At 39.3% G+C, this 72,089-nt stretch overlaps 2 protein-coding genes, 1 long non-coding RNA gene and 1 pseudogene across 7 annotated transcripts in view; all 4 read right to left on the minus strand.

Moving 5' to 3' along the window:
- Positions 1 to 36,668: 36,668 nt before the first annotated feature.
- Positions 36,669 to 46,596, minus strand: LOC113296705. 5 transcript variants are annotated; one of them, XR_003333105.1, is made up of 5 exons: positions 45,993 to 46,596; positions 43,545 to 44,699; positions 43,111 to 43,452; positions 40,894 to 42,563; positions 36,669 to 39,931 (listed from the first exon to the last, which is right to left on the minus strand). It is a non-coding gene; the product is annotated as an uncharacterized LOC113296705 (long non-coding RNA). The 5 variants fall into 5 exon arrangements; XR_003333102.1 differs by adding an exon at positions 45,552 to 45,729 and having other exon boundaries at positions 40,894 to 43,452; XR_003333103.1 differs by adding an exon at positions 45,552 to 45,729 and having other exon boundaries at positions 40,894 to 43,452; positions 43,545 to 44,729.
- A 2,767-nt stretch (positions 46,597 to 49,363) lies between these two features.
- Positions 49,364 to 52,685, minus strand: LOC113296707 (galacturonosyltransferase 8-like). Its single transcript, XM_026545024.1, has 3 exons — positions 52,339 to 52,685; positions 51,045 to 52,259; positions 49,364 to 50,008 (listed from the first exon to the last, which is right to left on the minus strand). The coding sequence occupies exons 1-3, from the start codon at positions 52,498 to 52,500 to the stop codon at positions 49,733 to 49,735; spliced, it is 1,653 nt and encodes a 550-aa protein (XP_026400809.1). The 5' UTR covers positions 52,501 to 52,685; the 3' UTR covers positions 49,364 to 49,732.
- An 11,321-nt stretch (positions 52,686 to 64,006) lies between these two features.
- On the minus strand, positions 64,007 to 65,005 carry LOC113294357 (annotated as a pseudogene).
- A 565-nt stretch (positions 65,006 to 65,570) lies between these two features.
- LOC113296708 (actin-related protein 4-like) overlaps positions 65,571 to 72,089 on the minus strand; it is a 9,921-nt gene continuing 3,402 nt past the window's right edge. The window contains exons 8-20 of the mRNA XM_026545025.1: positions 70,939 to 70,993; positions 70,141 to 70,218; positions 69,977 to 70,030; positions 69,073 to 69,126; positions 68,936 to 68,996; positions 68,353 to 68,404; positions 68,017 to 68,083; positions 67,292 to 67,354; positions 67,129 to 67,191; positions 66,876 to 66,938; positions 66,709 to 66,773; positions 66,355 to 66,423; positions 65,571 to 66,022 (exon numbers count right to left, since the gene is read on the minus strand). Of these exons, the coding sequence (XP_026400810.1) occupies positions 65,977 to 66,022; positions 66,355 to 66,423; positions 66,709 to 66,773; positions 66,876 to 66,938; positions 67,129 to 67,191; positions 67,292 to 67,354; positions 68,017 to 68,083; positions 68,353 to 68,404; positions 68,936 to 68,996; positions 69,073 to 69,126; positions 69,977 to 70,030; positions 70,141 to 70,218; positions 70,939 to 70,993 (790 nt within the window). The 3' untranslated portion in view covers positions 65,571 to 65,976. The remainder of the gene's footprint in view (positions 66,023 to 66,354; positions 66,424 to 66,708; positions 66,774 to 66,875; positions 66,939 to 67,128; positions 67,192 to 67,291; positions 67,355 to 68,016; positions 68,084 to 68,352; positions 68,405 to 68,935; positions 68,997 to 69,072; positions 69,127 to 69,976; positions 70,031 to 70,140; positions 70,219 to 70,938; positions 70,994 to 72,089) is intronic.

The raw sequence follows: 72,089 nt of genomic DNA on the forward strand, positions 1-72,089 counted from the left end.
TTAGAAACATGATATGTTTTCTTTTTCTTCTTGTTATGAATTCCACTCACATGTTTAGATAATTCTCTTTTGGTTAAGGAATAAGTTAGAGTTCCAATCATGATATTTATGCAATGAATTAGTTTTGTCTCCATATTTTTTTGATTGTGATTCACTTTTAATATTGTTATATGATTTGAATGCATGTTTAGTCGAGTCGCGAATCGATTGAATTAGTTTTAATCTCTATTGCTAGATTAGGGTTATTATACGCAAAAGTGATAATTCCTGATTGCAAGTAGCATAATTGTGAGTATTTCTTGTAGTGATACATCCTAGTAGTCACAAGTACATCATAACCTTTGTTAAAACGGATTAGTGCTTTTACACGTTCGTTTGCATTGATTAGTCTTATTTCAGAGAACTTAGTGCTCTTAGGGAGTTAAACTTAATTGTGCTTTTACACTTTAGGTTGCTTTCTATGAAGAATTCACTTCGCATCTTTTAATGTGTTTGTTGATGACAAAAGGAAATTAGCGGGATATTCTTGCTATCAAGGTATCCTAGGACTTTTGATAAAAGTTGAGATTAATTATCAATTCTAGTTATTGTTACAAATTCATGTTTGTGAATGAAAACTAATCCTTGACCAATATCTTCATCTTATTGATTTGCTTGTTTATTTCATTATTTGCTTTTAGTTTATTTTCCTTTACATAAAAATCACAAATCCCCCTTGTTTATATAGGAAACCGAAACAACTTGACATCATAGATCCTCTCTGTGGGAACGATCCTTTCTTACCCTTGCTATATTTTATATTTTAAGTTGTGAGAAAGTAATATTATTTTTGACGCATACGACAGCGATCAAATTTTGGCGTCGTTGCCGGGGAGGCAGCGATTGTCACTTGTTTTGGTTTCTTATTTTCTTGTTTTTAGTTTTTTTTTATTTTCTGGTTTTTAACCTTGTTTTGAGAATCGTGTTTCAGGTACTTATTTCTCATGGATGGAGCATATTGGAACAATGGATACGGTTTCCAACAATCACAACAACATGACAACTTCCAACAATTCCAGGGGTATAATCAAAACCAATTCATTGGCTATGACCAATATTCCATGGACCCTATGGTTTTCCTCAACAACCTTATGGCGGGTATGTGTGTGAACAACCACAAGGATGGGAGGATTCTTATGCTCGTGAACAAAAAGTCTCTGACTTTCTAGACAAAGTTTCCAACTTTGTACAACAAGAGTTCCAAAAAGATAAAGAGGTTACAGAAGAGCAACTCCAAGAACTTCGTGAAGGTATTGCTAACTTACAAAGAGGTATTGATCAAATCAAAGAAGAAAGGTATGAGGAAGAACTTTGCTTTAAAAACAATAACTATTCTAATGTGCCTATGGTTTGTGATGAATATTTGATTGATGCTAATGTTGAAAAGGGCCAACATTTGGGGTCTTCGTTGATAATCAGGTAGCTACCTCAACTCTTGATCTTAATAATGATCATTTACCTATTCAAAAGGATAAAGATTGAGATTAGCAACACTAAATTCAGCGAGAACCAATCTTATGTTAACTATGAAAATGATGATGATTATGAAGATACATCGCTTGAACCAACTCATGGCGACATTTCCCAAAGGTGTACATCGGAATCTTTTTGGGATCAAAATGAAGACGAAGAGGAATATGTTGACACTTGTGCAGATTACTCAAACATTGATCTTTATAATGATCAAGAGCCTATTCAAAGGGTGGAGCTTGAGGATGATGCATTTTTGAGTCTTCTTAAAAAGTTCCTTATAGCGAAATTTGGAGCCGCAAAAGAGTATGTGCCTTACAACGTAGAGGAGTGTGTTGAGAATGAAACCGATATGACCAATATTGTGGAAGACCCAATTGATCTTGCAAAGGATTATAATGATGATGTTAATGCCGAGACTTTAGTTAAGGTAGAAACGGATGAAGAATGGTTGCAAGGTTTGATAGAGGACCATGATATAAAAGAGGTGAATAATTCACTTGAGTTTTTCAAGGATGAATAGGATTATGTGATACAAGAGATTGTGCAAGGTTTGGATAACCCTTTGCATATTGTTTCTTCTCATTTACCTCTTATTGGTTTGAATGTATGTGCTTCGAGAATATTGTTGAATGACTTTGTTTCTCGATTTACGCCATTAGAAAAATTTGATTCTCATATTATGAATGTTTGCATATAAGAAACTATAGAATTTCCTGAATTTTATGTTCTTTATACACTTCGAAGTGTGGACAAGAATAAGTGTGGGGGAAACTTCTATTGGGCTATAGCTTCACTTTTGCTTTATTATACTAATGTTTGTGTGAAGTTACTATTTGCAAAACAGGTTACATGGAAGGATCCCCAACTTTTCAGATTATTGGTGTATGGGGAATTCGTCTTACAAGTCGGGATGACGACTTTAAACCAAGCGCTAAATGGGAGGAAACCCATAGGATGAGTATTTATTGTCTTGTTTTTAGCTTTTTCTTGTCTCGTATTTACTTTTTCTGATTTCTTGTCGCGTATCATTATAAGATTTCCCACCTTGACTTTCTTTGTACGATTCAATTTACATTGAGGACAATGTAAAGTTTAAGTGTGGGGGAATGGTTAAGCATTTGCATTGTAAATTTTTCATTTTTTTCAACTTTTGTGTAAAATAGTGAATAAACAAACTCCAACTTGTGGTTAGTTTAGAGTCACATAGTATACACGTCGCTAAGATTACATCAAGATTCTCATAAGAGTGACTGAACTTAGAGATGACAGAGAACATGATCGGGTTTCTTACTTGTATGAGAGTTAAAGTTGGATTTAACCATCCCAGTGGCAAATTAGGTGTAGACTGAATTCGGTATTAGAGTTGTGGTCCACTATAGTGGAGACTACCCATGTTACATAATGTGAGGCACCGATCTTCAATTCTTTGTACCTGTCTAAATATGTGCTTTTAGAGTGTGTGTCACTGTACGTAAACTCCGGGTATAATGGTGAGCTACCCAATTTCCCACCAATAGAAGCATTATTTTGATCTCTTGAGTGTTATTTTATCAATCATGATGGTGACATCAAATTGCTAACTTACATACCACTTGTAATCTTGTTTGCAGTTAGAACCATCCACTTTATCTCTCTCTACACCAACAAGTCCATAGAAACACTATCATCATCAACAAGAGGAGCATCACAAATTCGAAGGAAAGTTGAAGACGTTCAAGGTTTACAAGCAACGGTACAGAAATGAGCAGATTTCAGATTCATGTAAAGCAACAAGACAAGGAGCAGAATTTTTACAAGTTGAAGACTATTGTACAAGAGCGAATATTATCAAGATGAGAATTCAAGAAGTTTATGATATCGAGACATACAAGTTGTGAAGAATCGGGCGGTAAAGTACTTACACCATGGCCTTTGTACTTGCATTTTTATTTTATTTTTATTTTGTATTATTTTCTCATGTATAAAAAAAAAAAAACTTGGGACATGATCATTATTATATTAGGTCCCTTATCAAAAAAAAAAAAAGACAAGAGAAATTTTTTATTAGGTTCATCATTAGTTTTCATATTTTCTTTATCTTCATTTTGTATTTACTTTATTTATCTTGCATGTTAAAAAAAAAGAAAAAAAATCATTGCATCATATTTTGGTTTGTTTAGTTCGTTTTTGGTTTTGTATTCATTCAATAAAGCCAATGGAAGAAAAAATATCCATAATGAGGCTTCAAGCAACAAGGAATTAGAGGAAAGAGTTACATTTTCAAGATTCTATGAAGTTCAAGATTTCATCATCAAGAGTTGAAGACCGAAGACGAAGATGAAGACAAGGATTGAAGACCGAAGACGTTTCTATGGATGTTGTGAGAGTGGTGCTAACTGCACGTCGAACGGATAACGAGGTAAGTAAGCATATTTCCATCTTCGTTAAGTGGTTGATTTCCTTTCTTAGAGATCGTCATAAAAAGGGGTTTTAAAAAAATGATAAGAGATGTGGGTTTTCAAAACAATTCGGAGGGTTTTTGCCTTCCTACCTTTCAAGGTGTCGCAGGATTATCTCTTCATTCCTACCTGGACACATGTGTGACCCATAAAAAGCTATTTATTATTTAAGAGCAACTTCATAAAACCCTTTCTTGCGAGGCAGAGTCGAGACTTTTGATCACTCCGAACCCGAATTTCTTTCGATAAGGGATGGTTATTTCTCTCTCAACTTTTAAGAATGAGATTGTGTTCATTTATGTGTCTAACTTCTTATGACTAGTGTGCAGAATCTTTATGTATTCTTAGCGCGTTGGATGCTATTATTACGGAGAACTAGTAAGTTGTAAAAGTAGGTTTTGTGGGTATATCTCTAGTAAACCGATACGGAGTTGTATGTATGTTTTAGAATTGTTTTGTTTGATTTGCTCGAGGACTAGCAAAGTCTAAGTGTGGGGGAATATGATAGGTGTTGTAAACGCCTTAATATTTATCTATTGTTTATGCTTTCTTTGCGAGTTTTCGTGTGAATTATGTATCTTATGTTTGCTTTTGAGTGTTATAGGTACTTTGGAGTCATTATGAGCAAAAGAAGGTGAAAAAGTCCATTTAGAGCGAAAAGGGAAAAAAAGGTCAATTCACTGGCGAGTGGTACTGGAACCAGCGAAGGTTATGCAACAAAAGAGTAAAAATGGATTGTCAGTTCTGTGAAACCGACAGGCCAAATGAAATATGGGCAACCCTTATCTGATGAGTGGGTGTCTGGAGTAATTTTATTTCCTACACAAAACGTAGAATTCAGAGAAGATATTATTTCTTTCATCATTAGACGTTATCTCTCCTTCTCCGCCTGAAACTTTGAGGCGGCACCATGACTGATCAGAGACAGGAAGAGAGGAATTATTCCTGTGAGCTATTGAAGACAGAAATCAAACAAGGAGGAAAGATGGGTTACAGCCGGTGTTGTTTCTTAGTCGAGATTGTGTTTTGCTGCTGGTATATGAGCTACAATTGAAGAACAAGGCAGTAATTGGTTCTGGATTTGGCAAGCAGGAATGGGTTTGTTTGAGGCATGAGCTTGTGAATCGAAGATGGAAGTTTAGGATCAATTTTGAAGCTACAGGGGTCCTGTGATATTCATTTCAGTTGCGGTAGAAGATGGCTCTGGGGTTTGTGGCAAAGGGTATTGCAGGGACCCATGGAATTGAAAAGAAGATACAAGTGGAATCGATGCTGCTTAAGAATGAACTGAAGTTCTGAAGTTTGTGAATTTCAGAATTATGTGCAAGTGAAGTTATGGTTGCAGCTTAAGGAAATGTATATGGCTGAGTTATGGAGGGAAGTTGTTGTGGTTCGAATGAAGGGATGAGTGAAGCTGCTGAGATATGGAAATTGCAGAATGAGCCCGTGCAGCTGGACTGCAGTGAGGTTCTTGTATTAATGAGCTGAGCAAGGAAGTTACAGTGGTATAGAGGCGCAGATGATGGGGTTTATGAACTAGTGTGATCTGATGCTGTTGTGCGGTGTTAAATGGGATAAGCTGAGAAATGGCTTAGCGACAAAGAAAAGTGAACTATTGGCTTGAGGTCTTGAGGTTATGGTGATTTTGGAACACAAGAAGGTGGTTTAGTGATGCTGCAGTCTCTAAATTGAAGTTGCGGGTTCTGTTGTGTTGCTGAAGTTGAAGCTGAACTATTGGTGATGCTGTAATAAAATGGAGTTGAAGGCTCTGGTGGTCTTGTTCTGATGGAATGGATGTCTGAGCAGATGCCAGCTGAAGTCAAGGTAGATGGATGGTTGTAGGTCTTGGTTTGATATTGCAACGAGCGGCAAATGAAGGATGGAGTTGTTGGAGTATGGCGATGAACTGAAGCGGGTAGAGAAGTGACAAGTTTTGTGTTGCCATGAGCTGCATATGTATGAGCTAGATATTTGAGATCGGCAGCAGATGAGGAACTGATGATGCTATGGAAAAAACAAGGCTGTAGAAGGCAGTGAAGATTAAAAAGAGTGTGGACTGAATAGAGCTGATTGTGTGTGTTGGTGTCGCAGCGAGAAGGAGAAATTCAAGAACTGAAATTGCAGAATGTGTTGCAGCTGAGTCATGAGATGGTGGTGCTGGTAAAGGGATTATAATGTGCAATTGTAAGCTGATGTCACTGGCACTGAGAAGGAAGAATCTGTTTGGGGGAGCAAAGAATCGAACTGGGAGTTGCAGCTGCAGAAAATTGGTGCTGCAGTGAACAAGAAAATGGCAGCCAAAGCAATGGCTGAATGGCGTGAGCTAGTGTTGTAAATAGGAGATTCTATTGCGTCTAAAATGTGGAGCAGAGAATAATTGTTGCAATGAATAATTTCAGTGAAAAATGTTTGGATGAATATGCAGGGAAGGAGCTGCTTATTGGCGGAAGTATGGGGTGCTAGATCAAGGTAAGTTTGCTTGTCAGTTTCACTGGCATATCAAGTCATGGACCTGTTTTGACTGGGCTTGACTCAGTGGGCCGTGAGAAACTGATTTTGGCGATGGGATTACCTAGATTTGGAAATTGGCCGGACAACAAAACAAAGGCTATTCATATAAAGAGCTCTACCGATCCGATGGGAGACATCTCTTGGAATCTTCTCTTCTATTTTTGCCTAGGGTTTAGAAACATGATATGTTTTCTTTTCCTTCTTGTTATGAATTCCACTCATATGTTTAAATAATTCTCTTTTGGTTAAGGAATAAGTAAGAGTTCCAATCATGATATTTATGCAATGAATTAGTTTTGTCTCCATATTTTGTTGATTATGATTCACTTTTAACATTGTTATATGATTTGAATGCATGTTTAGTCGAGTCGCGAATCGATTGAATTAGTTTTCATCTCTATTGCTAGATTAGGGTTATTATACGCAAAAGTGATAATTCCTGATTGCAAGTAGCATAATTGTGAGTATTGCTTGTAGTGATACATCCTAGTAGTCACAAGTGCATCATAACCTTTGTTAAAACGAATTAGTGCTTTTACACGTTCGTTTGCATTGATTGGTCTTATTTCATAGAACTTAGTGCTCTTAGGGAGTTAAACTTAATTGTGCTTTTACACTTTAGGTTGCTTTCTATGAAGAATTCACTTCGCATCTTTTAATGTGTTTGTTGATGACAAGAGGAAATTAGCGGGATATTCTTGCTATCAAGGTATCCTAGGACTTTTGATAAAAGTTGAGATTAATTATCAATTCTAGTTATTATTAAAAATTCATGTTTGTGAATGAAAACTAATCCTTGACCAATATCTTCATCTTATTGATTTGCTTGTTTATTTCATTATTTGATTTTAGTTTATTTTCCTTTACATAAAAATCAGAAATCCCCCCTTGTTTATATAGGAAACCGAAACAACTTGACAACCTAGATCCTCTCTATGGGAACGATCCTTTCTTATCCTTGCTATATTTTATATTTTAAGTTGTGAGAAAGTAACATTATTTTTGACGCATACGACAGCGATCAAATTTTGGCGCCGTTGCCGGGGAGGCAGCGGTTGTCACTTGTTTTTGGTTTCTTATTTTCTTGTTTTTAGTTTTGTTTTATTTTCTGGTTTTTAACCTTGTTTTGAGAATCGTATTTCAGGTACTTATTTCTCATGGATGGAGCATATTGGAACAATGGATACGGTTTCCAACAATCTCAACAACATGACAACTTCCAACAATTCCAGGGGTATAATCAAAACCAATTCATTGGCTATGACCAATATTCCATGGATCCTTATGGTTTTCCTCAACAACCTTATGGCGGGTATGTGTGTGAACAACCACAAGGATGGGAGGTTTCTTATGCTCGTGAACAAAAAGTCTTTGACTTTCTAGACAAAATTTCCAACTTTGTACAACAAGAGTTCCAAAAAGATAAAGAGGTTACAGAAGAGTAACTCCAAGAACTTCGTGAAGGTATTGCTAACTTACAAAGAGGTATTGATCAAATCAAAGAAGAAAGGTATGAGGAAGAACTTTGCTTTAATAACAATAACTATTCTAATGTCCCTGTGGTTTGTGATGAATATTTGATTGATGCTAATGTTGAAAAGGGCCAACATTTGGGGTCTTTCGTTGATAATCGGGTAGCTACCTCAACTCTTGATCTTAATAATGATCATTCACCTATTCAAAAGGATGAGATTGAGATTAGCAACACTAAATTCAGCGAGAACCAATCTTATGTTAACTATGAAAGTGATGATGATTATGAAGATACATCGCTTGAACCAACTCATGGTGACATTTCCCAAAGGTGTACAACAGAATTTTTTTGGGATCAAAATGAAGACGAAGAGGAATATGTTGACACTTGTGTAGAAGCATTGATCTTTATAATGATCAAGAGCCTATTCAAAGGGTGGAGCTTAAGGATGATGCATTTTTGAGTCTTCTTAAAAAGTTCCTTATAGCGAAATTTGGAGCCGCAAAAGAGTATGTGCCTTACAACGTAGAGGAGTGTGTTGAGAATGAAACCGATATGACCAATATTGTGGAAGACCCAATTGATCTTGCAAAGGATTATAATGATGATGTTAATGTCGAGACTTTAGTTAAGGTGGAAACGGATGAAGAATGGTTGCAAGGTTTGATAGAGGACCATGATATAAAAGAGGTGAATAATTCACTTGAGTTTTTCAAGGATGAAGAGGATTATGTGATACAAGAGATTGTGCAAGGTTTGGCTAACCCTATGCATATTGTTTCTTCTCCTTTACCTCTTGTTGGTTTGAATGTATGTGCTTCGAGAATATTGTTGAACGACTTTGTTTCTCGATTTCCGCCATTAGAAACATTTGATTCTCATATTATGAATGTTTGCATAGAAGAAACCATAGAAGTTCCTGAATTTTATGTTCTTTATACACTTCCAAGTGTGGACAAGAATAAGTGTGGGGGGAACTTCTATTGGGCTATAGCTTCACTTTTGCTTTATTATACTAATGTTTGTGTGAATTTACTATTCGCAAAACAGGTTACATGGAAGGATCCTCAACTTTTCAGATTATTGGTGTATGGGGAATTCGTCTTACAAGTCGGGCTGACGACTTTAAACCAAGCTCTAAATGGGAGGCAACTCATAGGATGAGTATTTCTTGTTTTGTATTTATTTCTTGTCTTGTTTTTAGCTTTTTCTTGTCTCGTATTTACTTTTTCTGATTTCTTGTCGCATATCATTATAAGATTTTCCACCTTGACTTTCTTTGGACGATTCAATTTACATTGAGGACAATGTAAATTTTAAGTGTGGGGGAGTGGTTAAGCATTTGCATTGTAATTTTTTCATTTTTTTCAACTTTTGTGTAAAATAGTGAATAAACAAACTCCAACTTCTGGTTAGTTTAGAGTCACATAGTATACACGTCGCTAAGATTACATCGAGATTCTCATAAGAGTGACTGAACTTAGAGATGACAGAGAACATGATCGGGTTTCTTACTTGTATGAGAGTTAAAGTTGGATTTAACCATCCCAGTCGCAAATTAGGTGCATACTGAATTCGGTATTAGATTTGTGGTCCACTATAGTGGAGACTACCCATGTTACATAATGTGAGGTACCGACCTTCAATTCTTTTTACCTGTCTAAATATGTGCTTTTAGAGTGTGTTTCACCGTACGTAAACTCCGAGTAGAATGGTGAGCTACCCAATTTCCCACCAATAGAAGCACTATTTTGATCTCTTGACTGTTATTCTATCAATCATGATGGTGACATAAAATTGCTAACTTACATACCACTTGTAATCTTGTTTGCAGTTAGCACCACCCACTTTATCTCTCTCTACACCAACAGGTCCATAGAAACACTATCATCATCAACAAGAGGAGCATCACAAATTCGAAGGAAAGTTGAAGACGTTCAAGGTTTACAAGCAACGATACAGAAATGAGCAGATTTCATATTCAAGTAAAGCAACAAGACAAGGAGCAGAATTTTTACAAGTTGAAGACTATTGTACAAGAGCGAATATTATCAAGATGAGAATTCAAGAAGTTTATGATATCGAGACATACAAGTTGTGAAGAATCGAGCGGTAAAGTACTTACACCATGGCCTTTTTACTTGCATTATTATTTTATCTTTATTTTGTATTATTTTCTCATGTCTAAAAAAAATAATAAAAAAAATAAAAAAAACTTGGGACATGATCATCATTATACTAGGTCCCTTCTCAAAAAAAAAAAAAAAAAAAGACAAGAGAAAATTTTTGTTAGGTTCATCATTAGTTTTCATATTTTGTATATTTTCATTTTGTATTTACTTTATTTATCTTGCATGTTAAAAAAAGAAAAAAAAATCATTGCATCATATTTTGGTTTGTTTATTTCGTTTTTTGTTTTTGTATTCATTCAATAAAGCTAATGAAAGGAGAAATATCAATAATGAGGTTTCAAGCAACAAGGAATTAGAGGAAAGAGTTACATTGTCAAGATTCTACGAAGTTCAACATTTCATCATCAAGAGTTGAAGACCGAAGACGAAGATGAAGACAAGGATTGAAGACCGGAGACGTTTCTATGGATGCTGTGAGAGTGGTGCTAACTGCACGTCGAACGGATAACGAGGTAAGTAATCATATTCCCATCTTCGTTAAGTGGTTGATTTCCTTTCTTAAAGATTGTCATAAAAAGGGGTTTTAAAAAAATGATAAAAGATGTGGGTTTTCAAAACAATTCGGAGGGTTTTTTCCTTCCTACCTTTCAAGGTGTCGCAGGATTATCTCTTCATTCCTACCTGGACACATGTGTGACCCATAAAAAGCTATTTATTATTGAGAGCAACTTCATAAAACCCTTTTTTGCGAGGCAGAGTCGAGACTTTTGATCACTCCGAACCCGAATTTCTTTCGATAAGGGATGGTTATTTCTCTCTCAACTTTTAAGAATGAGAGTGTGTTCATTTATGTGTCTAACTTCTTCTGACTAGTGTGCAGAATCTTTATGTCTTCTTAGCGCGTTGGATGCTATTATTACGGAGAACTAGTAAGTTGTAAAAGTAGGTTTTTTGGGTATATCTCTAGTAAACCGATACGGAGTTGTATGTATGTTTTAGAATTGTTTCGTTTGATTTGCTCGAGGACTAGCAAAGTCTAAGTGTGGGGGAATTTGATAGGTGTTGTAAACGCCTTAATATTTATCTATTGTTTATGCTTTCTTTGCGAGTTTTCGTGTGAATTATGTATCTTATGTTTGCTTTTGAGTGTTATAGGTACTTTGGAGTCATTATGAGCAAAAGAAGGTGGAAAAGTCCATTTAGAGCGAAAAGGGAAAAAAGGTCAATTCACTGGCGAGTGGTACTGGAACCAGCGAAGGTTATGCAACAAAAGAGTAAAAATGAATTGTCAGTTCTGTGAAATCGACAGGCCAAATGAAATATGGGCAACCCTTATCTGATGAGTGGGTGTCTGGAGTAATTTTATTTCCTACACAAAACGTAGAATTCAGAGAAGATATTATTTCTTTCATCATTAGCCGTTATCTCTCCTTCTCCGCCTGAAACTTTGAGGGCGGCACCATGACTGATCAGAGACAGGAAGAGAGGAATTATTCCTGTGAGCTATTGAAGACAGATTCAAACAAGGAGGAAAGATGGGTTACAACCGGTGTTGTTTCTTAGTCGAGATTGAATCTGAGAAGTAAAACAGAACAAAGAAAATATCAGGAAGAGTTAGGGTTTGTAGAAGTGAATCTGTGGCTGTTTTAGGTGGAAAGATGATTGAGATGGAGAATTGGAAAGAGATGTCGGATTTTGTGGTTGTTGGGATGAATTTATGAACGAGTTTTGCCTGAAATTGAAGTATGGAAGAGGATGATGATTGAATTGAAGTGGGGGTTTCTATAACTGAAGAATTTTGTGTTTTGCTGCTGGTATATGAGCTACAATTGAAGAACAAGGCAGTAATTGGTTCTGGATTTGGCAAGCAGGAATGAGTTTGTTTGAGGCCTGAGCTTGTGAATCGAAGATGGAAGTTGAGGAGCAATTTTGAAGCTACAGGGGTCCTGTGATGTTCATTTCAGTTGCGGTAGAAGATGGCTCTGGGGTTTGTGGCAAAGGGTATTGCAGGGACCCATGGAATTGAAAAGAAGATACGAGTGGAATCGATGCTTCTTAAGAATGAACTGAAGTTCTGAAGTTTATGAATTTCAGAATGATGTGCAAGTGAAGTTATGGTTGCAGCTTAAGGAAATGTATATGGCTGAGCTATGGAGGGAAGTTGTTGTGGTTCGAATGAAGGGATGAGTGAAGCTGCTGAGATATGGAAATTGCAGAATGAGCCCGTGCAGCTGGACTGCAGTTAGGTTCTGGTATTAATGAGCTGAGCAAGGAAGTTACAGTGGTATAGAGGCGCAGATGATGGGGTTTGTGAACTAGTGTGCAATGGATATGATGCTGTTGTGCGGTGTTAAATTTGATAAGCTAAGAAATGGCTTAGCGACAAAGAAAAGAGAACTGTTGGCTTGAGGGCTTGAGGTTATGCTTTAGTGATGTTGCAGTCTGTAAATTGAAGTTGCAGGTGTTGTTGTGTTGCTGAAGTTGAAGCTGAACTATTGGTGATGCTGTAATGAAATGGAGTTGAAGGTCCTGGTGGTGTTGTTCTGATGGAATCGATGTCTGAGCAGATGCCAGCTGAAATCAAGGTAGATGGATGGTTGTAGGTCTTGGTTTGGTATTGCAACGAGCTGCAAATGAAGGACGGAGTTGTTGGAGTATGGCGATGAACTGAAGCGGGTAGGGAAGTGACAAATTTTGTGTTGCCATGAGCTGCATATGTATGAGCTAGATATTTGAGCTCGGCCGCAGATGAGGATCTGATGATGCTATGGAAAAAACAAGGCTGTAGAAGGCAATGAAGATTAAAAAGAGCATGGACTGAATGGAGCTGATTGTGTGTGTTGGTATCGCAGCGAGAAGGAGAAATTCAAGAACTGAAATTGCAGAATGTGTTGCAGCTGAGTCATGAGATAGTGGTGCTGGTAAAGGGATTATAATGTGAAATTTTAAGCTGATGTCACTGGCACTGAGAAGGAAGAATCTGTTTGTGGCAGCAGAGAATCGAACTGGGAGTTGCAGCTGCAGAAAATTGGCGCTGCAGTGAACAAGAAAATGGCAGCCAAAGCAATGGTTGAATGGCGTGAGCTGGTGATGTAAATAGGAGATGCTATTGCGTCTAAAATGTGGTGCAGAGAATGATTGCTGCAATGAATAATTACAGTGAAAAATGTTTGAATGAATATGCAGGGAAGGAGTTGCTTATTGGCGGAAGTATGGGGTGTGTGAACACATAAATCTCGAAGCCATCCACGCATTCCAGATTGTGAACACATAAATCTCGAAGCCATCCACGTGTTCACAAACAATAATCGCATACATTCTAATTCTGAAATTGTACATCGTATATGTAAAGGGGATGATTATATCGATTCATCGACTCTAAGCCTTCGGGCTTGTCATTGTCTAGTCGAATATTATCATGAATAATGTTCGTATAAAAGGGGTAAACAGAGAATCAAACATAAATATAAATCACATGACGTTCAATGCTGAATGTAAAGTGCTGAAATATAAATGAGACAAAGATTTACGTGGTTCGGCACTAAGGCCTACATCCACGGGGTTGGTGTTTCACTATGTATTGAATGATTACAAAGATAGTCAAATGACTTTAGAGTACGCATAGGTCTGTGGAAGTATGGGGATCACTTACTCTTCCTATTTCTCTCTCTTATATTCTCCTATCTTTTCTCTGGATTGGTCGACCCCTTCTCTCTTAGTGGAGAGGGGTATTTATAGGGTTGGAACGTGGGTCCCACTTCTGAGGTGCCGTTATAATCTTATCTTCTTGTGCTTTGTTCCCATCACGCAGAGGTCTTCGGCATATGCTGTGGCCTAAGCTTGAATACGAAGGGTTATCCTCGCCTCTTCCACGAGCTGATTGACACGTGTATATCTCTTTGGTATTTAATGCGGGTAGCTGGATGTCTTCTCGTGTCAGACAAGTGTCTCTTTGTCTGGTCACATCTGTGTCAGTCAAACTTCCTCTCATCCGTTGATCTGGGATCTTCCTCGGGATAGGGTGTATTAACACCCAAGGGGTATTATCTGGTGCTCCTATAAGGCATCATACCTCTGTGATCTTCTGTCCCTGACCGTCAGATCTGCTGACCGGTGGCATCTTCTGATGAGATGCTTGTTATCATGTTTTGATATCTTGTTTTGCATGCTTCCACGTGTCTCTTTCTGTACACGTGGAGATGATGAAAGGTGTACATACAATTTGCCCCTCTTTTCTGACTTGGGCGTATTTTGCAATTTAGAAGAAGAAAGGTCGTCCTACACGTTTTATCTCTCCTGAAATAACTTCCCCTATAAATACGGGCACGTTTCCCACTTTGCATTAACTTTCCCCATAACTGCTCCTTGGTACGAGGGACAGTTATTGTCTTCTCTAGCTTATAAATAGGAAAGAGAATGTGAAAAAAAAACTTTTATCCTCTTCTTGTCAGTGTTCATCCTCTTCTTGTTTTCTATTCTTGTTTTCTATTCATTTAGTTATCGTCATTCTTGTGAGGAAGATAACAACATTCAATTTTCTGTCTCTTTCGCTCTCGATGTTGTTGCCCCTGTATCGCAGACAACTAGCTTTTGATATCTCCGATCCTCCTTTCTTCGACTGTGGTTGGTGCTTGTCGTCCTCTTCTATACAGGTATGGGGTTTTTCATTAGCTGCTCATCATTGATTTATATGTATCTACCCGTTTGTTTCCTGCTGTATTCTTGGCTTTGTGATGAAGAACACATGTCGAAGCATATATGCTTGCCCCTGTTCTTTGTTACAAAGTCTGTGAGTCTGTATCTAAGTATTATCCCTGGAGTTTGATGGGTATTTCTGGTTATTTTTAGTTCTTAGGGTTTTTAATGTTTATCCGGATGAACCATCAATTATGGGTTTTTTGATCTTTAGTGATCTCCTCGTATTCTTCTCTAAACTGTTTTTGTGTTTCCTTGTAGATATGTCTGATCGTCCGCGGGCTCCTTACCAAACCCCGCCGTCTAGTCCGCCAAGATCCCCTCCGCGTCGAGATTCTGACAGATCTCCACTTGGGGAAGGTCCTTACAAGTCTTCGCAATCGGATCCTCGGGGTCATAGGGTTTCATCTTCCTCTGGTGCGAAGGTTGTGCCTACTAAGAAAGGGGATGTGCCGAAGGGTCCTTCTGGGTCTAGGTATGCTGTTAACCGTGCCCCTTCTCGTCCTCGTGAAGATTCTAGGAGTACGTGGGATCCTCCTCCTCGTAATGAAACATTGGATGTTCCGCCCCTTCGTTCTATGGCTCCTCCTTCAGTGCCTCCGCAGAAATCTTTGCCGCCTCCTCCCACGGTTTCTTTCAAAGGGAAGTACTCCAAGGGTACTATGTCGAGAGCTGATCCGTCTAAAAATCTTCCTTCTAAAAGGAAAGCTTCGGAATTGAGTCCTACTTCTGATTCCGCAGACGAAGAAGAAACTGTCCCCGTGATACGCAGCATTTCAGTTGGTAAGAAGAAGGTCACTTTCAAGCATATTGATCTTGAGATGTTCAAGGAAAAACATGAGCTTCAAGCTTTTGAGGTTCGCTTCTATGCCCCTGACGATGATATCACTTACGAGCTCCTTGCTAAGTATCAGTTTGACGAGTTTCATCTATTGACTACGGTTGGAGCCTTCGAGGCGGGTCTCATGTTGCCCCTATATAAGTCGGGTGACTCCTTTTATTATGACGTGTTGGCTAGTCGCGAAGGCTCTTCCACAAACACTCATAATCGTTCCGTGTCACAACTATCTGGGAATTATCTTCGTTCACTGAAGGAATGTTACCTGCGAAGCAAGGGAGAGACTATGATGACCTGCTATGTTCCAAATCCTGCTGAGAGAGTGGTACACTCCTCAGAATTTTAACAGTTCCTTTGGGGATTATGTCAACAGTAGAAACCGTAAGCCGTGGAGTGTTAGTCTTCGTAATATTGCTGCTCGTGGTGAAATTCGTCTTTTGAGTGAGGTGAGTGATGCCAAGCTGAAGTATGTTCCTGGTACTGAGGGATCTGCTAAACGGAAACTCTTTCCTGCTCGTGAAAGGATTAAGCGTGACCATGATTATGAATGGCATGCTACTGTTATTGAGGTAGTTGGTCCTTGGGCTTATGGTTGGATTCCTGGTCCGCGCGGTTGGCGTCCTTCTGAAAACAGCAAGCCTCGTGAAACTCCTCCTGCTCGTTATGGAGATTTCTGTCCTTGGCGTCCGAATTTCGCGGGCATGAATTTTCCTTACGCTCTTGATGTCGTTGATGGAGATGAGGAGGAGGGTTCTGGTGCTACCCATCCACCGAAGAGTGCTGCTGCTGCCAAGGTATAGTTTCTTCTTATATTCTCTATTCTATTTGCCCCTTTTTCCTTGCTTGAAATAATTTTCATTTTTGAAGTGAGGGAAAAAATGAGCCTTTGTGGGGATGTGTACTGGTTTGTAGGTGTCGAAGAAGAAGAAACTTGGACCCAAACAATCTTCTACTGTGGTTACCGGTGAGGCTGAGGTTTATGAGGAGGTTACGAGTCCTGTAAAAAGGGTATGCTGAGGATGAAGAAATGTCCGATGGAGAAGAGCGTACCGATACTTCTCACCCTGATGACGAAGGTGGTAATGGTGAAGAAGAAGTTGTCGCGGGTGGTGATGGTGAAGAAGAATTGCCGCGGGTGGTGATGGTGAGTCTGAGGGTAATATTACCGTTGGTGGTACTGGCGGGGGTGGATCTGCCCCTGTTGGCGATAATATTGTGTGTGGGTACTCTGCCCGTTATTTCCCCTGAATTTTCTTTGGTAGGATATATTCCGCGGGGGAATCCTTTGATGTGAATGCTGCCATGGGTCTTGCCGAAGACTTCTCATTGCTTTCCCCAAATGATGATTGGGATGTGCTTGGGGATATTGGTAAAGAAGATGCCACCGGTCAGCAGGCTGAAAACGCCGGTGGTCATACTGAGGCTGGTGATGTCGAGACTTGCGCGAGTGAGGGGAGAACAGCCAAAGGGAAGTCTGCGGTTGAATCTCCTTCAGAGGATTTCCCTTACTCGCTAATGCCTGAAGGCGAAGATGCCATTTTGGCTTGGCTTAAGAAGAAAAATCTGATGTTCGTCCCCAACCCTGCCCCAGTGGTCCCTGGTGAGAAGAATTCTGACGCTTATACTCGTCAGATGATGCAAGTGTCTTCTGAAGTCCGCGTTGCTGAGATGTGGGAGAAGAATCTGAGAGCTTCAGAAGCTAACCTAGTGGTTGACCCTCCCTCCTCTGTTGCTGATATGATGGCCATAGCTGATGGGTACCAATACGGTTTTCCCCAGCAGCGTGTCTTAGAGGTAAATCCTTGTACTGATTCCCTCATGATATACGAACATTGTATTCTTCGCGATATCCGATCCCTTGGGTATAATAATGTTTGTTTTGTGACATAGATGATGAGGAGCGAACATTGTAACCATGTTCTATACCAATTCTTTAAAGCAAAGTCTTTAAAGTTGGAGGCTAAGCTTCGTCATAGAGAAGAAGAACTATCTGCGGCCGAGATGGAAATAAGTGAACTGAAGGGTCGCCTGAAGGAAAAGGAGCGTGGGTAATGCCGAGGAGAGTCTCCGTTCGGAACTTGCTATAGTCCGCAACGAATTGGAGCAAGCTCGCAGAAATGTATCGTCCCTCACAGGTTCGTATTTTTTATTGGTCTTTTACTCCTCGTGATTCCCTATTTGTACTTTGGTGTTCTGTCTCAGTCTCCCCACCCTATCTTCAGTGGGTGGAGTCCCCGAGCTCATATGGCTTCGGAAAGAAAGGGAACGACAGAAATCCCGCATTGCAGAGTTGGTGGGTAAGTTGAAAAGCGAAGCCGTAAAGTGGAATGCTCGTGCTGATGAGCACAACGCCTTAGCAGCTGAGTGGCGTGAAAAGCGAACACTGATGGTTGATATGCAAAATAAGTACAATCATGACCGTTGTCTGTTTAATGGTACGCTGCTATGGACGCGTGACAACCTGCGTGATGCTCGAGGACATGCTTCGGACTTAGAGGCTAGAGTGCGCTTTTTGGAAGGAGAGTTACAACAGGCTCGTTCTTTCTTAGGCCCCGGGGTTAGGGATAGTATGCTGCATTTTCCGAGGAAAGAGATAATGCTAGGGCTGAGGTTGGTGCTCTTAGTAAAGCCCTAGCAGCGTCTCGAGCTGATGTTGCTCGCCAAGTGGAATCTGAAAGAGATCTTGAAGTGAATGTGTATCGACTCCATAAAAGGATGGGGGAGATGAATGACGAAGTCAACCATCTTCGTCACTTGGATTCAATGAAGCAGGTAGACTTAGACGCGATCAATTTGCTCTTACGAACCTTCAACGGATTATAAGAAACTATCCGACGAATATGACTTTCTTGATGAGGCTCGGGACGCAGTTGTTAATGAGTATGAGAGGCTTCGGCTAATGTCGAAGGTATAACCTCGTTTTATCGAGTGTGTTTATTTCTTTTTTTAACCCCTTGGTATTTCTTGTTTTCAGCACTCGAGGGACAGCTTCACGCAGCAAATGATGAGCTTAAAAAACTCAATCTGCCTTAGTGCAGCAGGAAGGACAAGCCAACTATTTCAAAGGGTTGGCCGCGTCTCGTGAGGAAGCAGCGGAGATTGCCTCCAAAGAGGCGGAACGCCTATCTGCATTGCTGTCTCAGGCCAACCAGCGGACCGCTGTTATCACTTATAAAGCTCGATGTCAGTTGGCTGAAGAGACCAACAAAGTCCTAGATAAGATTGAACTTGATCTTAAAGTCGAACATGGTCTTGTCAAGAATTATCCGCGTCGTCCCCTTCCCGCGCCCTTGCCTGGTTCTTCTGGGCCTTCTTCAGGTGGTAGCGTACCTTCATCTCGCAGAGACAACCCTGTTGATGGAGCTGTATCGTCCAAGTAGATTTCTTTTATTAGTCATAGAAAGTTGATCCTTGTTGATTATATAATTTCGGATCATTTTTTGATGTGTTTCCTGCTTTATCTTATTTGCTGAACTTGTAATCAACTCTTTATGAAATGGATCATCCTTTTGGCATACCTGCGTTATCAATTCATTTTATTTTAAGTATTGTGAAGTGTTAAACTAGAAATAACTTGCTTTGTAAAAAGTTGAGAGTGTTTGGGTGCGACACCGAAGGTAAATACCTTCGTGATCGTCTTGAGACCTGTCACCCCGCTGGCGAATCCTGGGCCAGAGGATTCCCAAACGGTGGGGGCCGAGGCAGCGTTCTAGGATATGGATGCTTATTTTGAAATATTTACATGCACCCATTCCGTCGACCCGCTGCCTTAAAATTGGTTGGGTATCTCTTTCTGCTGGGTGCCTTCCCCCTGGTCTTACACTCATAGACACTGATAGGGGAGCCCTGAGAGATTGTAGATTAACTACTTTCCCCAATATTGTTAATTTATTATGTAATGTACATGCGTTCACCCAGCGGGCCTTTTGACCATTTCGTTTGCTTGAAGATTTCCCAAAAAGTTTGTTTGATTGATAGGTTGAGGCCTGCTACTCCTCGTCCAGAGATAGAAACATGTAAAGCGGTTACGCTGCCTTCTTCTTCTGGTATTCTTCACGCAGATGCAAAGCTGCGCTGCTCCTATGGGTAGTACGGTTTGAGCCATTTAGCATTCCAAGGGTGCCGGAGGACCTCGCCTTTCAGATTGCGAAGATAGTAAACCGTTTCCCGCAATGTCGTGTATTATAAAAGGTCCTCCCCATGTAGGTGCTAACTTTCCCCATTTCTTCTCTCGTTGATACTGCGGGATTGTTCTTAGCACATACTGCCCTTCTACAAAATTTCGAAGCTTAACCTTTTTGTTGTACTCTCTCGCTATCCGTTGATAATTTTCCATCTTTTGCAATGCTGCTTCCCCTTTCTTCCAGGTCGTCCAGTCTCTCTAACATCATGTCTGTTGTGAGATTTTTCTCCCATGCTTCGGTCTTTGTGGTTGGCATGAGGATCTCTGTTGGGATGACTGCTTCAGCTCCATAAGTGAGGAGAAATGGGGACTCCCCAGTGGCAGATCTTCGTGTTGTCCTGTATGCCCATAATACATTGTGTAGCTGTTCACACCATCGCCCCTTGTGTTCGTCTAATTGCTTTTTGAGGATAAGGGCGAGGGTCTTGTTAGTAGCTTCCGCTTGTCCGTTGCTTTGAGGGTATATGGGGGTGGACTTGTTTTTCCTTATTTTGAAAGTGTCGAAGAGCATGTCTATGTTTTTCCCCTGTAATTGTTTACCATTATCGGACACGATTTCCGCTGGTATGCCGAACCTGCAAATAATGTTTTGGAATATGAAAGTAAACACGTCCACGTCTCTGATCCTGGCTAAGGCTTTGGCTTCCACCCATTTACTGAAGTAGTCCGTGGCTACTATCAAAAATCGTCTTTTCCCTGATCCTTCGATGAAAGGCCCAACGATATCTATGCCCCATTTTGCAAATGGCCACGGACTATCCACAGAATTCAACGTTGTTGCTGGTGCGTGTATCTTTTTGGCGAAACGCTGACATTCTTCACATCGTCGGGACATTCTTGCAGCATCTTGTATCATTGTGGGCCAGTAATATCCTTGCATTTTTGCTTTGTCGGCTAGTGATCTCATGCCGCTATGATTCCCTGCGTCACCATAATGGATGTCGTTTAGAATTCGATGCCCCTCTTTCCTGGATAAGCAACGTAGTAACGGTCCGAGGAAAGATTTCTTGTACAGGATCCCATCCCGAAGATCATATCTTCCTACTTTGGAGAGTATTTTCCTGGTTTGTTTGTGATCCGCGGGTAAGGTTCCATCCTTGAGAAACGCATGGATCATCATTCTCCAATCATCTTCGTTGTTGAAATCTTCGTCTTGATTTGCTCTTGACAGGATATCTTCTTCGTCAAAATCGTCACGGATGTCTTCTCCCACCTGATCTTCGATATTTTCTTCCACTGTATCTTGATTTGTAGCAAAGGAAAATTGTGATGCAATCGAAGGCTCGTATACCCTTGTTATTTTGATAGCTTCGATACTCTTGTCCTTCAGCATGGATGATATATATGCTAGGGCATCCGCGTGCCTGAGATCCCTTCTGCATAAGTGCCGGAACTTGATGTTCGGAATTTGTGATGCCAATGTTTGGACCAAGGCCATGTAAGCTGAGAGGGTGTCGTCGTACACATTGTATTCGAGCCCTATTTTCGTATGACAAGCTGCGAATCACTTGTCAGTCTTACATCAGTTACCCCCATCTCTATTATTAAGCGGAGGGCATGTACGACTGCCTCGTATTCGACGATGTTGTTAGTATGCTCTTTGAATTCTAACCTGAGTGCCTGTACGATCCTTTCTCCAGTTGGGGTGGTGATGACAATGCCTATTCCTGCCCCTTCCTTATTTTTGGAACCATCAACGAAGACTTCCCATTGTCTTTGACTCGCGGGTTCGAGGACATCAACTGGATCCTTGCTTTCCTCGTCGGCTTCTGGTATTCCCCTAATCTCTTCATCGTTGTCCAGGGGGAGCTAAGAAATCCGCCAAAACTTGGGATTTTTGGGAATGTTGAATTTCATGAATGATGTTGAATTGGTCCAGGTGGGTGTTCCACTTGGCTATTCTACCTACTTTTCCCGCGCTTTTGAGGACTGCTTCCAGTGGTGCTTTGCATGGGACGCGGATGAAGTGAGTTAGGAAATAGGTTCTCAGCTTTTGAGTAGCCCATACTAATGCCAGGATGAGTTGTTCGATCTTCGTGTAATTCCTTTCCGCAGAATTGAGGGTCTTGCTGACATAATAGATAGGTTGTTCTATCTTCGTATTGGTTTTGACCAACACTGCGCTAACTGCGTCTTCTGTCGCTGCTATGTACAATGCCAAAACCTCATCAGGATCAGGCTTCTGCAGGATTGGAATTGAAGCCAGGTGTTCCTTGATTCTTTGGAAGGCTTCTTCGCATTCTGCGGTCCATTCAAACTTACTCCCTTTTTTGAGAATATTGAAAAAATGTTTGCATTTGTCCGAGGATCGGGCAATAAATCTGCCCAAGGCTGCTAAGGACCCATTGAGATTTTGCACTTCTTTTAAATTCTTCGGAGATGGAATTTCCACTATGGCCTGAATCTTCGCGGGGTCTACCTCAATACCCCTTTTTGTTACCAGATATCCGAGGAATTTCCCTGAGGTGACACCGAAGGTGCATTTTTCTGGATTTACTTTCATGTGATGTTTCCTCATTGCTTCGAAAATATCTCTCAGGTCCTTGTGGTGATCTTTGCGCAGCCTACTTTTGACGAGCATGTCATCAACGTAGACTTCTAGGGTACTACCAATCCATGGCCTGAAGATAGCATCGACCATTCTCTGGTAAGTTTCCCCTGCGTTTCGAAGTCCAAAGGGCATTCTAGTGTAGCAATAAAGGTCATGCGGGGTGTAGAATGTTGTGTGTAGTTGATATTCTTCTGCCAGGGCTACTTGGTTGTTACCAGAATATCCGTCCATGAATGACAGCTCTTCGTACCCTTCCACTGCTTCAACCAGTTGATCTATGCTCGGTAGGGGATAGTTGTCTTTTGGACATGCCTTGTTGAGGTTAGTAAAATCGATGCATATCCTAACCCCTCCATTTTTCTTAGGAACGACGACCATGTTGGAGATCCATGTAGGGTATTTGACTTCCTTGATGAAGCCTGCTTCTAATAGTTTCCGAAGTTCTTTTTCTACTGCCTTATGATACTCTGGTGCAACTTTTCTTATTTTCTGCCTGAAAGGTGGCGTGCCTGGTTTGATGCGCAGCTCGTGTTGGATTATTTTTGGATCAATCCCCGGCATGTCTCCTAACTTCCAGGCGAACACATACGCGTATTCTTTAAGTAATTTGGTTAAGGAATCTTCTCTTTCTTCGTCCATTATGGTCCCTACTTTGATCATCTTCGGGTTTTCTTTCGTTCCTATGTTGATTTCTTTTACGGGCTCCACTGGTGTGAACACCGGCTTCGGGTCCCCAAGGACTAGGACGTTCTTTAATTGCTATTTGGCATGTTTCTGTCCTTCGTTGGCTGCTGAAGTACTTGCCTCTGTGTTAAGGACATTATCATCTTTTTCCAAGCCCTTCCCTGCGGTTTCCTTGAGGAACAGGTCTATGGCCTTTTCTTTCGCAGCTTCTTTATTTTTGATCCTTCGGGTTTTTCGCTGCTCTTCCTGTTCGTTGTTGATACGATCCTGAGTGGCCTGGCACTCTTTTGCAGAGACCCGATCTCCCTTGATTTCCATTACTCCCTCGGGTGTAGGGAACCTGAGATATTGGTAGTAAGTTGCTGCCACTCCCTTGAGTTTATGTACCCACTTTCGTCCAATAATGGCGTTATAGGGGGATGAGGCGTCTACCACGCTGAATCGTGTTTCTACTTTCATGGGCCCGGCGTTCACCTGCAACACGATGTCTCCCAATGGCTTTGTGGGCGCTCCGTTGAACCCGTAGATGGTGTAATAAGAGGTCATCAGTTGTTCATCATGGAGCTTCATCCGTTTGAAGGCGTCGTAGAATAGAACGTTCACTGAGCTTCCCCCGTTGATGAGGATCTTTTTGAGGTTACATCCGGCCACTGGTAGTGTGAGGACCAAGGGATCGTTATGGTCTTCCATATCTTCTTCGATATCTTCAGTATCGAAGATGATAGGTGCGTCCATCCACTCTTCGTGCTCGTCCACATCTACGCCATCAATCTTATATAATTCGCAGTGGTCTTCGAATTGCTTTCGTAGCCTCTTTCCTATCTACGCTGTAAGTGAGGGTCATGCGGCTTCGGAGCACGAGATGGTGTTGATTGTGCGGTTTCCCTCTGGAAGTTGGACTTGCTTGGTTCGTTTGGATCTGTCCTCGGTGACTTCCTTTCGTATGTATTGCTTGAGTTCGCTAGCATCAATCAATGTTTGGATCATTATTTTGAGGTTTTTGCATTTCTCGGTCTGGTGTCCATTGAAGCAATGATACTCACAGTAATATTTAGACTTCTCGGTCCTTGGGGGATGTTTTCCCTTAGACCACGGCGACTCCAAATTTTCCCTTCCTTTGATCTCTCGCAAGATCCGAGCGTAGCTAGCATTGAGCTTCGTGTAAACCTGATCTTCGAATTTTCGATCGTCTTTTCGTCGTTCGTCTCTTCGTTCCTTCCTATCTTCGTGCGGTCGTTCCACTGAGCTATTTCTTTTGGCCCCGCTGGTTTGTTCTGCGGAATTGGTACGGTGAGACCTCTGCGTTTGTGACCTCGGGTTCTCACGCTGGATTTCTTCAAGACGAGCATACTTCTCAATAATTATTCGAATATCTCCTTCTGTCTTAGGTACGCTTCCGTGGATCTCAACAAATAGTGGACTCATTCGTTCTAATCCCCACTTGTAGCAGTTGATGCTCACTACGGGATCCACACTCCCTATGGCTTGGCAGATCTTGTGCATCTGTTGGTGTACTCTCTCGTGTTCTCCTTGTAACCAATTGCCAGAGAAAAAGTTTATCCATTCCGGTGTTGACAGCTTTGTTGTACATGTAGGTTCTCAAGAATTTCTCTGCGAGTTGATCGTAGGAGTTGATGGAATCAGGTGGCAGGTTGTCAAACCAAGACAAAGCCAATCCCTTCAGACTTGATGGGAAATACCTACAGGGGACGGCGTCGTTTTGACTCCATCGGGCTAAGATACGATTATAATACCAGATATGTGCCGCGGGATCACTGCATCTGTCATAGTATTCAAAAGTTGGGACAGGGCACTTTAACGGAATGGGGGTATTTGCCAGGCGATGAGTTAGAGGTGTAGAATTAGCCTCTTTCATCACCTCTTCAAGCCTTCCTCCGCCTTGTCTGGCTTTTAACTGCCTGATCTCAACCATCATCTCATCACGCAGCTCTTCCATTGCGCGGTAAACGTTCTCATGCTCAGTTGAGCGTTTCTTTCTTCGATCTTCACTGTCATAATAGTCTAAGTCTTCGGCGGCATATTCCGGATCGGATGCACTGCTTCCCCTAGAGGCGTTTGCTAGGATGATTCTTCGGTCTCGATTAGGCTCTGGTGCCTTAGAATTTGCTTCGTCCAGTTGTTGGCTAGTCTTCGTGCTTTGGGAAATCCTATCTTTCAAGTCTTGGTTCTCTCTGGCCAGAAGAGATACGGCATCTGCGTAGACCTGCTGGCTCTTTTTCAATTCTTCGAGCTCTACCATCAGTCGGTGGGACTGGTTTGATCCCTTATTGGGAGTTCCGGCTTGTACCCCTAAGGCCATAGTTCCCCCTTCGTCTACTGTGTGTATTAAGGGTGGTAGAGGATCAACTTCAATTTTTGGTATCTCCAAGTTTGGTCCCCTCGGTTGAGCTTCCACCCGCGGTACTAAAACCACTGGTATGGTTTGATTCTGACCGTTGGTTGACGGCATTCCGAAGACTGGTGGATGTGCTGGCTGATGTGTCATAGATTCTGCCACCCCTTCTCTTTGTTGATGGATTTGGTTTGAAACCAAAGTCTTGTTAGCTTCTGTAGCCTGGAGGGCGGCAACAGTTGCGTTGTTCTTTGTGGCTGCTGCTTTGAGAGTCGTGGCTGCAATGGAGTTAGTGTTCATAGGTGAGGTGATTTCCGCAGCATCCTGCCTCTGAGTAGCTGTTTTAGCTTTGTCTCCTTTCTGCTTGCTTCGGGTCATGACCGGGATAATCCTCGGTGTCTCCTTTGATGAGGCTTTGGTTTTTCCTTCCTCTAGTATCTTTTCCATTTTTAGTCCTTTTCTGCATAGGGGAATAAATAAAGAGAACCAAATATATCCACGAGGATCGGGTTAGTGCCATTCGTATCCGCAAAATTTGTGGAATAAAAGGAAATGAGCTGCCCAAGGGCCTTAATAAAAGAGAAACATAAAGACTCCATCGGTCTAGTTTTCGCAATACAAATCCTCTAATAAACAATCGTGGACCTTGTTCTCAGACTACTTTTGAAAAGGAAAACTCTTGAAAAGGCAGATCCGTAGCGAGAACTCATGAATCTGGATTATTAAGTCTTAGTTTTAAAAGAAAAACGCCTCACGTGCAAATCTGTGATAGATAGTCGTGGATTTGTCTGCTTTGAAATGGTGTTTCTGAAAATGAAGACCATGAACCCAGAATAAAAAATGTTTTGAAAGCACGCTGAACCCAGAATAGGGCACAACCATACTGCGCGTTTAAGGTGAAATCACAGGATAAGATAAATCTTTTACCGGGAAAAAGTCTCTGTTTCTAGCGCCAGATTGTGAACACATAAATCTCGAAGCCATCCACGTGTTCCAGATTGTGAACACATAAATCTCGAAGTCATCCACGTGTTCACAAACAATAATCACATATATTCTAATTCTGAAATTGTACGTCGTATATGTAAAGGGGATGATTATATCGATTCATCGACTCTAAGCCTTCGGGCTTGTCATTGTCTAGTCGAATATTATCATGAATAATGTTCGTATAAAAGGGGTAAACAGAGAATCAAACATAAATGTAAAGCACATGACGTTCAATGCTGAATGTAAAGTGCTGAAATATAAATGAGACAAAGATTTACGTGGTTCGGCACTAAGGCCTACATCCACGGGGTTGGTGTTTCACTATGTATTGAATGATTACAAAGATAGTCAAATGACTTTAGAGTACGCATAGGTCTGTGGAAGTAGGGGGATCACTTACTCTTCATATTTCTCTCTCCTATATTCTCCTATCTTTTCTCTGGATTGGTCGACCCCTTGTCTCTTAGTGGAGAGGGGTATTTATAGGGTTGGAACGTGGGTCCCACTTCTGAGGTGCCGTTGTAATCTTATCTTCTTGTGCTTTGTGCCCATTACGCAGAGGTCTTCGGCATATGATGCATCCTAATCTTGAATACGAAGGGTTATCCTCGCCTCTTCCACGAGCTGATTGACACGTGTATATCTCTTTGGTATTTAATGCGGGTAGCTGGATGTCTGCTCGTGTCAGACAAGTTTCTCTTTGTATAGTCACATCTGTGTCAGTCAAATTTCCTCTCAGACGTTGATCTGGGATCTTCCTAGGGATTGGGTGTATTAACACCCAAGGGGTATTATCTGGTGCTCCTCTAAGTCATCATACCTCTGTGATCTTCTGTCCCTGACCGTCAGATCTGCTGACCGGTGGCATATTTTGATGAGATGCTTGTTATCATGTTTTGATATCTTGTTTTTCATGCTTTCCACGTGTCTCTTTCTGTACACGTGGTAGATGATGAAAGGTGTACATACAGGGTGCTAGCTCAGGGTAAGTTTGCTTGTCAGTTTCACTGGCATATCAAGTCACGGACCTGTTTTGACTGGGCTTGACTCAGTGGGCTGTGAGAAACTGATTTTGGCGATGGGCTTACCTATATTTGGAAATTGGTCGGACAACAAAACAAAGGCTATTCATATAAAGAGCTCTACGATCCGATGGGAGACATCTCTTGGAATCTTCTCTTTTATTTTTGCCTAGGTTTTAGAAACATGATATGTTTTCTTTTCCTTCTTGTTATGAATTCCACTCACATGTTTAGATAATTCTCTTTTAGTTAAGGAATAAGTTAGAGTTCCAATCATGCTATTTATGCAATGAATTAGTTTTGTCTCCATATTTTGTTGATTATGATTCACTTTTAATATTGTTATATGATTTGAATGCATGTTTAGTCGAGTCGCGAATCGATTGAATTAGTTTTCATCTCTATTGCTAGATTAGGGTTATTATACGCAAAAGTGATAATTCCTGATTGCAAGTAGCATAATTGTGAGTATTTCTTGTAGTGATACATCCTAGTAGTCACAAGTGGATCATAACCTTTGTTAAAACGGATTAGTGCTTTTACACGTTCGTTTGCATTGATTGGTCTTATTTCATAGAACTTAGTGCTCTTAGGGAGTTAAACTTAATTGTGCTTTTACACTTTAGGTTGCTTTCTATGAAGAATTCACTTCGCATCTTTTAATGTGTTTGTTGATGACAAGAGAAAATTAGCGGGATATTCTTGCTATCAAGGTATCTTAGGACTTTTGATAAAAGTTGAGATTAATTATCAATTCTAGTTATTGTTACAAATTCATGTTTGTGAATGAAAACTAATCCTTGACCAATATCTTCATCTTATTGATTTGCTTGTTTATTTCATTATTTGCTTTTAGTTTATGTTCCTTTACATAAAAATCAGAAATCCCCCCTTGTTTATATAGGAAACCGAAACAACTTGACAACCTAGATCCTCTCTGTGGGAACGATCTTTTCTTACCCTTGATATATTTTATATTTTAAGTTGTGAGAAAGTAATATTATTTTTGACGCATACGACAACGATCAAATTTTGACGATGTTGCCGGGGAGGCAGCGGTCGTCACTTGTTTTTGGTTTCTTATTTTCTTGTTTTTATTTTTTTTTTATTTTCTGGTTTTTAACCTTGTTTTGAGAATCGTGTTTCAGGTACTTATTTCTCATGGATGGAGCATATTGGAACAATGGATACGGTTTCCAACAATCTCAACAACATGAAAACTTCCAACAATTCCAGGGGTATAATCAAAACCAATTCATTGGCTATGACCAATATTCCATGGATCCTTATGGTTTTACTCAACAACCTTATGGAGGGTATGTGTGTGAACAACCACAAGGATGGGAGGATTCTTATGCTCGTGAACAAAAAGTCTCTGACTTTCTAGAAAAAGTTTCCAACTTTGTACAACAAGAGTTCTAAAAAGATAAAGAGGCTACATAAGAGCAACTCCAAGAACTTCGTGAAGGTATTGCTAACTTATAAAGAGGTATTGATCAAATCAAAGAAGAAAGGTATGAGGAAGAACTTTGCTTTAAAAATAATAACTATTCTAATGTGCCTATGGTTTGTGATGAATATTTGATTGATGCTAATGTTGAAAAGGGCCAACCTTTGGGGTCTTTCGTTGATAATCGGGTAGCTACCTCAACTCTTGATCTTAATAATGATCATTCACCTATTCAAAAGGATGAGATTGAGATTAGCAACACTAAATTCAGTGAGAACCAATCTTATGTTAACTATGAAAGTGATGATGATTATGAAGATACATCGCTTATACCAACTCATGGTGACATTTCCCAAAGGTTTACAGCGGAATCTTTTTGGGATCAAAATGAAGACGAAGAGGAATATGTTGACACTTGTGTAGATTACTCAAGCATTGATCTTTATAATGATCAAGAGCCTATTCAAAGGGTGGAGCTTGAGGATGATGCATTTTTGAGTCTTCTTAAAAAGTTCCTTATAGCGAAATTTGGAGCCGCAAAAGAGTATGTGCCTTACAACGTAGAGGAGTGTGTTGAGAATGATATCGATATGACCAATATTGTGGAAGACACAATTGATCTTGCAAAGGATTATAATGATGATGTTAATGGCGAGACTTTAGTTAAGGTAGAATCGGATGAAGAATGGTTGCAAGGTTTGATAGAGGACCATGATATAAAAGAGGTGAATAATTCACTTGAGTTTTTCAAGGATGGAGAGGATTATGTGATACAAGAGATTGTGCAAGGTTTGGCTAACCCTTTGCATATTGTTTCTTCTCATTTACCTCTTGTTGGTTTGAATGTATATGCTTCGAAAATATTGTTGAATGACTTTGTTTCTCGATTTCCTCCATTAGAAACATTTGATTCTCATATTATGAATGTTTGCATAGAAGAAACCATAGAAGTTCCTGAATTTTATGTTCTTTATACACTTCCAAGTGTGGACAAGAATAAGTGAGGGGGAAACTTCTATTGGGCTATAGCTTTACTTTTGATTTATTATACTAATGTTTGTGTGAAGTTACTATTTGCAAAATAGGTTACATAGAAGGATCCCCAACTTTTTAGATTATTGGTGTATGTGGAATTCGTCTTACAAGTCGGGCTGACGACTTTAAACCAAGCGCTAAATGGGAGGCAACCCATAGGATGAGTATTTCTTGTCTTATATTTATTTCTTATCTTGTTTTTAGCTTTTTCTTGTCTCGTATTTACTTTTTCTGATTTCTTGTCGCATATCATTATAAGATTTCCCACCTTGACTTTCTTTGGACGATTCAATTTACATTGAGGACAATGTAAAGTTTAAGTGTGGGGGAGTGGTTAAGCATTTGCATTGTAAATTTTTCATTTTTTTCAACTTTTGTGTAAAATAGATAAACAAACTCCAACTTGTGTTTAGTTTAGAGTCACATAGTATACACGTCGCGAAGATTACATCGAGATTCTCATAAGAGTGACTGAACTTAGAGATGACATAGAATATGATCGGGTTTCTTACTTGTATGAGAGTTAAAGTTGGATTTAACCATCCCAGTGGAAAATTAGGTGCAGACTGAATTCGGTATTAGAGTTGTGGTCCACTATAGTGGAGACTACCCATGTTACATAATGTGAGGCACCGACCTTCAATTCTTTGTACCTGTCTAAATATGTGTTTTTAGAGTGTGTGTCACCGTACGTAAACTCCGGGTATAATGGTGAGCTACCCAATTTCCCACCAATAGAAGCACTATTTTGATCTCTTGAGTGCTATTTTATCAATCATGATGGTGACATCAAATTGCTAACTTACATACCACTTGTAATATTGTTCACAGTTAGCACCATCCACTTTATCTCTCTCTACACCAACAGGTCCATAGAAACACTATCATCATCCACAAGAGGAGCATCACAAAGTCGAAGGAAAGTTGAAGACGTTCAAGGTTTACAAGCAACGGTACAGAAATGAGCAGATTTCAGATTCAAGTAAAACAACAAGACAAGGAGCAGAATTTTTACAAGTTGAAGACTATTGTATAAGAGCGAATATTATCAAAATGAGAATTCAAGAAGTTTATGATATCGAGACATACAAGTTGTGAAGAATCGAGCGGTAAAGTACTTACACCATGGCCTTTGTACTTGCATTTTTATTTTATCTTTATTTTGTATTATTTTCTCATGTCTAAAAAAAATAATAAAAAAAAAACTTGGGACATGATCATCATTATACTAGGTCCCTTCTCAAAAAAAAAATAAAAAAAAAAATAAAAAGACAAGAGAAAATTTTTATTAGGTTCATCATTGGTTTTCATATTTTGTTTATTTTCATTTTGTATTTACTTTATTTATCTTGCATGTTAAAAAAAAAAGGAAAAAAAAATCATCGCATCATATTTTGGTTTGTTTATTTCGTTTTTGGTTTTGTATTCATTCAATAAAGCCAATGGAAGAAGAAATATACATAATGAGGTTTCAAGCAACAAGGAATTAGAGGAAAGAGTTACATTGTCAAGATTCTACGAAGTTCAAGATTTCATAATCAAGAGTTGAAGACCGAAGACGAAGATGAAGACAAGGATTGAAGACCGAAGACGTTTCTATGGATGTTGTGAGAGTGGTGCTAACTGCACGTCGAACGGATAACGAGGTAAGTAATCATATTCCCATCTTCGTTAAGTGGTTTATTTCCTTTCTTGAGATCGTCATTAAAAGGGGTTTTAAAAAAATGATAAAAGATGTGGGTTTTCAAAACAATTCGGAGGGTTTTTGCGTTCCTACCATTCAAGGTGTCGCAGGATTATCTTTTCATTCCTACCTGGATACATGTGTGACCCATAAAAAGCTATTTATTATTGAGAGCACTTCATAAAACCCTTTCTTGCGAGGCAGAGTCGAGACTTTTGATCACTCTGAACCCGAATTTCTTTCGATAAGGGATGGTTATTTCTCTCTCAACTTTTAAGGATGAGATTGTGTTCATTTATGTGTCTAACTTCTTATGACTAGTGTGCAGAATCTTTATGTCTTCTTAGCGCGTTGGATGCTATCATTACGGAGAACTAGTAAGTTGGAAAAGTAGGTTTTGTGGGTATATCTCTAGTAAACCGACACGGAGTTGTATGTATGTTTTAGAATTGTTTTGTTTGATTTGTTCGAGGACTAGCAAAGTCTAAGTATGGGGGAATTTGATAGGTGTTGTAAACGCCTTAATATTTATCTATTGTTCATGCTTTCTTGCAAGTTTTCGTGTGAATTATGTATCTTATATTTGCTTTTGAGTGTTATAGGTACTTCGGAGTCATTGTGAGTAGAAGAAGGTGAAAAAGTCCATTTAGAGGGAAAAGGGAAAAGAAGATCAATTCACTGGCGAGTGGTACTGGAACCAGCGAAGGTTATGCAACAAAAGAGTAAAGAATGAATTATCAGTTCTGTGAAACAAACAAGCCAAATGAAATATGGGAAACCCTTATCTGATGAGTGGGTGTCTGGAGTAATTTTATTTCCTACACCAAACGTAGAATTCAGAGAAGATATTATTTCTTTCATCATTAGCCGTTATCTCTCCTTCTCCGCCTGAAACTTTGAGGCGGCACCATGACTGATCAGAGACAGGGAGAGAGGAATTATTCTTGTGAGCTATTGAAGACAGAAATCAAACAAGGAGGAAATATGGGTTACAGCCGGTGTTGTTTCTTAGTCGAGATTGAATCTGAGAAGTAAAACAGAACAAAGAACTGATCAGGAAGAGTTAGGGTTTGTAGAAGTGAATCTGTGGCTGCTGTAGGTGGAAAGATGATTGAGATGGAGAATTGGAAGGAGATGTCGTATTTTGTGGTTGTTGGGATGAATTTATGAACGGGTTTTGCCTGAAATGGAAGTACGGAAGAGGATGATGATTGAATTGAAGTGGGGGTTTCTATAACTGAAGAATTTTGTGTTTTGCTGCTGGTATATGAGCTACAATTGAAGAACAAGACAGTAATTGGTTCTGGATTTGGCAAGCAGGAATGGGTTTGTTTGAGGCCTGAGCTTGTGAATCGAAAATGGAAGTTGAGGAGCAATTTTGAAGCTACAGGGGTCCTGTGATGTTCATTTCAGTTGCGGTAGAAGATGGCTCTGGGGTTTGTGGCAAAGGGTATTGCAGGGACCCATGGAATTGAAAAGAAGATACGAGTGGAATCGATGCTGCTTAAGAATGAACTGAAGTTCTGAAGTTTATGAATTTCAGAATGATGTGCAAGTGAAGTTATGGTTGCAGCTTAAGGAAATGTATATGGCTGAGCTATGGAGGGAAGTTGTTGTGGTTCGAATGAAGGGATGAGTGAAGCTGCTGAGATATGGAAATTGCAGAATGAGCCCGTGCAGCTGGACTGCAGTTAGGTTCTGGTATTAATGAGCTGAGCAAGGAAGTTACAGTGGTATAGAGGCGCAGATGATGGGGTTTGTGAACTAGTGTGCAATGGATATGATGCTGTTGTGCGGTGTTAAATGAGATAAGCTAAGAAATGGCTTAGCGACAAAGAAAAGTGAACTGTTGGCTTGAGGGCTTGAGGTTATGCTTTAGTGATGTTGCAGTCTGTAAATTGAAGTTGCAGGTGTTGTTGTGTTGCTGAAGTTGAAACTGAACTATTGGTGATGCTGTAATGAAATGGAGTTGAAGGTCCTGGTGGTGTTGTACTGATGGAATCGATGTCTGAGCAGATGCCAGCTGAAATCAAGGTAGATGGATGGTTGTAGGTCTTGGTTTGGTATTGCAACGAGCTGCAAATGAAGGACGGAGTTGTTGGAGTATGGCGATGAACTGAAGCGGGTAGGGAAGTGACAAATTTTGTGTTTCCATGAGCTGCATATGTATGAGCTAGATATTTGAGCTCGGCCGCAGATGAGGAACTGATGATGCTATGGAAAAAACAAGGCTGTAGAAGGCAATGAAGATTAAAAAGAGCATGGACTGAATGGAGCTGATTGTGTGTGTTGGTGTCACGGCGAGAAGGAGAAATTCAAGAACTGAAATTGCAGAATGTGTTGCAGCTGAGTCATGAGATGGTGGTGCTGGTAAAGGGATTATAATGTGCAATTGTAAGCTGATATCACTGGCACTGAGAAGGAAGAATCTGTTTGTGGCAGCAGAGAATCGAACTGGGAGTTGCAGCTGCAGAAAATTGGTGCTGCAGTGAACAAGAAAATGCAGCCAAAGCAATGGATGAATGGCGTGAGCTGGTGTTGTAAATAGGAGATGTTATTGCGTCTAAAATGTGGTGCAGAGAATGATTGCTGCAATGAACAATTTCAGTGAAAAATGTTTGGATGAATATGCAGGGAAGGAGATGCTTATTGGCGGAAGTATGGGGTGCTAGCTCAGGGTAAGTTTGCTTGTCAGTTTCACTGGCATATCAAGTCATGGACCTGTTTTGACTGGGCTTGACTCAGTGGGCTGTGAGAAACTGATTTTGGCGATGGGCTTACCTAGATTTGAAAATTGGCCGGACAACACAACAAAGGCTATTCATATAAAGAGCTCTACCGATCCGATGGGAGACATCTCTTGGAATCTTCTCTTATTTTTTTTTCCTAGGGTTTAGAAACATTATATGTTTTCTTTTCCTTCTTGTTATGAATTCCACTCACATGTTTAGATAATTCTCTTTTGGTTAAGGAATAAGTTAGAGTTCCAGTCATGATATTTATGCAATGAATTAGTTTTTTCTCCATATTTTGTTGATTATGATTCACTTTTAATATTGTTATATGATTTGAATGCATGTTTAGTCGAGTCGCGAATCGATTAAATTAGTTTTCATCTATATTGCTAGATTAGGGTTATTGTACGCAAAAGTGATAATTCCTGATTGCAAGTAGCATAATTGTGAGTATTGCTTGTAGTGATACATCCTAGTAGTCACAAGTGGATCATAACCTTTGTTAAAACGGATTAGTGCTTTTACACGTTCGTTTGCTTTGATTAGTCTTATTTCGTAGAACTTAGTGCTCTTAGAGAGTTAAACTTAATTGTGCTTTTACACTTTAGGTTGCTTTCTATGAAGAATTCACTTTCGCATCTTTTAATGTGTTTGTTGATGACAAAAGGAAATTAGCGGGATATTCTTGCTATCAAGGTATTATAGGACTTTTGATAAAAGTTGAGATTAATTATCAATTCTAGTTATTGTTACAAATTCATGTTTGTGAATGAAAACTAATCCTTGACCAATATCTTCATCTTATTGATTTGCTTGTTTATTTCATTATTTGCTTTTAGTTTATTTTCCTTTACATAAAATCAGAAATCCCCCTTGTTTATATAGGAAACCGAAACAACTTGACAACCTAGATCCTCTCTGTGGGAACGATCCTTTCTTACCCTTGCTATATTTTATATTTTAAGTTGTGAGAAAGTAATATTATTTTTGACGCATACGACAGCGATCAGATGTTTCTGTGGATGTCAACAAGGCTTGCCAATTTATGCATGATCCGTATGTTGTGCATTTGGGACTTAATCAAACGCATTCTGCGGTATTTAAAAAGTATAGTGGGATATGGTTTGTCTCTGAAAGAAAACTCTAACAGCATTCTACATGCATACACAGATGCATATTGGGCAGGAAACTTGGAAGATCGACGTTCCACTAGTGGCTAATGTATCTACCTCGGTGGAAATCTTATATCATGGAGTGCATGTAAGCAGAAGACCATATTAAAATCCAACACTGAAACGGAATACAGAGGTGTGGCGATGGCAACCTCAGAACTTATTTGGATATAGTCGTTGATAAAAGAGCTAGGATAATAGCTTCAATACTTATGATGTGGTGTGACAATTTGGGGGCAACATATCTTATAACAAACCATGTCTTCCATGCACGAACCAAGCATATATAAATCGACTACCATTTTGTTCGAGAAAGGGTTGCCAGCAAAGAGATTCAAGTCAAGTTTATCTCCTCCAAGGACCAACTTGATGATATATTCACCAAGGGCTTAACTTCACCAAGATTTCAGTTCATTCGGGACAAGTTGAACATTCGCAAACTCCAACTCAACTTGAGGGGGAGTGTCAAGGATAGTTGCACCAGACTTCTTACAATCTCTCGGCTGACTATTTCAGAAGACCACAACAACAACTCAACAACTGAGTCTAGTTCTTCACAAAATATTACTGCTTAAGTTACAAATAGTTATTTTTTTATATTGAAATTGTTTTTTAAATTGTATACTATAAACCTAAATATAAGAGTATGTAAATAGAGCATCTCATCTCTACAAGTCTATGTGGAAGATTTATCAAATCATATTCTCGAATTTTCCCTTCATGTTTTCACTCAGTTAGGTACCCAACCAGTGGTGACGGTGTCAGTATGAGTGCAACAGGTAAAAAAAATAAATAATCCAGGTTGATCTCGGTATCCATTCAAAGGTTAAAGACAGAGTATGAGCCGTTGGGGAAAAGACGATGACACACTTTAGAATTGGGGTTTTACGACATTACCTTGCTGCTTTAGGAAAACCAAGTAGAGGCGAAACATGTGGTGACGTTTTGGGGACATCTGTTTTGTTTTTATTCCCCTTTGATAACCAGAGACATCAGACATGTGTCTCGGTGAACGAAGCTAAGTTTCACAAGTGAGATGAGGTTTTGAACTTTCATACGCTTCATGCACATGTTGTCACTACCAAAGAATTCGGGAAAATAAACTAAGTTCTACAAGTGGAATGCACGTGTGTTGCACGTCGGCGAACAATAATCTTTTTCTCATACGTATTTCGGATTTTCGAATTTTATACCTTCAAATTACCAAAGTAAAATAAAAAGAAAAATATTATTTGGAACTTAATTGTCAATAGCATATCACTCAACAATATCAGATAACCTGAGAACACCTTGGAATACAACTGTAGATGGTGAAATTTGGATAAGGGGAAAAAGTGTCATTTCAAGATCATGGGACAAAACTCAACTCTCACGGGAGAGACTAAACCCTTGGCTCTCAAGGAACCCATAACCAAGATTTCTAATATACGTCCCCGAGAGACACTATTGGTCGTGATTCCTAGCGCACATCCTCGACGAGATACTGCTGGTCAGTAGGTTCTATAAAGCGTAAAACGTCTCCGGAAAACTTATGAACCTGAACAACCACAATTCCAGCATGTCTTTGCGAGACGCAAATGATTGTGATGCCATGACTCCTAGTATACATCCCCACGATATAATACAGGTCAGGTAGGCTCTGTATATGCGTAAAAACATCCACGGCGGACTTATGACCCAGAGCGGAGACATACATGCCTCATGTAAGCACAACTCATCCTATTTGAGATCAAGGGATAATTCCTAGTAGATCATCGCGAGATACACTACTCTAGGATCTGACTCGAATAATTTCTAGGGCATCCCTGCGAGATACACTGGTTATTCTGCCTCTGGGCCCTTTCGACAGACTCCTAGAAACATCCTTCCGAGATACACTGGTCATGTCGGCCCCATAAATACAGACACAATTGATTCCTAACACATCCCTGCAAGATACGTTGGTCAAAGACAAGTGATCCGAAGTCTCGTGAAGACATTATCAGGCGTGCAATACTTCTTTTCTCTCCTAAACATGTCTCACCTGATCGGAGAGATTACATCGTGTTTGCCAAGTATCGAACAGACTCTAACCCGTCGGCCAAATATCACACGGCCTCAAACCCTTCGTCCAAATCTATGCCAGCCTCACTTGCATCGGCTAAACCTTTGACAGTCTCAGTTGCGTCGTCTTAACCTCTGTCAGCCTCAGTCGCATCCGCTAAAGCTCTCACAACTTCAGGTGTATTATACAAACCCCATACGGCCTCATCCGAACTGAACCATCTCGTATGAAGAGTTTTATACATACATAAAACTCAGGCACAAGCCTCACCTAGGGCTCAAGCCTATTTATCAGCGTATCAAACATACTCACGGCTAGTAAATTGGGCCTGAACTGTACATGTCTATCCAAAAACGTGGATAAGCTTTCTTGATCTCCCCATGCTCAACAAAGGGACCCACAAGCAATAATACAATCTCCACGTGACATATGTGACCGGCCATGGAGAGAGAGATCTCAATATCAGCTTCTCTCACACTCTACACACGATTTCTGAGGCGTTCCATGTATTTTCACGTGACTCATCCTAATCATTATCACAAATCAGAGAATATCTCTCTATCTTGGCCAAATCGGCTATAAAGAATATTTCTCTCTCTTAACACATCATTACAAAGGCTGACTCGGCTTCACAAAAATGGGGGGATATCAATTAGGGTTTTGACCTGGTGGTCTACGGAACGTGTGAGAAATATCCGGCTTATTTCTCATCGCATAAGAGAGTAAAGGCGGTGGAATATTGAGATAAACTCAACCTAGTTTATATCTATCTATTCCTAAAGAGACGAGAGAAATTCTTCGCATGACAAGTAATCCCTATCTTCGCCGACCTGAGATTAGAGAATTCAACTATAAATAGGTCTTGTATTTCTCCAAGCTAACACACAACTTTCTCATAACCTCTTAGAGCAATAACTTGTTCTCTGCTCTCTCTCTCTTCATCTGCTTTCCTCCCTAAGACCATCCCTAAGCCTTCTTCCCTATGACTGAAGCATCCTTTGAACGGCCACTGTGCGTGGTTTAGGCGAAGAATGTTCGTGCTCAACCTCCCGTAAATTACTTTCAGAAACTCTAGAATTCCACTTTATCCTCTCACCAATTTTAGGTACTACAATAATATTTTTAGTATATGTTCCAGAGACATCAAGAAGAACTCTAACTAACACTTTTGTTGTAGTTCTCGAAACTCCCTTGGACAAAGCAAGATATAGTTGTTCGTGACTAAACACTGGTTCTGATAGATAAACACTAATATGTGGTATTGTCTTCCCATGTGCATTGTTTATTGTGAGGGTAAAACCTGCACGAACTGGAAATTTCTTGCGGACTAACTTGAATGGGAGTATCACCTCTTTGGGAGGTTCCATGGATATCCATGGAATCAAGACTATGCCCCGAAAAACTACCGGTAACGATCTCTGCATCAATGAAGTTTTTATAGAGACCTCTACATAGTAACCTCGTGTTGTTGCAAAGACCATAACTGGGATCAAGGTTCGTCAATATAGTTATTGGAGCACCTATCTTGAGTATAAGCCTGTGAGGGGGCAATCCACCTGGAGCAATACTATTCAAAAAATCTTCGGTCCAAAAATTGTGAAGGTCATCTTGAGCCATGTCAAAGGAATGATAAACTACCTCATCTCATATAAAGATGCTAATACTTTTGATCGAGCTTTTCAAAGGTATCATTCTTGGGAGTTATCAATACCCTTTGACTCATGTAACCTTTATCACTTGCATTCTTTTCAAGCTCTGGAAAAACCTCATCAATTAATCTTTCAACAGATTGCTCACCTTCCCACTTCATTACAATGTCATGTGAAGTTTTATAATGTCATCCATGACATATAGTTGAGTCCCATCTCCAATCTGTAGCAAGAATTCTGATAAGCTAGTCTATCCTTGAACGCGCGCATGTTCTCTTTTAAACAAATTACCTTAACATCTTTACAAAATTTTGTGTTTGTTAAGCATGCACTAATTTTCTGTGCTCGTGTGTCGTGCTCAATCACTTGAAACACTTGACGGAAATCCCCACCTTAAACCAAGATCTTCCCTCCAAATGGAAATTCAACTTCGGTCAAGCCTCTTAACGTTATGTCTAGAGCTTAAAATGCATATCGGTTTTCCATCGTTGCTTCGTCCCAGATCGGCTTTCCGAATGAAATCTTCCAAATGGTCTTTTGTGCTTATATTGCATGTATCAGTTGAGTTTTCCGATACGGGTATCTTAAATCTGGAATGGGTCGTCCTCTCACCTGGCATCATGGTTATAGCAGTCCCTGATGTCGCATTTGTAATTGCAATACGTCTTTCACTTCGTAACTTAGCCAATATCGCCTTATAAAGAAACGTTTTCCCTGAACCACCTGTACTATTAATGAAGAATATAGATTTCTCTCCCGTTTTAACGGAATTCACTATCCTGCATATAAGATAAAGCAATTATTCATCAATCCATACGAAGAAAATCGAGAGAGATGTTCCCGTTAAAGATAATCATGGTGACTACTTGTTCTTTGAATAGATTGTTTAGTGGAAAACTAAGAGGACAACACTGAGATAAAAACAAACAAACAAAAGCTAACAATAACAATAGCAGCGTCAAGAGAAGTATTGATGGATGTAGACCGATCAGCAAAGATTAACATTTGAAGAGTGAGATTATACTATACAAAACAACCAAAAAAATATTATTGTAGATGAAAAATGTGATACTCATGAAGTTATAAAGGTTGTTCATACCTCTGTCAATTCACAACATGCATTTTTTCTGTATAACAACACGAAAATGAGAAAAGGTTCAAGCATCCAAACCATTTTTTTTACAAACTTGCATTTCAAAATTTCTGTGTTCTTAACGAGCGTTGGAGGAAATTAGAATTGAGAGAATAAAATAAAGAACTGTCACGAATGGCGCTACACCAATTCGGAAACCCATCCAGTAGTAGCACTTGGCATTAAATGAATACATGAAATAAGTGACGGCAGACGATATATCCTGGTGACCTAATATTTCCCTATAACTTTACATAACTATTTCAACGATTCCTAGCACTTTGGTGGTTCGTTGGACCTAATGTGGTTTTTGAAATAGTTGTTAAGTAATCTTTCTATACTACTTTTCTTGACAATGGAATTAGAACATGCTCAAATACGAACTGAAAAAAAAGGAAGAAAATTTTGTACAACAAAACGACTATGAACAATGGAATTATATCATGGTTTGAATGACGTCAAATTCCTATACTTAGGTTAGACTAGTACCTGAAGTCAGATTCTATTATAAGTCAAAATATAATCTAACAATGACTGACTGGTGGATCTAACTCAATAAAAGCGAAACAACAATACAAATAAATACGTAAAGTTCTAGGAAAGATTTACCTATCAAAAGCATGTTTCTGGTAAGCGTTTAGCATACCAATAGAGATCTTCTGAAAAAACTGGAATTCTGAATTCCTCAGACACCAACTCGTTTACTCTTGCAATTCCTATGTCTTTAGTGATTGGTGGGAGCTTATATGTGACCATTAATTTTTCGTCGAGAACATACCTTAGATCCCGTAAAATAAGATTGATTGCCCCTGTTTCTATGTTGAACTGGTAGTGATCTTCAATCATGGAGGGGAAAATTCATCCCGCAATTCACAAAATCTTGTGGTGTTGCAAAGGTCTAACAACATGCAGAAAAGACTTCTTAAAGACCAAGGCATCTCTACTTGTACGGCTTCGATAAGTGTGTCACGGATGGGAGTGTCACTTTCTAACAGACACAAATGTTGTGCTACTTATTTATACGTGGAAAACGTATTAACTCCCACCTTTAGCAAGTCTTCGAAAGAAGTTGTCCCTCTAATATTATTCAAAAGAAGTATTAAATGATAATTTTCGCTGCGGGTAGAAAAAAATGTCAACTCTACCGATGAATTTGTTGTTGCATTGCCGTCCTTTCCATTGCTTTATTGGCTTATCCCATATGTAGTGTTTGGAAAATTCCTTGTAGAGAAGAGTTCTTGCAAACTCATCTTCTTGGTTCTTCTTAAACAAACTCAGTCATTTGAGTATGGGAGGCCTTTTCCCGCCGTATCACATCTCTCACAGTACTTCTTTCAGGAAGTAGAATATTTTGCCGATCCTTTAAGTGTAATTGTAACGAAAGGACAGAGGATAAATCTTATTCATTTGATACATGTATATTCGCTAAAGAGCTTCTTTCTGGAAAATCCAACGAGCATTTACAAATTTTTTGATCTCATCATCCGCCTCTTTCTCTCTTGAAACTCCATAAAAACGATCAACCCCTTTCCAAACATATTTGTACAGATACTTCACATATTGCACACTCGAACAAACTTCCATATTGATATGAAAGTCATACTTCTTTAAGAGACACGAATTATACAGAACAACCCAGTTGTTATTCATAACTTTTTCATTGGCGGGTGTCATTGCTCTACCATCGTCATGTCTTCTATAGACTGGATACGATTCTTGGCCTTCTAGAGTTTCCGCTGCAAACTGTCTTGGAAAAAATTTCTTGCACTTCCCATCCTTCTTACAGACGCTATCAGCAGACAAAGCACATGGCGTATGTAACATATGTTTGAGGATAGAAGCATACAACTCTGGTTCAACTTTCTCATCTGGTATTTCTGCTCGAACAATCCTATCGTAGTCATATGGGCTACGTAGTTTGTTTTTCTCGTGCGGGATGATAAGAATGTGTGCGTGTGTAAGACCTCTCTTCTGAAATACAATAACATGAACATGTGCAACGAATTTTCCAAGAACCCCTTTAGTGAACAAATCTACCTTCAATTCTTCAAATTTAGAATGAAACACCCTCGTCGTCAGATATGGCATGTCATGTGCATGTTGCCCTAGTTTTAGTTCTCTCTGGATATCTTACCAATTAGTATTACACGTAATGGTTATATACAAATCAAGTTTTCTGTACTTTTGAACCAATGCCATACCGTCGTGATATCTTTGATGCATATCACGTGGACTTCCCGTGTAAGTAGGAGGTAGAATAACCCATTGTCCTGTATCATCTGCAAAGTTCCCAAACAAAACATTCAAACATAATTTAACATAAAATCATAACAAAAAAACAGATATGTCAGGGACACAAACCATTTAAACATAAGTTAGGACGAAATCTCAATAACAAAACAAAGATGTCAGCATATATTTAAACATAAGTTAAGACGAAATCTCGATAAAAAAAAACAAAGATGTCAGTATATATTTTCCGGGTTTGTTCTCATGTATCTTTACATTGTATGTAAAGTAGAACGGTTCCTCATTGATTTACAGAGATGCTCCAGTGCTAGTATCTGAGCATTTGAATCAGGGAACCTAGATATGGAACCATTGGTATTTCCAAAACAGAAACTACACAGAGAAACTTAATCATCATATTCCTTAGTGAAGTCATTATTGTTTTATTGCTAATGAGTTACTTTATACATAATTGTTGCACTAAAACACCGAAAGAAACAACACTTCATTACATGCATCATATCAAGGATGATCACATACATCTAATATGTAGAGTACTAGTGAAATGTCACTTATGGAGGCGATTATGATTCTTACCCAAATGGAAGACTATTGGATGTACTTTCAATTGTTTAAGTTGTTCTAACTGTTATTTATGTGTCTTAGAAAGAGTAGGAATTTTTTTTCTTATATTTCCTTTCATATCATTTCTATATTGAGCGATGCAAAAGGGATGAAAGTAGTTCGGTAAAGCTTTTTGTTACTTCTATTCGAATCTATTGCGTCAAGAACGCCTGAGTACCAATCATCTGGGATTGTTCTCTGATTATCTCGAACCCATCTCAACTGTATCGTAGAAATCTTTACATAATTGTCAACCACGTACTGTTCCAGTAGTTTCCCACCATGTAACAAAATCGACTGCTGGTTTTCTCGAATCTAATGACATTTGGTGTTTTTGTTAGAAAACATATAAGTTGTCGAAATATTAAATCTTAAGAATTCACATACGAATAGTAAATTAACTTTACCTATAGCATATACGCATAGTATGCTCGACAACTTATCCTTCTTGTACTATCGCTGAATATCGTCAAATCCCAGCCAAAACTTCCATAAAGATGTCGTAAAGAATATTGTAATGGATCATAAAAACACGTTGTGTCGGGAACATTCAGAAGTTTCCCAGATTTTGTTTGAACAATGATATCTCTAGGAAGCACTTCACTCGGTTCATTTCCCCCAACCAATACAGCTGCTACTTATGGTGATGTTGGCATGTTTCATACGAAATGTTGTTTTCTCCATTATGTGTAGACGAACATCCCAGTAGCCATTACCTTGCAAAATTTGACGAATTACATGCACATATGGGTTGTTTCTATTCAACATTCCTTTCAATATAGCGAGCACTTCTCTGTTCAGGGGTTATTATGTTTCGGATGGCTCTTGTTCATGTTCCTTACCCTTGTTTTTCTTGGCATCAAACTGTTGTTCCTTCAACCGATTCTCCAATTCATGTTCGGTATCATAGATGTACATCTGTAAGAACCTTGGTATATCGCTTGGTTCTGGAATGAGGCTACCGATTTTATGATACATAGTAGCTTGAGCTCGATATATATACGCTCCCTCCTTCTAATTAGCCGTGTTGTAATCGAGACGCACCCCAATTGAATTGCATTATATATACAATAGAAAAATCCAAGTACATACAACTTACCTCTGTGTTGAGGCCCCAACTCCATGTACCCTTCGCTAGTATTCATTCCTACTGTTGAGATGCGACCGATAAGTCTCTCAACTTATGCCTGCACATGTTCATGCATAACATGTTCAAATAAGTCTGACGAAGTATTGCTTGATGATGATGAAGGAAGGTTCATATTTTATTTGGCGGCTATGTATCGATTACGATCACCCTTCTATTCGATCGACCTCTGATCCTCTTTCATATTTTGACGACGGGTTCTTTGCCGAAGACATTTTCTTTCTCGTTCACTGGCCAGCTGTTCTTCTAATATGTGGTGATTATTGTCGCCTATAGATGTTGAGGGAAGATTTAGCTTTTCCTTGGAGGATCTACCTCTGCTCTTCCGTCTTATTTATCCGACGGGTTCTTTCTCGAATACGGTTCCTCTCTCGTTCATATGCCAGTTGTTCTTCCGACATGTTTCATCTCCGAACTACAGAGTTCCATAACAATATATGTAAATCTGATCAGAACCAAGGATTGAGAGTTATTAACTAATATATATTCTTTGAAAAGTGTTATATACGGGAAGAAAAAAAAGGAACTGGAGTCTTAGTTCAGTATGAATCAGAAGTTACTCATTTTACAATCCTTTATGTGGTCAAAGATTTTAATGAGAGTAAAAGAAAATTTATGGTTGAGTCATTCCATGCGTATTATATTTCAATTCATATTAATTTACTTGGGAACTGCTTGCTATTAAAAGGAATGAGGATGAGCTTAGTTCTTATTACAATTCCTGGGGATGGACATCCATTCAAAGCTAACAAATACTGGGACTGGGACCATCTAGTGTATCCACACTCCCCACCCGATTTATGTGAGCAGACGTCATTCGGTAGGAGGCATATTCATGTCATATCCCAACCTCTTCAGTGTATCTAGAGGGTTATCTAAATGAAAATATTGGATGCATCGACCAAACTAAGACACTTTTTTTACTTGTTCAGTTTTTTTTAGGACTATGGGTTGCCTATGTTTCACTGACCAATAGTAGACTAATCCACTGACCAATCCAGTGTAGGATTTTATCAACCAACTAAGTTTAGCAAATAAATATGCTAAGTACAAAATTACATTGATCCAACGATTCTGATATGTTTTCGCATCCAATAAATCTTGGGCTTCGGCGAGGAATCAATGTTGATTCTGCTTTATGTGCTCCACGTAAGTTAGACACTTGTTTCACATGTAAAAAATCTATATATGATAAGCTTATGTTTTAAAATCCTTGCTTATGGTTATGTGTTGAGCATTATTGAATCAATAAACTTATAACTCGTACCGGCTTCATCCATTCTTGTCTTCCGATTTTGATAAGCAATACGTCGTTTTTCATTGAACGCTTGTTCGGTTATTTCCTTTTGTTTTGATTTGTTTTGAGCACGCCACAATTGTTTTTTCTTATCTTGCAGCTCAATAAGTCTTGGGCTTCCACATATGTCATCTTGCGTTGAATCCGTCTTTTTACATAAATTAATTGAAGTTAAAAAATGGTATTTTGTTGGGCATTTGCACAAACAGGTAAAAGAGTTATAACAAAGGTTAAGAAAAAAGTAAATCTATTCACAATCTCGTACCAAATACGCAATGATTCTTTAACATCGTATTAATATCATAACTCATTGATGAAAAATGGGGAAAAAACATTATAAGAAATCAACAATAACATAATGCAATTAATATCAACAAATCAAAGTCAGGAAAAAGACACTCAACAACAAACCTTAATTGATAATTCTGCATGCACCAAGATTAGAGACCTCTTACCTTCCTCCAAGAAGGGAGATGGAAACCCTAGAAAGAAAGATAAGGGTATTTTTAGATTTATTTTGATTAGGCATTTACCTGAAGAGAAGATTATTAACCCAATTCACCCCAACTTATCAGGAAGTATTTGCTGAGAATACTTCACCCAATTCTAAAGTGATTCAATCGATTCACCCAATTTTGAATTTAGGGTTACAGGTTAGATGATGATGGTTAAATGTTCAATCAAATCATAACTCTGAGTTTAAAGTCGAAATTAAGTAAAGATTATTCGAAGTTTATGGTGGGAAATTGATAAGGATAAAGAGACATTTCGATTTTGGCGGAGAAGATGGAAATCGAGAAAGAAGAGGCGAATTTTGGGGTTGTTCCTTTTTGTTTCTGGTAGAAAGAATAACTGAGATAGATATTTGTCCCCAGATTTATTAGGTTTTACGACAGATTTAAGGATGATAGAAGAAATATAGAAAGAAAAGATGGAGCGTATTTTCGAGAGATGTAATAGTAACGAAAAAAAAAGTACAAAATTCTTTTCCGTGACAGAAATCTTTTATGGAATATTCTCTTATTTGACGGTTCTATTTTAAAGTTAGGAGATCCACGGTTGATCTTAGTTAATACTTTGACTTTTCATTATTGTTGTTGTCATTGAAAGGAGGGGAGATAGATTTTTATTTTTCTATATTGGAGATGATAATCCATCGATAAGTCATCTGGGGATCTTCTTTTAATTTTCTTCTTAAAATTTAAATGCAAAAATTTCAAGCTTAGGATACTTTTGTTGCTCAACTTATTTATTTTTTTGTAAATGGATATGTAGAATCGCACAAATTTTGGAATGTGTAGTCGTCGAGGCAAGCGCATTGCCCACGCGGTTTCACTAGTAAATGTGGAGACATGTTCGATTTAGAAAAGATGCACATTCAAACAGCTTACCAGAAATGGTGGAGATAAATTGAATGTTCGTATATTATGAATTGCATATTCATCATTTGGATTACTACACTTGACGGTTGTCGGATCCGACTACTCAAAATTTTCTGCACCGTTTTTTTTTTTTTTTGTAACAAAAGAAATTTTATTAATGGATGGAGGAATAATATGTCTGCCTATAAAAGTTTCTAAACATTCAGAAACATTATGGGTTTCCTCAACAAATAATTTTTCTCTTATCACTTTCTTAGAGATGGAATTTGCTAGATTATTACCAACTCTATTTAGATGAGTTATTTTCCAATAATTAAAAGAACTTAAAATTGTTTTGATCTCTCTAATTAACTTTCTATTCTCCCATCTGATAGAAAGAGTATCCATATTGATGGAGTTTACTACATTAACTGCATCATCTATTATGTTAATCTTGTTAAGTTTCATAGCCTTCATCCAACTCAAAGCTTCTAAAATATCCATGCACTCCTCTGCCTTTGGATCCATTACTCTAGCTGCATAAGTTCCTTTGAATCCTTGAACGACACCTGCAGAAGAAAACAACATCGTACCAATGCCACAATTGTTAGTCAAATGATCAAAAGAAGCATCCACAAAAATAGTAGGTTCATTAGTGATGGAGGAAACAATATGGGACTAAATTCTATTTCCTAAGGTGTCAGAACTACTAATTAAGATCATTGTTATGGTGCATAGTTTGACTAAATTTCAACTAATGAACTTGAATTCTAGTAACAATATTAGTAGGGTTTAGAACTTTGTCCGGGAAGATGCGTTCACATATTTCTTTCCATTTGATCCAGCAAACAACCATTAGTGTGTTCCTCCACTTCTCAATTTCCTCAATACTAGTATTCCAGACATTAAGGAACCGTGAAATGATCCAATCTCTGACAGACTGGCAATTGTTAATAACTTGATCAATGTTGATATTCATAGCCCTCCATACTGCATTTGCATGGTTACATGTGAGAAGAAGATGAAACAACGACTCTTCTGCATGCTGACATATGCTGCAATGACACTCAATAGAGTGATTATACTGAGGTAATCTTTGTCTGGTTGGTATAGCATCCTTGAGGCATTTCCAAGTAAACAACTTGATATGAGGGAGCTTCATTTTCCATAAAACTTTCCAAACTGCTTTAGGTACTCAATTGATGGAAACTTGATTTTGAACTCTCCTTTCCAAAAGTTTATTATAGGCACTCTTTACTGTGAAGTTACAATCTTTACAAGGAGTCCATCTTACGATGTCTTCTTCATCCCGAGAGAGCTTCATATTCCTGATTTTCTCAACATATATGGAGTGAAAAGAGTATGCAGCAGAGGGATATTCCAGGAGTTTGTGTTAGTGATAAAGAGCTCACTATCAAAAACATATTGAAGATCAGAGGGATCAATCGGTTCAACTATGTAGCTTAAGCCTAAAATCCACTTGTCCATCCAGATTTTAGTGGACTTACCATTGTTGACTCCAATGCAATGATGATGTTGTAGAATGGATAGCCCAAGTTTAATGCCTTTCCAGACCTAAGAAGAATTATTTTATTTTTTCAAAACTAAGATGAACAAAACCTTCATTCCTGTAGTATTTAGCTTTAAGTATTTTCCCCAGCAACTGGTCTACTTCATGATAAATTCTCCATGCAAGCTTTGTAAGTGGGGCGTGATTTAACATCTCAAGATCTCTAAAAAGCAAGACCACCTAGATCTTTAGATAAGCACATGTTCTGCCATGCTATTAGGTTAACACCTGTATTAGTTTTGGACCCCCGCCAGAATTTACTTTGTATGGTGTCTAATTTATTGAGCAGTTTCTTTGGCATCTTAAAAGTACTCATTTGATAAGTTGGTATAGTATTGAGAACTGCTTTCACCATAGTAGTTCTTCCTGCTTGATGCATAGTTGTTCCTTGCCAGTTACCTAATTATCTCTCAAAAGCAATCTGAATGTCTTCAAAAGCTTTAACTTTAAATTTCCAATAATTAGAGGAGAGCCAAAATACTTCTCATTTTTATCCACAAGTGTAACACCTAAAATTTGAGTTAAGGTGTTATAGATGCTAGGAATAGGTATGTTTATTGCTTGATTTACGAGTCATGGAATGACGGACGGATAATTATAATATTTTTCAGAGCTCACTTTTAGGATTTTTTACTGTTTTCAAAAGTGCAAAGGTGGCGTAGAACAAAAGTTACTCAAGAAAATGACTATGGGTGTAATGTATATTAAATTTTGAGTAGAACAAAAGTTACTCAAGAAAATGACTATGGGTGTAATGTATCCAAGCGGAATTTATTAAATTTTGATCTTCTGTTAGTGGCATAGCTATATTCATCAAACTTTGTATGAATATACTAGGGAGGGGGGGGATATATTCAAATTAGTTTGAAGAAAATTATCGTAAAGCAGTGAATTTTAATGTTCTTATTACATAAAGGTATACATATGTAAAGTAATGGCTAGCTGGAACGGGAATGCTTAGAAAACAAACGGCTTTCAATAACAGCTAGATAGACTATCAACAAAAACAGTGGTAGACTACTACGTAAGAGCACTAGCTATATAATGAAGAAGAACAAACAAACTATTAAAAAAGAAAATCAATTTTTGGCCCCCAACAAGGCTCTAGGAAAATAGCCTAGCTGGCTTAGTCTATAAAACGGCTCTGAAGGCTCTGGCCACGCTCATGCTTTTCTGGTTGTCAAAATAGAGGCTTCAACTTATAAACAATTACCCCTACTCTAAAGACCAAAATTGCATTGTTGGACGAATTCCATTTCATAGTCGACATACTTTGTCCAAAGTGGCCGGAACTGTGGGATTGCAATATCTAGCCATGGTTTCATGTTTCCATTGAAGTGAACAACAGCAGCATTTCGAATCTCGTCCATGCTTATGCTTGGATTATAACCAAGCCCAAGGACATGCCAAGTTTTGTCCAGCGGCTTCGTTGTGGAGTAAAATGTGATTAAGCCAGGAGGTAAAGTTCCCAATTTCCACAAGGTTCGATTTTCATTCTGCAAAATGTAATTTGCATGATTGGTTAAATAAACTGATGAATGAAATGCTCGATATCATATAACCATTGTAAAAAATTGATAAATCATCCATTCCAAATCTATCATTTCAAACGCATGTGGAATACTCAAGAATCAAATAATTTATTTCATTGTATGCAAATAAGTTTAGATAACATATGCACGCATATAAACTTCTTCCAAGTTTTCTCGACTGTGGAGAACTAGAAAACGCAAGTTGCTTGTACTGGCTTTAAGTGTCACTAAATCTAACATAGTGAAAAACATAAAGACAGTGGGCAGCTCATGAATGCAGTAATGTTAGCCCTGCCAGTAACAAAAACAAACCCCTAACAAAACTGGACATAATGGTGGCAAGTTCTTCATGTCTAATTGATGCAGGAACATATTAATGTTTACATTTCCAGATACTAATCATGTCTAATGATACTAATCAAGAGAGTTACTGATAGGTCCTACCTCATCCTAACACAAAAGACTTGGGCCATATAGTGATCAACACTGTTGCTTGTTGGCTACTTGGATGACTACAACTGAATATCTTAATATTTATGGAGGTTATAATTGATCCATACTGTTTCTCATGTTTTATATGGTCACCAAAAAGGCTTGAACGAAACATTCTAACAAATGTTTGACGATATCCTATACGAGAAGTAAGAGAAAAAATTTGAATGAAAAGCAGTTGTAATGCTGGAGATTTATTACTAGGTCCTACCTTCATGTGATTTAGACTTAGGCACATACAAAATTGGAAACTGTTGCTTGTTGGCTACTTGGATTAATACGTCTAAATCTCTCGATATTTATGGAGGTAATAATTGATCCAAACTGATTCTCATGTTTTTATATGGTCAACAAAAGGCTGAAACAAAAAATTGGATATTTCCTAGACACCTACATTGAATCTAACAAATGTTTGATGTTATCCTATACGAGAAGGATCAAAGTAAGAGAAACAAAAATGTACAAAAACCAGTCATAATGCTCGAAAATTCAGAGAACAAAATCTTACCAGGGTCTGCCAGTAATGGTACTGTTCAGTACACTTCTCCTTCCTCCAAGCATCAAGGTCGAAGAAATTCATCCCATAAGCCCATGCACAAGCTTTTGGACTAAAATTTTCCTTAATCAAAGGATGAGAGAAATTCATATACTGCGCATAACGATGAAACGACCCGAAACATGTCTCTACTGCACCGTTCACTTTACCATCCATATCTATATCCCACAACCCGGTTAAATCCCTCTGAACCACAATATCATCGTCCAAGAAGAGAATTCTATGCAACTTTGGATACATTTCCGGCAAGTAAAACCTCACATGATTCAACATTGACAAATACTTGGGGTTTCTAAACTTCATATTTGAGGTATCTTTTGTTGCATTCTCAAGCTTATTCTCAAAGTAAAACTTCTGTAAATTTGCAGATTCAAGTTGTTTCAATACAGGAACATACGAAGAATTCAAAAACGTATAATCTTCTAGTGCTTTAACCTCAAAATGAGCTCCATTGTACTGCCTCATTTTAAACATAACTTTCATTGCACCGAGATTCATTTTATCAGTAACAACATGAAACACATGTTTAAAAGGCTCCTTCGAATTCTTCACTGCTGAATTAACAACAACAGACGCTGCAATCACATTATCAGAGAAAATCGCATAATGATACAAACTCGGGTCTTCTAATTCGGGAGACTTATCCTCATCTGCATACTTCTCCGGATTCGCAATAAGTTCTTCCATCAATTTCATAGTAAGACAATGCAGATTCTTCGGAATCGATTTAGCAGCAATCAAACTCGAAAAAGCTCCTTGTTTCTTCACCTTAGTTAATTGTTCATTAACAGCGAAAATCGTATCTTTCAATTTCTGAATCTTAAGCTCTCTATCAAAAGACTCTTTGGCATCAGCAATCACTTGTCTAGTATCCTTAATCCTCAGTTTCACATCTTTTTCGAATTGACGAAGAACAGACTCATCCATGGAAACCGAATCAGATTCAGATAGCGATTTATAATTAGTAATAAGATCTGTATAATTACGAGCAAGATCAGCAAAAACCCTAACTAGTTTAGAACTCTCAAGTTTTGATCTCCTTGCATAAGAAGCGTAAGCTAGAACAAGTGATTTATGATCTTCAGCTTGTTTTTTTATCTGATCCAATCTTTGCTTCAACGGATCTGATTTCATTGCCAGTACAGATCTTCTAGTCGATCCAAAACCCTAAAAAAACACACAAAATAAATTCACAAATTCTATCAAAAAAAAGAACAAAAAATGTACAGAAAGTTCTGAAGCTTACTGTATTGAGATCTGGAGTAGAATCATCAGCATCATCAGAAGTAAAAACGAAGAAAGCGAAGAAGAAGAATGAGATGGCAATGGCGGAGACGAAGAATAGAGATTTGTAGGGTGTAATTCTTCCTCCTCCTCCGCCTCCTCGGCTGCGGATTGAGGTCGCCATGATTGATTGATTAGCGGTAGTAAGTACAGAGAGTAGAAGAGAAATGAAGAAGAAGAAGAAGAAGAGAAGAGAGTACTAGTAGAAATAAATAGTATGGGGATACATTTTTTGTCCAGTGAAGAAGAAGAGAGAGACGGAGTGAAGTACAACGAAAAGTGAGTGAGATGAGTCGTTTTCGGCCGAGTAAGACTCGGTGAATAAATTACCAGGTGGAGTTATTTATAGATTTACAGGTAAAAAAACTAAAAACGCGGGGAGAGACCGGAGGTTAATTTATGATTTTGGATCAGTTGAATTGAATAAGTAATTTGCTGGATTTGATACGACTGAGATTAGTCGGTGGCGATTCGATCCGTATTTGTAACTCAGGATCGCTTTCGATTGGCCTATTAGGATTTTGAGGTCTTGTGACCGACAACAAAAGGAGGTGAGAAACCGTGTTTTATTTGTGACTGGGACGTGGATTGTGTTTCTGGGTCCCGTATGTGAATTTTTTAATTGGAAATTTGTGTAAAACAGCTACGGTGGCCTTAGGCTATGTCCTCTAAGTTATTAGATTGAGCTGCTAGATTAGCACAAAAATGATGCAGTTTAAAAAAAAATAAAAAAAAAAAAGTTATTAGATTGAGCTGTTAGATTAGCACAAAAATGATGCAGTTCAAAAAAAAAATAAAAAAAAATAAGTTATTAGATTGAGCTGCTAGATTAGCACAAAAATGATGCAGTTCAAAAAAAATAAAAAAAAATAAGTTATTAGATTGAGTTGTTAGATTAGCACAAAAATGATGCAGTTTAAAAAAATAAAAAAAAAAGTTATTAGATTGAGCTGCTAGATTAGCACAAAATGATGCAGTTTAAAAAAAATAAAAAAAAAAAATTATTAGATTGAGCTGTTAGATTAGCACAAAAATGATGCAGTTCAAAAAAAAATAAAAAAAATAAGTTATTAGATTGAGCTGCTAGATTAGCACAAAATGATGCAGTTCAAAAAAAATAAAAAAAAATAAGTTATTAGATTGAGTTGTTAGATTAGCACAAAAATGATGCAGTTTAAAAAAATAAAAAATAAAAAAGTTATTAGATTGAGCTGCTAGATTAGCACAAAATGATGCAGTTCAAAAAAAAAAAAATAAGTTATTAGATTGAGCTGCTAGATTAGCACAAAAATGATGCAGTTCAAAAAAAATAAAAAAAAAATAAGTTATTAGATTAGCTGCTGGATTAGCACAAAAATGATGCAGTTTAAAAAAAAAATAAAAAAAAATAAGTTATTAGATTGAGCTGATAGATTAGCACAAAAATGATGCAGTTCAAAAAAAAAATAAAAAAAATAAGTTATTAGATTGAACTGCTAGATTAGCACAAAAATGATGCAGTTCAAAAAAAAAAAAAAACGTCTATGGACGTTGCACGGTGATAAAAGAAGTAGAAACTAAACAGAGAATCAACTCCAATATCCAAATGCATGGTTCCAATGATCAACCTACAAAAACACAAGGGGAAAGAAATCTTCTAAGAAAAATATTAACATAAATAAAAACTCATGTGATTAAGAACACAAATTTATGGTTCAAGCTTTATATTGTGTTCTTTAGGGGTTTCTTTTCTTTTTTTCTTTTTGAAGTTTTGATATTAGAAAAGGGGGTTTTTCGGTCTAAAAAATTTCCAATTTCCTTTGAGAACTAGACAAATAGAAAGGGTAGTAATGAGCTGAACTTCTGTTAGCTTCTTTTTTTAAATTACTTACGCGCTACAGATTACGTCCGCATGCAACCCATACTCGTTTGCATAGGCGTAAGCCAAGGGTGACAATGGTAATTGTGGACACACGAACTACGCGGGGTCCGAATGCCCGCAATCAATTGTTAAAGTCTAAAGAGATTATGATGATGATACCCGGATGTGGGTTCATTGGCTCAAAACCCACGGGTTTATCATGGCCTCCTCCAACTTCCCCATGCGTAGCGATTATGCATGGGGTACAAATATAAAAGGAAAACAACATATATAAGCAAATGCATGCGGAACTAAATGAATGCAAAGTGCTGAAATGTAAATAAGATCAAGGTTTACGTGGTTCAGCACTAAGGCCTACGTCCACGGGGTTTGTTGTTCTGCTATATTATTCACGGTTACACGAATAGTTTGAATGACTTGGGGTTTACATATTTCTCTCCACTATGGGATTCCTTACCTTTGCTATTCTCTCTCTCTCTCTCTCTCTCTCTCTCCTCTGATCTTTTTCCGATCCCTCTCCCCCTTTGTGGAGATTGGGTATTTATAAGGTAGGAATGTGGGACCCATCTCTGAAGACCGTTGGAACCTTATCTTCTAGTGTCTTGTGTCCATCACGCAGAGGTCTGCGTTTCCCCCTAGATCCCGCGGAGGCATCTTCGCTCGTTCCACAGGTCGGTCGACACGTGCACTGCTCAGAGTGTTTAATGCGGGTGGTTGAGGGGTCTGCTCGTGTCAGACAAGTGTCTTCTGCCCCTGTCAGTCCGTGTCAGCTGACTTTCTCCCCACCGTTGATCTTAGCTCCTCTTCTGGGGATGAGATAAAGCAACTCCTAGGGGTTTATTTGGTGCTTCGCGACGCATCGTGTTTTGATGTCTTGGCTTGCATGCTTTCCACGTACCTTTCTGTATCCACGTGTCCGATAGTGAGATATATGTGTACACAATTTGCCCCTTTTCTTCAGGCTTAACTGACTAAGGGGTGCCTTGAAGAAAAACTATCGTCGCATATCCTTCTCACTCCTAATAACTTCTCTTAGATACTTGGGCACGTCTTTTATTCGTGCATTAACTGCTTATGTAACGGGCACGTTTTCCTATTTCTCCCTTAATTTCCTCTTTTCTTTCGGGTATTTTAAGGATGGAGAGGAAATTTAATTTCATTCTTCCTAAACACTCTCTCAGTTCATTTTTCCTTTAAGTTTCCTACCTGCCTTCATTAAACCTGTGACCTTAAATTCTTTGTCAGTCTTCATTGCACCTGTGATCTTATCTTCTGACAGTCTTTATTGCACCTGGGATCTTCCCCTGTTCGTTTCTTCTACTTGATGTTTTTTGCCGGTGAGTTTTTCTTTTCTTGATTTCACTGTTTTATGCCGTGTTGAATTGTGAATTTTCTGCTATTTGTTGTTCCTTGTTTGTGATGAAGAACTCTTTCTGATGCTTGCATACTAGTTTGCCCCTGTTCTTCATCTTAAATTAAGGCAGCCATTACTTCGAGGGTGGAGTATTGAGATTGTATCCTAATTTTAGGGTTTCTTTGTTGTCGTGGTTGTATTGCTATGAATGTGTTTTTTGATTTTTGGTTATTGTGTGTAACCTGTTCTTGATTTTATTCTTTCCGCAGCCATGTCTGACCGTCCACGGCCTACCTATGAGACTCCTGATTCTAGGTTGTCGAGATCTCCTCAGCGTCGAGAGTCTCAGGATGATGTTCGTCGGAGTCGAGTGTCTTCCGGAGCGAGAGCCTCTTCTTCTCGGGAAGAGATTCCTCCAATAATTCCGTCTGGCTCACGGAGAATATTTAATCAGTCAATGGTGCGTCCTCGTGAAGAGACTCGGAGTACGCAGGCTCCTCCCCGCGCTGTTGCTTTTGACGTTCCTCCTTTACGTTCGTTAGTGCCCGAGCATCATCCACGGTCTTCTCCAACTTTGAAAGGGAAGAATACAAAGGGCGTAGCTCCTGCGGCTGGATCTTCAAAGAATCCCCCCGTGAAGAGAAAAGCGTCTGAAGCGTTTGTTAGTTCATCCGGTCCCGCCGAGGAGGAAGAGGCTGCTCCCTTGATACGCAGTGTTTCTGTGAGCAGGAGAAAAGTAACCTTCAAGCATATCGATCTTGAAATATTCAAGGAGAAACATGAGCTCCAAGCCTTCGGGGTTCGTTTTTATGCCCCCGAGGATGATATTACGTATGAGCTGATCTCTAAGTACGAATTCGATGAATTTCACTTGTTAACGACGGTTGGGGACTTCGAGGCTGGTCTGATGCTGCCGTTGTACAAATCGGGTGATTCCTTCTATTACGACGTGCTTGCTAGTCGTGAGGGTTCTTCCACAAATACTCATAGCCGTTCCGTATCCCAATTATCGGGGAATTATCTCCGCGCTCTGAAGGAATGCTATCTGCGGAGTAAGGGGGAAACGTCGATGACTTGCTACGTCCCCAATCCCTTGGAGAAGGAATGGTACACTCCTGAGAATTTTAATAACTCCTTCGGTGATTACGTCAATAGCAGGAATCGCAAGCCGTGGAGTGTCAGCCTTCGGAATCTTCCTGCTCCTCGAGGCGAGATTCGTCTGTTAAATGAGGTCAGCGATGCCAAGCTGAAGTATGTTCCTGGCACGGAGGCGTCCAATCGTCGGAAACTCTTCCCCGCGCGAGAAAGGATCAAGCGTGATCATGACTACGAGTGGCACGCCACTGTCATTGAGATAGTAGGTCCGTGGGCTTATGGTTGGATTCCCGGTTCCCGCGGATGGCGGCCAACCGAGAATAGTAAGCCGCGCGAATCTCCTCCCGCTCGCTATGGAGATTTCTGCCCCTGGCGTCTGAACTTTGCGGGCATGAATTTTCCTTATGCCCTGGATGTCGTAGAGGGAGACGAGGAGGATGGTTTACGCAGAAGCTGTAGCACTTTTGGCCAGAGAAAATCAAGATTTAAAGGAGCGGATTGCTCTAAGCACAAAGACCAACCAACAACTTGATGAAGCAAGCTCCAAAGCACCAGAGCCAAACCAAGACTGCAGAGTCGTCCTAGCGACTAATGAAGACGCAACAAGGAGACATAGCGTATCCGACCCGGACTATGACGATGGAGAATCAAACAGAAATGATCTGAAGAACTTAGAACACCAACGCGCAATGGAGGAACTGCGAGATGAGATGATGGCAGAGATCAGGCAATTGAAAAATAAACAAGGAGGGGGAAGGTTAGAAGAGGTTATGAGAGAAGCTAACTCCACGCCCCTGACGCATCGCTTGGCCAACACCCCTATTCCCCTGAAATGCCCTGTCCCGACGTTCGAATGCTATGATGGGTCCAGCGACCATGCTGCACATGTTCGGTACTACAACCGCGTCCTAGCAAGATGGGGACAGAACGACGCCGTACTCTGTAGATACTTCCCGTCAAGTTTGAAGGGATCGGCGTTATCATGGTTTGATAATCTGCCACCAAACTCCATACACTCATACGACCAACTGGCAGATAAATTCTTAAGAACATACATGTACAACAAGACTGTAAACACTGGGATGGATAAGCTTTTCTCACTAGCAATCGGCTACAAGGAAACCACGAGAGAATACACAAACAGATGGCATAGGATCTGCCAAGCCATAGGAAGCGTGGACCCAGTGGTGAGCATCAATTGCTATAAGTGGGGCTTGGACCGAATGAGTCCCCTATTTGTTGAAATTCACGGGAGCGTGCCCAAGACAGAAGGCGATCTCCGAATAATTATCGAGAAGCACGCTCGACTTGAAGAAATTCAACGGGAAAACCCGAGGGCATATCCGCAGAGGTCTCACCGCACCAATTCAGCAGAACAAACCAATGGGGCCAAAAGGGGTTCTCAGATGAGAGACCTCACGAAGATAGAAAGGAACGGAGGGATGAACGAAGAACAGGCGACCGAAAATTCGAAGACCAAGTTTACACGAAACTCAACGCTAGCTATGCTCGTATCCTGCGGGATCAAAGGGAGGGAAAACTTAGAATGGCCATGGTCTAAGGGAAAGCAGCCCCCAGATCCGAGAAGTCTAAAGATTACTGTGAGTATCACTGTTTCAACGGACACCAGACCGAAAAATGCAAGAACCTTAAAATAATGATCCAAAAATTAATTGATGCGGGAGAGCTCAAACATTACATACGGAAGGAGGTTACCGAGGACAGATCCAAACGAACCAAACCAGTCCAACTTCCGGAAGAAAACCGAACAATCAACACCATCTCGTGTTCCGAAGCCACAGGACCCTCGCTCACAGCACAGATTGGAAAAAGGTTACGGAAGCAATTCGAAGATCGCTGCGAGTTATATAAGGTCGATGGGATAACAGTGGACGAACATGAAAATGGATGGAATTACCTGTCATCTTCGATGCCGAGGATATCGAAGAAGATATGGAAGACCATAACGATCCCTTGGTCCTGACATTACCAATAGCGGGTGTAACCTCAAAAAATCCTCATAGACGGGGGAAGCTCTGTGAATGTCCTATTCTATGACGCATTCAAACGGATGAAGCTCCATGATGAACAGTTGATGACCTCTTATCACACCATCTACGGATTCAATGGAGCGGCCACGAAGCCCTTGGGAGACATTGTGTTACAGGTTAACGCAGGGCCCATGAAACTGGATACCCGATTCAGTGTGGTGGATACCCCTTCCCCCTACAACGCCATTATTGGACGACATGGGTACACAAGCTCAAAGGAGTTGCGGCAACATACCACCAGTACCTAGATTTCCAACACCTGAGGGAATATGGAGATCAAGGGAGATCGAATCGCTACACGAGAATGCCAGGCCACTCAGGATCATATCAACAACGAGCAAGAAGAACAGCGAAAAATCCGAAGAGTAAGAAATCAAGAAACCACGAAAGAAAGCCGTAGACTATTCCTTAAGGAAACCACAGGAAAAGGCTTGACGAAAGAGGTAATGTCCGAGGCTCGGAAACAAGTACCTCAACAACAAAGAGCAGAAACACGCCAAATAGCAATTAAAGAGCGCCCCAGTCCTCGGAAACCCAAGCCTATGTTCACACCAGTGGAACCCACTAAGGAAATCAACATAGGAACGGAAGAAGACCCGAAGATGGTCAAAATCGGGACCATCATGGGCGAAGGGAGAGAACATTCCTTAACCAAATTACTTAAGGAATATGCGGATGTGTTCGCCTGGAAGTTAGGAGATATGCCGGGATCGACCCAAAAGTAATCCAACATGAACTACGCATCAAACAGGGCACACCCCCGTTCAGGCAGAAAATACGAAAAGTGGCTCCAGAATATCATGAGGCGGTAGAAACAGAACTTCGGAAGCTACTAGACGCAGGATTTATCAAGGAAGTCAAGTATCCTACCTGGATATCCAACATGGTCATTGTTCCTAAGAAAAATGGAGGGGTTAGAATATGCATCGACTTTACTAATCTCAACAAGGCGTGTCCAAAGGACAGCTATCCCCTGCCGAGCATAGATCAACTGGTTGAAGCAGTTGAAGGGTACGAGGAGCTGTCGTTTATGGACGGATACTCTGGTTACAACCAAGTAGCCCTGGCAGAAGAAGATCAGCACACACAGCATTCTATACACCACATGGCCTTTATTGCTATACCAGAATGCCTTTCGGGCTCCGAAACGCAGGGGCAACATACCAAAGGATGGTCGATGCTATCTTCAAACCATGGATTGGAGGAACCCTAGAAGTCTACGTGGACGACATGCTCGTCAAAAGCAAGCTGCGTAAAAATCACCACCAGGACCTGAGGAATATTTCAATGCAATGAGACAACATCACATGAAAGTAAATCCGGAGAAATGTACTTTCGGTGTCACCTCAGGGAAGTTCCTCGGTTATCTGGTGACGAAAAGGGGCATCGAGGTAGACCCAGCTAAGATTCAAGCCATAGTAGAGATGCCGTCACCAAAGAATCTAAAGGAAGTGCAGAAGCTCAATGGGTCCATAGCAGCGTTGGGCAGATTTATTGCACGGTCTTCGGACAAGTGCAAACATTTCTTCAATATTCTTAAGAAAGGGAGCAGGTTCGAATGGACCGCCGATGCGAGGAAGCATTCCAAAAGATCAAAGAACATCTAGCTTCGATCCCTATCCTGCAGAAACCTGACCCTGATGAAGTTTTGGCACTGTACATAGCAGCAACGGAGGACGCAGTCAGCGCGGTATTAGTCAAAACCAATACAAAGATAGAACAACCTATCTATTACGTCAGCAAGACACTCAATCCGCGGAAAGAAATTATACTAAGATTGAACAACTCATCCTCGCACTGGTATGGGCTACCCAAAAACTGAGAACCTACTTCCTAACTCACTTCGTCAGGGTACCATGCAAGCACCATTGGAAGCAGTCCTCAAAAGCACGGAAAAGTGGGCCGAATAGCCAAATGGAACACCCATCTGGACCAATTCAACATCATTCATGAAATTCAACATTCTCAGAAGTCCCAAGTTCTGGCAGATTTCTTAGCAGACCTCCCTCTAGACAACGACGAAGAGATCAAGGGAATACCAGAAGCCGAGAAGCAATCAAGGATCCAATGGATATCCTCGAACCTGCGAGTCATAGACAATGGGAAGTCTTCGTCGACGGATCTAAAAATAAGGAAGGGGCAGGAATAGGTATTGTCATCATCACCCCAACTGGAGAAAGAATCATACAGGCACTTAGATTGGAATTCAAAGAGCATACCAATAACATTGTTGAATACGAAGCTGTCATACATGCCCTACGTATAATAATAGAGATGGGGATAACCGATGTAAGGCTGACAAGTGATTCGCAGCTGGTCATACGGCAAATCGAGCTCGAATATAATGTGTACGACGACACCCTTTCAGCTTACATGGCATTGGTCCAAACATTGGCTTCACAAATCCCGAACATTAAGTTCCGGCACTTATGCAGAAGGGACCTCAGGCATGCGGATGCCCTAGCATACATATCATCCATGTTGAGGGATAAAAATGCCGAAGGTATTAAAATAGCAAGGGTATACGAGCCTTCGATTGCATCTCAATTCTCCTTCGCTACCAATCAAGATACGATGGAAGAAGATATTGAAGACCAAGTAGGAGAAGACATCCATAACGACTTTGATGAAGAAGACATCTTGTCAAAAGCAAATCAAGACGAAGATTTCAGCAATGAAGATGACTGGAGGGTGACAATACATGCTTTCCTCGACAAAGGAAGCCTACCTGCGGATCGGAAGCAAGCTAGAAAGACGCTCTCCAAAGTGGGAAGATACGATCTTCGGGACGGGGTCCTATATAGAAAATATTTCCTCGGACCATTACTACGCTGCTTATCCCGAAAAGAAGGGCATCGAATTCTAAAGGATATCCATTATGGTGACGCAGGGAATCATAGCGGTATGAGATCACTAGCTGACAAGGCAAAAACGCAAGGATATTACTGGCCGACCATGATACAAGATGCTGCGAGGATGTCCCGACGATGCGAAGAATGCCAGCGCTTCGCGAAAAAAATCCACGCGCCGGCAACATTGCTAAACTCTGTCGATAGCCCGTGGCCATTTGCAAAATGGGGAGTAGACATCGTCGGGCCTTTCATCGAAGGATCCAGGAAGAGACGATTTTTGATAGTAGCCACGGACTACTTCAGTAAATGGGTGGAGGCTAAGGCCTTGGCCAGGATCAGAGACGCGGATGTGTTCACTTTCATATTCCAGAACATCATTTGCAGATTTGGTATACCTGCTGAAATTGTGTCTGATAACGGCAAGCAATTACAGGGAAAAAATATAGACATGCTCTTCGACACCTTTAAAATAAGAAAGAACAAGTCCACTCCCTTATACCCTCAAAGCAACGGACAAGCGGAAGCTACCAACAAGACCCTCGCCCTTATACTCAAAAAACAATTAGACGAGCATAAGGGAAGATGGTGCGAACAACTGCACAATGTCTTGTGGGCATACAGGACAACACGAAGGTCCGCTACCGGAGAATCCCCGTTTCTTCTTACTTATGGAGCTGAAGCAGTCATACCTACAGAAATCCTCATGCCAACCACGAAGACTGAAGCCTGGGAGAAAAACCTAACAACATGACAAAGCTTTGGATTTTCCTGCTTCCTGCGTCTTCTCCATCACGTGCCTTTTTGTTGACGAAATCTAGCGTAAACTCGCCTTCTTTACTCACAACACGTTCTCTCTGTATAAATTTATTCAAACAGAAACGGGAATATCCGCGTGAAGCGGGTTAGTTGTCGAAATACAATTTTTCAAAAGCGGGTTTATTAAAGGCGATCTTTAGTATATATAAAAAAACTATGAAAACTGTAAATCCGACGGATTAGGACAATAACCCACGCTTGGAACACTAACTCTTATCGAAGGCAAAAGGTGGGTTTTTGAATATAATACTGTTGACGAATGATCTATACAGTCAGAGCTGATAAAATCGGAGCAATCGTATGCCAAATTAGAATGAAATCACAGGACAAGATAAATCTTTTACCGGGACGAAGTCCCTGTTTCTAGCGCCAAATTGTGGACACACGAACTACGCGGGGTCCGAATGCCAGCAATCAATTGTTAAAGTCTAAAGAGATTACGATGATGATACCCAGATGTGGGTTCATTGGCTCAAAACCCACGGGTTTATCATGGCCTCCTCCAACTTCCCCATGCGTAGCGATTATGCATGGGGTACAAATATAAAAGGAAAACAACATATATAAGCAAATGCATGCGGAACTAAATGAATGCAAAGTGCTGAAATGTAAATAAGATCAAGGTTTACGTGGTTCAGCACTAAGGCCTACGTCCACGGGGTTTGTTGTTCTGCTATATTATTCACGGTTACACGAATAGTTTGAATGACTTGGGGTTTACATATTTCTCTCCACTATGGGATTCCTTACCTTTGCTATTCTCTCTCTCTCTCTCTCTCTCTCTCTCCTCTGATCTTTTTCCCATCCCTCTCCCCCTTTGTGGAGATTGGGTATTTATAAGGTAGGAATGTGGGACCCATCTCTGAAGACCGTTGGAACCTTATCTTCTAGTGTCTTGTGTCCATCACGCAGAGGTCTGCGTTTCCCCCTAGATCCCGCGGAGGCATCTTCGCTCGTTCCACAGGTCGGTCGACACGTGCACTGCTCAGAGTGTTTAATGCGGGTGGTTGAGGGGTCTGCTCGTGTCAGACAAGTGTCTTCTGCCCCTGTCAGTCCGTGTCAGCTGACTTTCTCCCCACCGTTGATCTTAGCTCCTCTTCTGGGGATGAGATAAAGCAACTCCTAGGGGTTTATTTGGTGCTTCGCGACGCATCGTGTTTTGATGTCTTGGTTTGCATGCTTTCCACGTACCTTTCTGTATCCACGTGTCCGATAGTGAGATATATGTGTACACAGTAATGCTGCCTGCACTAGTCATGTCACAACCAACAGAATTCCTTAATTAGCATACAATCACATTACTATTTACTCAATTATGTATGCATTGACAACCAAATATTTCAACCCTGCCGGCCAGCCGAACTAAGGCCAACTTCTAAGGTTGTGTTATGTATAAGCATGCATGTGAATCACTCATAGAGTTAGGATTGAAGGTGTTAACAACCAGTTATGTATTAGAGCAAGTTTAGGGGGATTTGGTGGGAGATACAACCAGTTGACAAGTGGGGCAGTTGCCCTCACTTGCCGTAACTGGGTTTGCCCCTGATGTGCATTTAGTGATCATTTAACGCGGCACATATATAAACTATTTGGAGTCTGATTCACATTACTTGGACAATCGCAATACGTAGATTATCCCCATGCAAACCAACAGCCCTGCAGCCAACTGCCATCGCCGCTGGTCCACCTAAAAACCTTAAGACCAAACTAAATACTGCTAACTTCGTTCCACGCGCAATAACTTTTTCCGGCAGTGCAGTGACAAGCCCTGGATTGAAAAGTTGATTAGACCCTAGAGACTATGTAATATTCTTACACAATTTGTAGTGCAAATGGGTTTATGTTTAATTTCTTAGTCACCTATAGTAAACATGAAACAGCCAATCGCTGCTTTCTGCATGATCAATATCGATCCGTCAATGATCCTCGGCATTTCAATATGCCACTTATTTGAGATAAAAGCCCAAGTGATTCCCATGATACCAGCGTAGGTATTAGGATTTTGAGCAAGTTTAAGCAAAACTGGATACAAAAAGGAAGGTCTAGTTGTTGTGGTGATTACAACTACTAATTGCTTGTTTCCTTCTAAATCTGTAACTACATCAGCATCCACAACTTGTGAAGACTGGCTCGCCTTATGAAACTCGAAAATGAACATAAGAACAGATGACCAAACTGTCTGTTGGATTACATAACCTTGAGAAACAAGAGCAACTGCATTATCACCATACATGGCTTTTAAGACAGGTACTCCTACTGCCGCAGAATTTGTTATGGTTAACAATGAAAAATTTGTTATTAACCAACCCCAACTTCCATTACTATTGCACTTAACCCATGCAACTAAAACAATCAGGATTACGAGTTTGGAAAATGCGTCCGCACCGAGAAATGAGTAATTCCAATCAAAAGGATTAACATGAGCAAAAAAATTGAAAGTGAAGAACGGTAGAGTGAAATAACTAGTGAATCTGTTAATGGTGCTGCATTGAAAAAAACTTAAGCCATTTTACAGCAACAAATCCTAGAATTACTGCAACATATAATGGTGTTATGGCAACTATAATGTTGATTATATCATGACCCCATTCTAACACCATATTTCTGTTGTTTTTTCCCCTTTTTAGTTGGAAAGATTATGAGCAAGGGAAACCAGTGGGTTTTGGACTAATTAAGTTTAAGTTGGAGGAAGACAGGTATTTATACACACAACTGAAAGGTTTGGCGGCCGAATCATTACCAGGTTGTATAGAAATTAGTAACCTCGGCATCATGGTAAACGCAATTTTGTGCGAACTATCTTGTTTGGCATGAAAGCTGATTCAAGCTTTGAGAACACACACAAATAAATGACATTACATTCGCATCACATCTTGCTGAAGTGCAATTGTCATGTGTAAACCTCCAAAATAGGAATGATATCAAGTAGCCTTCTTGTTTATAAACACCATGACAAAGACAACCAACAAAGCAATTAATGGCATACCAAATCGACAATCTTTTGTCTGTATCACTAAAACCTACCTAACAAAGGTCGACCTCATCTACATGTGAAGCTAAGGAAACGGTTTCCTGCAATTCTGGAAATGCTGTGGAGTATGAAGCTCATAGTTACCTGGATGCCGAGGCTAGGCTAGAATGAGTTCCCTAATAAGTTGAACATGATTTAATTTAGACTACATAACTAAAGTTGATCTTTCATCAATGATTAATTATCTACCGTATATCGAACTTTAAAAACAATTACAAACAAAGTCTTCCTTAATCGTAATTGATCTACTAACCAACAAAATGAGCTTGCTATTTCCTGGCCTAGAACATAGGTTTTCTTAAACAGCAATTAAACCGCTTAAATTCACAAACTTACAAGTACTCTAAAGTGCTCGTAACGTCTAAACAAGCAAGCATTTCGCTAAACCAAGTACTTCGATTTCTGCTTCAGCTCCTACAAATCTAACTGCACTACCAACTTTGCAGAATCACCTCTACTTCACACGACGCCACAAACTTGTTTCATCACAAGTGAGATAAACAAATCCACTTGCCAAAGCGTCAGATTTAAAATGATCTTCTAGGGGCATTTTCGTTGAACGTATGAAGCCCCGTGTTCTTCATACCTGCCACAACCAAAGCAATAAAAAGTAAGACTAAAAAGATGGAACTCCAAATGCAAATGACAACAATCTACTAGGATTTCGGAATAATTAATATGATCCCATGCAACTCTTTTAAGAGTAGAAATTCTAGAATGATTGATACAAAAACGGGAAAACAATGAATCCTACTTTATCAGGATTTCTCCTTTCCAGGTTCTGTAAGGAAACTCGTTTTCTGGGGTTGTGATATGTCACTTGCAACTTGCAAAGGCAAATAATCACATCTATACCACAACCTTGTGGCCTTGATGTCTAAAAAGATGTTCGCATTAAAAAAAAAAAAAAAAACTCACTCTGCCTTGGAAAACCACATTTGCTGAAAGGAGCCAAGAGATGCCAGAATACTCCCTCCTATCCAAACACTGTATAGGCAGTATTCACAAGTTAGATAATTTTCCAACAAAAAAATGATGAACATCAATGCGAACAATTGCATAAAATTTTATTAAGCAACATTAACAGTTTCTATTTTATTTTCATTTTTGGCTATAAACTGTTGACAACATACAGCAAAATATTTGCAAAAGGAACAAAAATGCCATTCAGGAGGTCTGGTTACATTAAAATTAACAAAACATCACCAGCTATCAAGTATACGACCACATGTAAGCCAGCCAATGAAAATAAACAACAGAAAAAGAAATAACCTGAATCGCCGTTCCGTTGCATTTCCACTTGCCAGTACTTTAACTCTTGCAGCTTGAGGAGACTCCTATACGAACATTATAAAATAGAATCACTTATAATTTTAGACCACGGAAAAACATAACGCAACCATGACAATAAAAATGTAGGTTTTCCTTCAACTCCATACCTCCAGCAAGTCTTTTTCTAGACGCTCTTTCAGCTGTTGCATCGATGATGTCCCCCCTGCAAGCTATTTATAGGAAGGGAATGGAGGACTGTGTCAGTGCTACTTTATTACAAACAGATTTGAATCCTTCAAGAAACTCAATGTGGAGTGTACTACAAAATCACAGCAGATTAGAGACTCAAAACCGGAAACGAATTTTATGAGGAACGTTGACAAGACGAAAGTAAGAAACTAAAAAACAAATAAAACTTACCAGTATACTGCTAAATAATTCCCTACGGATGTCCACGTCACACTTGTTTATGCTTTCAATAACCTGAGAAGAAAAGAAAAACAAGTGACAAGGTAAACATTGTGTTTTGACAAAATGTGTTCCTTATAAGTGTGGAAGTTGCTTGCATGCAAATAGTTTTTACCATTTGAGGAAGACCACGGATTGAAGGAGCTGTATCAGCAAAACTCTCCATGCCAGGAATTGTCTAGGGATAAAAATCCAGAAGAAAAATATTCAGTGAAACGGCTATTCCAGTTTTAATAACCAACAACTCATCATGCAACAAATAAAAAGACAAGACTACCATCATACAATTTTATTCTTTTTTGCTAAGTCAGACTACCATCATACAAAAATCAAAGATTTGGTTAGATAAGAACACGGTGGACGTCAGAACTATATCTTCCCACAGTTTCTCGTGACCAAATGAGAACACCCTGCCATGCACATTTTCTAACAGCACATCCTCTTCTAATTCATTTAAAATACAAATAAATTTTTCGCCTTGAGTATTACGACCTAGATATATTTATTTAGTTGACCTTAATAGTCAAAGTCTCACATTGTATTGTATATCAACTTGTGTCCCTCACTTCAATAACCTCTTTACAAAGTAAACTCTTAACACTATGTTACATTCCTGCTTAAACTTCGGGCAAAAAATCCCAAAGCAACTGAAGTATCGAAATTCACAACAGAGAAGGTAATTCGCAGATTTCCTTAAATCAGACGCCTAGGAGATCACAGACAAAACATGATGCTGGGAACAAAATGAATGCAGGTCTCCCATCTAAATATGTATTCCAACATTTGCAAACCAAATATGTAAAGTCAAGTAGATCTAGCCCAAGCGCACCAATCACGCACCTGAACTATGGATGCATTGAACAGAATATCAGGAATCTTAAACCGATCAGCTCCAACTTCTATTGTTCTGTAAGAAATCGAGAATAGTAAGGCACGAACTGATGGAATATAATGTAAATAATTCAAGAAATTACCTTAACCTATTAAAGGAGAAAAGTTAGGCTCATAAATGATCAACGGAAGTCAGAATTGAAAGATATTAGGGGGGCCTTTTTAACGAACGGGCTTTGTTACTTAAAGAGCAAATCATGAAGTGACGCAGTAGACTGGACTCTGTTTGCTATCACTTACTGACATACAAACTGAATATGAAATGTACCAAGTCAAGGTGCTTACTGTCCATCTGGAAGCTCATAAGATGTTGTAGGAATGTTGGCATATGAACTCTCTGTACAGCAGACATCTCAACATAATCAGAAAAGATTTATGAAAAACTATGGTTCAGGATCACACAGACATTTTAAAAGTATAGGTTGCACAGACATGCATGCTCAAGCTAAAAAGACATAAATCATGCAAGGCAAAAAGATGCATCTATATAAAGCAGTTCTGAGCAACACATGGCTGACTATAGAGATCGCATTAGTTTGACTCTTCAATTACAGAAATTTACAGTAGCAGCACATAGGTGGGAAAACTTGGGATGGCCATAGAAGCTTTACCATCCGCAAGATAATTCAAACAAAAAGTAGAAGGTAAAACTAATAGAAAGAATTATGATTATAAAAACATGGCATATGAGAAGGATGTCTTCGAAGTCCAAAGTTCCAAACTCCTTTATATCGTTCAGCATATGCCGATACGCATTTACTCATAGGACAGCTTCCCCGCCATTTCAAGTAAATGAATTATTAATCTTTAGAAAATGTAAATAATGTAACCTAAAAGTTTAACACACATTACATAAAATGAAACAGACCGTCATATGGAGTATCTGGTGCCCGACATACAGATTCCTTGATATCGCTGGCGATTACCCTCTGCCATCACAGGAACCACTTTAGTAGGAACCAAGAGCGCTACAAGGAGAAATTGGGAGCTCATGTTGTCACATACCTGAGAGAAGAGCTTGTAGCTTTCTGTTGTATTTGGAATATCAAGGTCCACTGTCTGTAATTCTCACATAAAAAACAGAGTCAAACTAGTGTGCAAGTTAAGATGATTGGGGTGTGTTATGCTTCCATAACATCAAAGGGAATATAAATAAAGGAGAAAAACCCAGACGACATCCAGTAAATAGGAGCAGAGACTATATGTGGTTAGCAATATTGTTATACTTTATGACGAAATCATCATCAGTAATAAGAAACCCATTTGTTTTTGTGTTTGAGCACAGAGTTGCTCTTTGGTGGTCTTTCTGGTACGACAACCTAAGTTGGACTTCTACAATGTGAAACCGGCATGAACATAGTTTACTTATCTTGTACCTCTAAATCAAAAGACTTGATTAATAATGGATTGCCAGAAGAAAAAAAACCTTCAACAAGGGTCAGTCAAGATACTTAGCATAAACAGTCCTGTTACCATATAGATTCTCGAGGTGACTATAACCAAAACTAATTACAAGAAAATACTCGAACATTGTATCGCTGTTAAGCAGAAAATATAGTGCATACTTCTGAACATCATATTCTGTAATATAGAAACTCGAGTGCTAGAAACAAGTTGAAGCTTGATAGGAGTGACAACTAAAAACAGGTTTACCCAAAATTCAAATTGTAAAGGGAGGGGAAACCTAAAACAAAAGGATGTAGTGTATTGAGTTCCAAGAATATATCATGAAGGAGAAGGCTGAACCCAGAAAATTACTGTTAAAAATTTTCTAGACTTCTAGACTTGCTCAGCTTTTGCATTATCAAAAATAACAGCTCACGGAGAACAGCCACTCATTAGGAGCTACAAGATTTGGAAACAGTCTACATATAGCCTACGCACCAAAAATAACATGATGTGAAGATACCTGAAATTCTCCGGGGCGGACTTCCTTTCTCTTAAAGGAATATCTAGGTTTTATCTGCCATCAAATAACATAAGGTAAAAAAAATTTAAGGGAGGCTACTTTGCATGTATAATCAATGAACATCAAAAATAAAATAAAAAAAATAGACATGTTAGCAAACTTACCACAAAACCTCTGCTTTCCAAACTTTTGATCATGCACTCAGTAAGGAACTCACCTCCAATGGGTGACGTTGCGACAGCCTATAACCACACAACCATATTTCAGATTTGGAAGTTCAACTTAAGAAGCTATCATATACTACGACATGAATTTTAGACATCTAGAAAACCTCAAAAGAACAAAGATCCTAACCAAAAATGTGCTTGCGAATGAGGGCCCAAACTAAGTCTACCCTTAACGATAATACTGCACCTTTCTCCATATTTTGCTTATGTCAATATCATATGAAATCTAGAATTTCTTCGAAGAATGTTACAGACACAAATTTAATAAGACAAGGAATAGGTGTTTCTGATGGAAAAGGATAACTTTTTAAAAACCTAATACATCATGCAAATAGCTGCCAGATGACAGATAATATTCGTGAATTGGCAAATACACTATAGCTTTTTTCTTGTTAACCAAGTCAACCCTTACGTGTCCTAAGCACTCTTAGGCTTCTGATGTGCAATCTGGTCATCACATAATCCAATCCATGAACATAAAAAAAGCACAGAGATCTAGAGAGAAAAGTAATCATATTTCTGGACACCAGGTTTTTTTCACTCCACAATAATCTTGGAACTATGTAATTAACGATGTTAAAGAAAGTGAAGATGATTGAGCATAAAAGCTGTGGGAAGGTGAGATCTGAGGAAAAGAACATAGATGATGCAAATTTAATAATGCATTCAAGAACTAGCAAGTAGTCCGCAAACTTTTTTCTTCTTGAGTACTACATTATTGTGCAATTGAGGTACCTTTTGAAGAACATAGCCATCATGAACAGGTGCAACTGTAGTCGATCCACCACCACTGATATTGAAAGGAAAAGACCATATGTTAGTGCATGTTCAAAATAACTGAAAAATATTGGATTACTTAGGAACTAAATCAAGTAAATTAGATGGATACGACAACTAAACACGAAAATGCAATTGAATGATTAATTTAACAACTCAGTGCTACAGGTAGCAAAAAAACACTGATCTAATTAATAAGACTAATACAGTCTATTTTGTACAATGTGACCTTCAGAGCTTACAGTGCTTACAGTTTTCAAAATAAAAACCATAAAGATACTGACGGATAAAACAGAAGATGGTATAAAACTTTTTTAGAATCCAGAGAGATCACACAATGATGCAGCTCAATGAGCAATTCTAGACCATAGACACGCAGGATTTACCATCTGCTCACTCGCGTGCAACAACTCCAGTTTCTTGCAACATTAAAAATTACTGATTATTACACATTTCAGTTTACTTCTCTTTCCTTAGAACTGACCCTGTTTTTGAAGTCCACTCTAGCATGAGAACTAAGATTACTCTCCCGTTTGAACTGTCCCTACTGTTGCTATCATAATTATTGGCAATATCTTCATATCAGTTGTCAATATCAGCAGAAGAAAGATGAGGATAAGAGTAGGAAAAAGCTATTGTTGTGTCAATTTTGCTTTACGCAAACGAAAATCCAAACTCTTCAGAATTTTGTAATCTCATTCTTGATAATAGAATCCCACTAGGCTAGAATCTCTCCAAATCTAAATCACTTCCTAATAAACAATCAACTAAGAGATGCTTTACATCTGGCTTATACAAATGATGAGGATAGTGTGTTTAGTACAAGCATGGAAGAACGTAGAAGTTACATTTGAACATATGCAATGCTATTCCAGAGTATGAGCCGAGGTAGTAAGGTGAGCAATTTATAACAAAATCTATTCCAGGGTATGAACCCAGGAGGTAAGATGAGCAATTTACAACAGAATCCTAAATTAAGCATGCAGAGCTAATTGCTCATGCATTTTAAGCATAAGACTTTCTCGCTTATACTTTTTCGTACTACAGTTAATTTTCTTTACAGGTTTATCAAGCAATTAAGCAACAAAGCACAAGTATCATGAGAACAA

The sequence above is a fragment of the Papaver somniferum genome, chromosome 7 (genome assembly GCF_003573695.1).
Source record: "Papaver somniferum cultivar HN1 chromosome 7, ASM357369v1, whole genome shotgun sequence".
In the NCBI taxonomy this organism is placed as follows: Eukaryota; Viridiplantae; Streptophyta; class Magnoliopsida; order Ranunculales; family Papaveraceae; genus Papaver; species Papaver somniferum.

Excerpts from the sequence above, each read along its gene's own strand:
- LOC113296707 (XM_026545024.1), bottom strand. The coding sequence starts at position 52,500 with ATGGCGACCTCAATCCGCAGCCGAGGAGGCGGAGGAGGAGGAAGAATT. Across the intron at positions 52,260-52,338 it reads CTACTCCAGATCTCAATACA|GGTTTTGGATCGACTAGAAG; the intron begins GTAAGCTTCAGA and ends GTGTTTTTTTAG. Across the intron at positions 50,009-51,044 it reads ACCATTACTGGCAGACCCTG|AATGAAAATCGAACCTTGTG; the intron begins GTAAGATTTTGT and ends TACATTTTGCAG.